The sequence below is a fragment of the Enoplosus armatus genome, chromosome 14 (genome assembly GCF_043641665.1).
Source record: "Enoplosus armatus isolate fEnoArm2 chromosome 14, fEnoArm2.hap1, whole genome shotgun sequence".
Lineage (NCBI taxonomy): Eukaryota > Metazoa > Chordata > Actinopteri > Centrarchiformes > Enoplosidae > Enoplosus > Enoplosus armatus.
This window is the reverse complement of record NC_092193.1, coordinates 788287-858913: the sequence shown is the minus strand read 5'-3', so window position 1 is coordinate 858913 and position 70627 is coordinate 788287. Positions and strand designations below refer to the sequence as shown.

General features: G+C 44.0%; 5 protein-coding genes across 6 annotated transcripts in view; 3 read left to right on the top strand and 2 right to left on the bottom strand.

Moving 5' to 3' along the window:
• The window catches only part of dhx9 (DEAH (Asp-Glu-Ala-His) box helicase 9), a 17858-nt gene extending 13688 nt beyond the window's left edge, over positions 1–4170 (bottom strand). The window contains exons 1-7 of one of the 2 annotated variants that reach the window (XM_070918780.1): positions 4059–4170; positions 3715–3880; positions 3322–3441; positions 2634–2698; positions 2519–2587; positions 2251–2399; positions 1026–1072 (exon numbers count right to left, since the gene is read on the bottom strand). In XM_070918780.1, coding sequence (XP_070774881.1) covers positions 1026–1072; positions 2251–2399; positions 2519–2587; positions 2634–2698; positions 3322–3441; positions 3715–3880; positions 4059–4169 — 727 coding nt within the window. In that variant the 5' untranslated portion in view covers position 4170. Of the gene's footprint in view, positions 1–1025; positions 1073–2250; positions 2400–2518; positions 2588–2633; positions 2699–3291; positions 3455–3714; positions 3881–4058 lie in introns of both variants that reach the window. The other variant, XM_070918779.1, reaches the window with a different exon arrangement.
• Positions 4171–8248: 4078 nt separating this feature from the next.
• lamc2 (laminin, gamma 2) lies at positions 8249–20498 on the top strand. The gene is made up of 21 exons (XM_070919281.1): positions 8249–8330; positions 11655–11831; positions 11921–12038; positions 12309–12430; positions 12581–12712; positions 13082–13271; positions 13776–13888; positions 14124–14516; positions 14863–15096; positions 15246–15382; positions 15676–15832; positions 16204–16409; positions 16779–16858; positions 16968–17105; positions 17476–17620; positions 17744–17893; positions 18079–18193; positions 18647–18843; positions 19641–19799; positions 19889–19988; positions 20245–20498. The coding sequence occupies exons 1-21, from the start codon at positions 8249–8251 to the stop codon at positions 20496–20498; spliced, it is 3399 nt and encodes a 1132-aa protein (XP_070775382.1).
• A 4477-nt stretch (positions 20499–24975) lies between these two features.
• On the bottom strand, positions 24976–38131 carry nmnat2 (nicotinamide nucleotide adenylyltransferase 2). Its single transcript, XM_070919555.1, has 11 exons — positions 38047–38131; positions 32742–32830; positions 30707–30774; positions 30507–30585; positions 29869–29995; positions 27723–27803; positions 27161–27205; positions 26923–26999; positions 25771–25872; positions 25577–25644; positions 24976–25078 (listed from the first exon to the last, which is right to left on the bottom strand). Exons 1-11 carry the CDS (start codon positions 38129–38131, stop codon positions 24976–24978), a joined length of 924 nt encoding a protein of 307 aa, XP_070775656.1.
• A 2348-nt stretch (positions 38132–40479) lies between these two features.
• smg7 (SMG7 nonsense mediated mRNA decay factor) lies at positions 40480–61052 on the top strand. Its single transcript, XM_070918604.1, has 22 exons — positions 40480–40551; positions 41499–41530; positions 44287–44404; positions 44494–44626; positions 45302–45473; positions 45640–45711; positions 46268–46418; positions 46591–46726; positions 46826–46988; positions 48599–48758; positions 48973–49043; positions 49191–49251; positions 49948–50067; positions 51193–51616; positions 51680–51857; positions 52554–52969; positions 53523–53888; positions 56212–56298; positions 56801–56951; positions 57043–57213; positions 57472–57629; positions 57922–61052. Exons 1-22 carry the CDS (start codon positions 40526–40528, stop codon positions 58033–58035), a joined length of 3480 nt encoding a protein of 1159 aa, XP_070774705.1. The 5' UTR covers positions 40480–40525; the 3' UTR covers positions 58036–61052.
• A 7744-nt stretch (positions 61053–68796) lies between these two features.
• trdc (T-cell receptor delta constant) overlaps positions 68797–70627 on the top strand; it is a gene marked incomplete at its 5' end in the record, with an annotated part of 2583 nt that continues 752 nt past the window's right edge. The window contains 2 exons of the mRNA XM_070918671.1: positions 68797–68836; positions 70273–70545. Of these exons, the coding sequence (XP_070774772.1) occupies positions 68797–68836; positions 70273–70545 (313 nt within the window). The remainder of the gene's footprint in view (positions 68837–70272; positions 70546–70627) is intronic.

The window sequence follows — 70627 nt, the reverse complement described above, 5'->3', positions numbered from 1 at the left end:
TGCTGCAGACAGTTGCACTACTCTATTCTAGTGCCGATGACAAGCTGCTACCTGGATGTTTCAGACACGGCTCTTTGCTAATGACAAAGAGAGAGAAAGGTCACAGGCAGAACTGGTGAATCCATGTAATATTTTAAGTAAGTGTAGATCCCTGACAACAGTGTCTGTTCATGATAAAAGTCCCCAGGGGACATTTAAGGTACTTTTTTAACTATTAGCCATTCTCTAATTGCTATTTAAAGCATCAATATTAAAAAGGAATTCTCATCTCGCTCTTTTTAAATACATTTCATTACGGAGGTCTACATTTCTGGATCTTGATCTTTAAGTAGCATGAATATAAAAGTTGCTGTACTTTCAGAAAACAGGAAGGCAGTTTGAGAACACCTTTACCATTATCTTCCATTAATCCTTCTATTAATACTGCACTGATTTATCACCACACTCATGTAACAAGGTCAACTCACTACAGACGAGGGTTAAAAAAATAATAGGATCAGAATCGATGCAGCAGAACCAGATTAATCAACTTATTATTCCATACCTTCTTCTTCCTCGTCAAAACCTGGCGCCTACATTACCCATAATGCAACTCTTCCTCTAACAGTTACGTGTTAGATTGGTTGAGGTGGAGCTGATTTGAAGGATTTTATATTGTGTTGGGTAGTTTAATATATTTTAAACTTATAAAACATGATCCACTGTTTGTGTTTACTACCTAAAATCTTAGTCTGCAAAGTAACTAGTAACTAAAGCTGTCAGATAAAGGTCGTGGAGGAGAAGTATAAAGTGAGATCAAAGTACTATGTAAAGTACAAGTACCTCAGATTTGTTAGTTCAGTTACATTCCATCACTGGTTCACAGCTGAGTTGTAAAACATCAACATTGAGCTGTTTTGGCTGAGATCAACACTTTTCATGGTCCATGATTTTTACATCAACTATGCAAGAAAAAGACAACCATGAAACTCAGGACCTTTGAGATGTAGGCAGCGCTTAAAAGAAAATATCTGAGAGTTTCTTACGTCTGCCGAGCTGTTTCACAAACAGCTGCATCTCCGCTATGAAGCTCCTGCAGACACAAACACAAACATCACAGATTCACTTCCTCTGTGTTTTCAAAATAAAACACAGAAACAAGGTAGGAACAAAGCTTGAAGTGAAGTGATGAGCTCACCTGCTGTGTTCTCAGGGGGGAGCCTGTATGTTTTTCTGCCAGACTTGGGATTCAAAAAACACCAATCAGCAGCTTTGACTCAGGTATCTCCGGCTGCTCTCTGCCCTGTGGTGAACAGCGACACCAGAAATCACAACCAGACTCCACTGAGCCCCGAGCTGCACCCATGGGACAGCTTTAGTGCACCTAAACGTTGTCCCATGTCTTCCTTCAGTGTGGTTGTGAGTTCTGGCGTCACCTCCGTGTTCCCCGATGGAGCAGGAAACTCACTTCAGTCCCCAAAATTCAACTCCTGCCACTTCACCAGCTAAATGTTGGTTGTTGTTTAACGGTCGGGACGACAAACAGCCAAAACCTCATCAGTCATTCTTTCTCTTAAATTTGCACCATCATCTTACTCCACTGCAATATATAGTCAGCGGTTTGTTTGCTGTGTCATGTCATTAAAATGAATGTGATCTGAATGTTGAGCATTGATAAAGGTTTACGTTCTTAGTGCCTTCTAGTTAGTGACACCGTTTTAACTAAAAAAAGGATTTAGCTGGTGTCTGGCACCATCTCTCAGCCTGCTCTCCGCTCTGGTTTCAGTGGTGTTTAAACAGTGTAAAGAGCACTGGGTGTGACATCAGGTTAGTTAGATGTGGAATAGTCAAACAGTGAGATCTCTCTGGTGTTGTCGACACACTCTGGAGGTCTCTGGGTTTACAGCAGTCCAGCAGAAAAACATACAGGAACGTCCTGTATCAAAACCTCAGGGCACTTTTCATATAGAGCATACTCTTATAATAATATACATACATAATGGTATTTCAACTACCAAAAAAAGTTTAAAAGTCACTTCAGGTTCTGGGAACTTTGAAGGGTGTTTCTTATCATTTTTGACATTGTATATATTAAATCATTACTAGTTTCATGGGAAACACAATTAATAAAAGAACAAACCACCTGACGCTGCTGACCAAATGCAGGTCTGTTGGGGTGACATGAGTAAGTCTGTGTGTCAACATATCAGACCGGATTTGGTTTGAAAATTTGCTGCCGGTCTAAAAGCCTTTGAGTTTCCTGATCCAGACCTGTTGTGGTCCGGTCCCACTTGGCTGTATTTATACTCAGCGCTGGTTTTCTCCTTCTGGAAGAACTGGTTCAGACGGGCCTTGGCGTTCTCCAGCGTCCAGTTACCATGGAGATTAGCGTTCAGGTCGACCTCCTCCGACTCCAGAGTCTACAGGGATGAAATATGATTTATTTTCTATCTATCTATAGTATATAAATATAAATGAGTTAGGTGGCACACCTTTTTCCAGAGAATATTATACATTTTGTCAGATGGAAGTATCCTACCGCCTGTGCTTCCTGTTCATCTCTCCTGGCGTAGTACTCCTTCAGGTTGGCTCCTCTGTCCCACTGAGCTGCTCCTCCTCCTCCTCCTCCTCCCCCCCCCCCCTCCCCACCCAGAGTTCCCTCCTCCTGAGTAACCGAGTCCAGTCACTCCTGGTACTGGCCCCGAGATGCTGCCCTCTCCTACAACAGACAAACACATAATTAATATTTTTTACTTTCTACTTCTGTGTCCTGCCCAACCAGGGAAAACAAGATCCTGGACCAGAGTCGCACCAAGACCACAGGAGAGTAGAGTGTAGTTTAGATCCCACTGCACTGATTTATACTTGACGCAAAGGATTAACGGGAGTCCCACCAGGGGATAGATATCTTAGGTAGATACCTGAGGCGTAGGTTCTGAGTTTTAGTTCAGCGTCCGACTTCTCCACCACAACACTACACAGATGTATCGTACATGATCAGTTTTCTTTAAGCGGTTTCATGTTGTCTTGACTCTCAACAATCTCTGCCATCATCAGAAATCATAGTTCTTGCTGTCTCCATGTGTTTTCTCTGTAGAAATCATAATGTGTAGTTACATCTTTGAGGTGGCAGCTACGCTGAAGGTACGTGTCACCCTTTAACGCAGACGTATAAATGAAGATTTAAAGAATACAACACAGGATAAACTGGACAGTGATGTTCGACACATGTGGAAGGGGCTGAAAACAATCACAGACAACAAAATGAAATCAAGTTTCCTCAGAAAACCCCCCTCACTGCCAATGAAGGACCTGTAGTCTCTGTTAGAGAGGCAATAATACCTTGCTCAATTTTGACAACAAGGTGAGGTGGCAGAGGCCCGCTGGAAGGGAGGTTTCCATAGCCAGCATCTCCTCCTCCTCCTCCTCCTCCTCCTCCTCCTCCATCAGGTTGGTCGCCGCCTGGAGCGTTCGCCTGGTGACACAAGACTCGGATTCAGCCTTGAAGCAACGCTTCAATCAATGACCTAATTTACAAACAGAGCTTTTAAACGCAGCATCGGGCCTGTAACCGAAATGTCTGGCCCTGGTCTTTTTGGTCATTTTGAAAAATAACGTCCTGTTTTAAGAATAATGCAGGTACAAAGCTGTAAACTCTCACCAATGTCCTAGTTTCCGTAGGGTTGTGAGAGCCAATATAAAAAGCATTAAATCAGTGTTTATCTCATAATTTACAGATCAACAGTAGTAGTGTGCTGACCCCCAAAGCTGGGACCTCTGCTGCGCTCATTTCCCCAATTCGGACCAGGTAGTTGACAAAGTCCCTGGCAGCGTTGGTCTGAGCGTCCTTCTTGTTGGTGGAGTTGCCCATCCCAATGTAGTTGAAGCCATCAACACGGACCTGCACAGGGGAGAGGACAGGGCTATAAAATAGGCTGGAGATAGGCAGCCAAGTACACCGAGTACACTTTTAACTTGGTGTTAAGTGTGTTAGTGTTTAAATGCGTTAAAGTACCTGTACAAAACATGTGACAGAACACAACAGTCAGTCAGATGATCAGTGCACACAGAAAACTCACCTCACACATGAACTTCTGCCTGTTTTTGTTCCCTGCAGCTCGGATGTCGTAACTGGGAGTCAGCTTCTTTTTTCCACACCAGGCATACAGGAAGTTCTTGATGTCTGCCATGGTGGACTGACAGGCGGGGGAGTTTCCTCCTCTGTAGGCCCTTTAATCTGAGAGAAACCCCTGTCAGTTAACTGGCAAACTTCTTCAAAGCCACTACTCTTTTTTGTGATCCAAACCGATGCGATTGGTGTCATTACATTAACTGATGGCAGCTTAGCTAATGTTAGCCAACACCAAATCTAAGCATTTACTGTCAATAGTACTTGGTCTTAAGTTCCCTGAATATGGCTACCAAGGGACAAAAATCATTGTTTATTGCCAGACTACGGAGAATGTCATAACCAAACTCCAAGCAGAAATCTGTACATTTTTTGCTTTGCTAACCAAGGGCACATACTAAACCGTAATGTCGTGACTAACTGTTTTTTAAATGAAAAAATTAAATCTTCCATCGGATTCGGGATATAAACGATGACTGAAAGAGCGCACAACACGAGATTATTTCAGCAGCAGACCCTACAGATCTGTAAAAGGTTGTATGTCGTGGTAGATAAGACACTCGCTTTAACTTGAGATGTTCTCTAATGAAGCTTGGCTTGTAGTTTTAGACTAAAAATTTGAAACTGCGGAGCCGGACAAACGTTATTATACAAAGCGTAATATGAAGCTTAAAGTTTAATTCAGGACAATGCTGGCTTTCTTGTTTTCGCCACTCACCGCAGAACTAACGGGACGTTTGCAGCTAGTGTTAGCATACACACCGGTTTAGCTTCGTTAGCAGACTGAACTCGGACAACCCAACACCTCACGCTAGCTTCAGACTGTAACATGAAATCAATTATAGGCGTTATGTCGCGTCTTTAACACACTCGGGAGTTTCTTAGTCAGTTGTTTTCAAGAACTTGCCGTACTGACTCTTACTTTATTCATGTGTGAATTTAAGCTTAGTTAGGTAAAGTTAACAATAGCTGAATCAATGAGTGAACCTGACTCTTTGCAATAACAAGCTTATGAAGCTAAGGTTAGCTTTTAGCTAGCTCGCATTAAATTATTTGCTCTGCCGCTCGGCAATGCGTTAGTAATAGCTAAAACCATTAATACAGTTAAGTAAACAAATGAATGTATAAACATCTGCTTTATTACCCACAGTCGGGCCAGGTAAAGTGACGGTTCCTCCAGACACCTGTAGTTTGTTGTCGTTGACTAAAACCTCCGTTATCTTCCCGGTACCGCCACCTGCTGGACCGGAGTGTGACTCAGCAGCCCGCTAACATGGAGCTCTTTTCACTGCTCTGCTTCAGTTTGTAGAGATTTGATCACATGATGATGTATTTTCCTGACTAACATTCATAGAAACATGATTATATTTGTACTGAAGCTTGATTGAAGTCTTAGTTGCCATAGAGGCATCGGGTTGATATGTTAGCATTGTGGAGGTAGTTTGACTACTTTATATACAGTTAGCTAGTTTAGGTTCTCAACCTAGGGGTCGGGCCCCTCCAGAGGGTCACCAGATAAATGTGAGGAGTCAAAGTCCTAATACATAAATCTGAATTCAAATTTTGTATTATTGTTTTTATTAGTGTGATTGCTTTCCCAGGATTACTTATCAGTAGAAAACCTTTAAGAAATATTCACCTTGTTGTCATAAAAACATTCACAACATAACACTGACAATAATACATGAAAAACTCACCACATCTCAATGATACTTCATGCTACAGGAATACAGTCATATTTGGCACATATGTTCCCACTGGACATCTGCTTCTTATTTTCAAAAGTGAAATAGCCCAAATAGGCTTATTGATAACCTCTACCTAAACAATAAAATCTAATAAAAAGGTATACTGTATGATATGATAAAATTAGAAATAGTCATTAAAGTCTTTTTACATTTATTCTGTAGGACTTGAAGGAAGAGGGAATTGTTACCTAATGATAATAAGTAAATATGAGATGTTTGTGAAGATGAAGATCAGTGACTGTGTGGTCGAGTGAATCTGTAAATTACTTTTAAAATACAACCTGAAATGATCTGGAATATTTCCCTCCTTGATTTGTACCTTATATAAAAAAGTACATATTTGGAGAATGTTAATGTCATGAATTGTTATTGTTATTGAGCTGATGGGATGAAGAGATGTGAGTGAGAAGAAAGATGATGTTTTGATATGAGAAATAAGGACAATTTAAGTAATAAAAAGGGTGTGAACACGTTTGTCTATAAAATAACTTTTGTCCTCATTTACTGACATAATCGTTGTGTTCTCTCCAACTGAAGCTCTCCTCGATTATTATTCTGAGGAATTTAGTGGCTTCAATATTCTCAGTATTTTGATGAATTCTTTTTCCATTGAACATCTTTTTAATATTTAGAGACATTTTGTTTGTGTAGCAGATAAACCAGAGTTAGCTTCTCTAATCATTTACATGATCATATGTTTTCTGAAGCACAAGTCGTAGAGAAAGATTCCAACTACGGGTTTAATCTTTAACAATCAATTGTAGCCTGTTTTCTTATCATAAGAGGATCCAAGATGGCGCCGTGGATCTTAAAGTTGTACCTGAGTAAATGTACTCAGTTACATTCCACAGACGCACAGCTAGTGTAGCTCTCAGATCCAGATCCAGCCAGATGTTGATAATGTGTGTGTGTTTAGGGTGTGGTGTTGACAAGGTAACAGGTACAAGTCGGGCGTGGCCGTGTGTGTGTGTGTGTGTGTGTGTTTTAAAGCCTGCAGCGGTGTATTTGTGCAGATTAGCGGTGGGGAAAGTGTTTGTGTAACCAGGTATAGGCAGGGTGTGTGTGATGGATCATAATGTGTGTGTGTGTGTGAGTAAGTGTGAGTGTGTGTGTGTGTGTCTGAGGTTCAGGGTGTGTCTGGCTGCTCTGTCATAACCTCAGCCTCAGGATACAGTTTACAAATGGAAACAATCCACAGCAGGAAGAAGAAAAACAAATCAGACGCGCAGGAGGTGATTTAGAGTTCCAGCACCGACGAGACAAACGGCCGTCAGCCGGTCGGACGTACGTGTCCGACCCTGATCACACCACGTCCAAAGAAAAGCTACTGAACAGTCAGGAGTCTGGTTCCAGTCCATATTCTCCTTCTGGTCAACCAGTCCCGTGCTTGTCTTACTTTATAGAGCTTAATAACAAAGACCGTATCAACATCGACTCAGCATCAACTGACACTTTCATGTTTCATGTGTTCTTATTGTCTGTGTTAATTGTTGTGGGACTGCAGTGCAGCGCCCAACACACTCTTTCCATCATAGTAATAATAATAAACTTTATTTATACTGAGTATTATTATAAATGTCTGGTGTCTGATGAACCTTCAAACCTTCAAACTCAAGAATCTGTTTCTCAAACTGGACCTCCTGTTTGGTCTGAACGCTTCAACTCCTTTCAGAGCTTACACTTCCTTTCTTGTTCCTTATTTCAGAGCATTATCCATTTGAATATTTAATGTCTTTATTTGATAAATTCTTTATTTTTCTGCTTTTACACAGATGCAATATGTTTGTTAAAAATCACTTTCAAAACGTTGAACTTCTTCTCTTCCTCACAACTTTAGTAACACTTCAGTTTGACTTCAGTTTGACTTCCAGCTATTCAAGCAAAGTTTAAAGCTTCTTAACACCGAAAAGATGAATAATGCTCTGCAGTGCTTCATAATATTTCATGATGCTTCATTAAATCTGAACTATATCCAGCAGTCAGACATCTAAATCAGCCCGAATGTTTTCCATCTGTAGAACAGAGCGTTTGTTCTCTTCACGTCCACAACGATTCCATTTTTTAATTTCTGTCTTGTGAAACGTCTTTGTGTCATAAAAATGTAAATATGGTGGAAGAGTCCCAGTAAACGTCCAGAACAACGCCCCGGACTGTCCCAGCACACACACACACACACACACTCTGACTGACACACTGCAGCCGTCATATCCTCTGACTGTGTGTGTGTGTGTGTGCTCTGTGAATCACATGTGAGTAAGTGTGTCTCAGTATGTGCAGCGTGTCCAGACCTGCAGCAGGAGAGGAGTTAAAAGCCGCCTGTTCGAGGAGCTGGATGAGTTTCTTTTTGCAGCTCTGAGATTTGACACTGATCTGATTTTAGGATCCACACGACATGAAGAACAGCAGCAGCTGGATTTCACTCTGCGGGGTTTTGGCTGCAGTTTGTGCCGTTCAGGCGACCTACACACACTACTGTAAGTACCTGACCCTCCACTGGTTCTCTGCTTTCACTCTGCTGTTTTTAATGCGAAGCATCTTTCAACACTCTTCTGCTGTCACCTTCACAGCTAACAGAATATGAGCTCAGTTGAACTTTGACCAATCACACAGCTGCTTCTTCTGTGTTTGTTTCAAATTTAAAGCAACATTTCAGATAAACACATTATATTGTCCACACTGCACGCTGCGCAGAGAGGGAAACTAAAGTTAACCTCTAATATTGTTCATTTACCTTCAGTGTGATGATTAAGAGGTTTGACTGAGCTTATAAGTAACTTATTTTACATTATATATATATATGTGTGTGTGTGTTTGTGCATGTTTTACTACAAACTGTGTATGATTCATTACTGCTGAGAATTTACCATCATCTAGATTAGATTAGATATAACTTTAGTGTTATTGCACACAGTGAGTACTAGATGCAGTTTTCCATTTAACCAGAAAGTGAAAACATAAAGAGAAACTATACAGAATGATCAGCATGTGCACTATCAGTCAGGTAACTATAACTATGAACAGTGTAAGAAGAAGAAGCCTTCATGTACACATGAATATAAGACTTCATACAATCAGTTGAGTATTTTTATTCACAGACTTACAGAGAGGACTGTAACGCTACTCAGCGCTGCAGATGAAAAGGCTGCAGTGTGATTAGATGAGAGAGGATAAGATCAGTCTTTATATCCCACAGGGAGGGAAATCAGAACAGAGAGGTTCAACAAGAAGTAACACGAAGAAGAAAAGTTCAAATCAAAGTCTCAGTTTGGAAACTGAGAAAAAAAAAAGACATTAAACACAACATGAAATTAAATTCAAATGACACGAAGGAAAGTTTCTACGTGTTGTTTCTTATTAGCTGAAGTATGCTTTCATACATGAAAGAAGGGAGAAAAGGGAGGCACCCACGGGTGAGGCTGCCCTCCCCTCACCTGTGGGTGAGGCCTGAACCTGAGCTGTCAGATGGGAGCTGCCTCCCCCTCAGGGAGGGAAGTTATAACCAGTTGTAATTATAATGATATGTTGAATTCATCCCAACACACTGACAGATGACTGAAGACCATGAAATATCTGTTTGAGTGTAGTCGTTAGTTTACCTGTGCACAGGTAAGAACAAATCTGTTATAATGTGTTACACATGTTTACCTGACTGATACGCTGCAATCTTTAACAAAGAAATGATGATGATCTTAACTCGAGGATCAATTAATGGCCTCCATTAATAACTTTTAATGACATCATGCATCATCACGTGTGGTAGAAAGTTCAAGAATTAACTTCAACACTGAACGTTTTTAGTGTTTACAAGATCAAAAACTTAGATCTCATATATGACAAAAATATCCATCAAACATTGTCTTATTATTATTATTATTATTATTATTATTTTACAACACTCACTAAAACTTAACACAATGGTACCTATAGGTCAATTTAAAACCATTACATGCTACTGTGCTCTTGAATGTAACTGTTTTCAGTGTTCTGCTGTCTGTTTGTTTTCTCATTAATGATTATTATTTTTTAAATGTTTTTTATTATTTTCTTTTGTGTGTATTTATTCTGTTGTACTCTCGACATAATCATCCATAATCATTTTCCCTCGAAGACAAACAGTGGGTGTGACTTTGTTCCCTCGGGGGTAACAGAAACCCTGAGTTGTGAATCCGAGTGCTCCTCACAGTGGTTTTATTGTCACGTTCTTTAAAGAGGAATCCTCTCAGATAAAAGCCGTAATAGACGAACTCGTGGCTGCCGGCGGCGTTCAGATGAACATGAACTTCTATCACAGAGTGAGTCACGGTGTGTCATTGATCAGAGTCTGCTGTCGCCACACGAACCTCTGAATCAGAGATCTGAGGTGAACCTCGTCCCGACAGTCAGACAACAGAACAGACAGACGCACCTTGAACTGGGAGGTAATTACCACCCATTACGTACTTGATTAGATAAACACTTTCTGAATGGAATAACAAAATAAAATGAAGAAACTTTTATGAAGAAAAGCTGACATTAGCTCCCTCGCTAACAAATGTTAGCTAACTACCAGCCAAAGTCTGTCCCACCAGGGTTTTTTGGGATTCTTGTGACTGAAAACAACTTAATCACTTTTTCTTTTTTGATGGAATAAGGCTAACAGTTTCCCCCTGCTTCCAGTCTTTGTGCTAAGCTAGGCTAAACACATCTTGGATCTGTCTCCGTACTGGACACACAGAGATGAAACTGCTTTGCAATCAGTGATTTGCTTGCAGAGGAAAAGTAAATCTGTGAGTTCAACTTTGGTGAACTGAAACAGGAATTTGTGTCACTGACCAGTTGATAACCATCTTAATTTTGGGCAGTCAAAAATGGCAGAAGCTATCATATTAGCTGTGTGGCAAGTTTTTATATGACTGCTCAGATGAGACATGGTCTGAAGACAGGTATTGACTGATATTGTAGAAATATATCTTTTGAATAAACATATTGTCCAGTTAGCAACCAAGCTGGTTAGTTTGCTACTGGAACTGGTTGTTAGTTAGCTGATAGCAAGTCTTCTTTCCTCAAACTCCCAGTTTTCACTGTCATTCCACAACTTTACCAGTAAATGCTGTTTAAGGGTATGACGGTTCCCCTCTTTGCTGACAGCAGTAACAAGCAGCAGCCTGTTGAAACTGAATCAGAATTTAAAATGAAGCTTTAATGCAGCAGCTGCTGGAAAAGTCTAATCAGATCTGTGAGCTCGCTGCAGACAGACAGCTGTGTTGTTTCCTCATGCGAGGCGTCGGCTGGTTTGGGTGGGACTCTGGAATATGATGATTTGTGTGGAGGGCTTCAGGCTGGGAGGTGCAGCTCTGTCTGGGATTTAAGAACAAACCACAGAACACATGAGGCGCTTCACACATTTCAAACGCTCTGGCCGGTCAGACGAACAACATAAGACAGATACGTCACAAAATCTGAATTAAACACTAATTGATCTCCGGGGGGGAAGTACTTTTTTTTTTCCAGAACTCTCTCCACCAGCATGTTTGGAGAGGGCACAACTTCAAATGTCAGTATTTTTTTTAAAAAAAGTACGGAGTTATTAAAGGAATAAAGGAGAAAAGTAAGAAAAAATAAGAAAACAAACAGGAGCGACTGTGACAGGCTGCATGCACTACTCTTATGACAATGAACAACTTTTCTAATTAACAAAGATTTCATCCTGAAAACCACAAACCACTCTTTGTTTCTGCGACAATCAACGATTAATTCAATAAATACAATTCTATATAAACAAAATCGAATGGACTTTTACCCCCTGTCTCCTCCTGCAGCTGCGTTGCATTGCAACTGCAATGGGAGATCTCGGTACTGCCTCCGGGATCACTGGGGCCTGCACTGCGTCCACTGTCAGGGAAACACTGCGGGCCGCCACTGTGAGCGCTGCAAGGACGGCTTCTACCTGCAGGGGGCGGGACTGAGCTGCACACCCTGCCGCTGCAACCCCACAGGTGAGAAACCACAACATGCACCTTTCCTCAAAGAGAAACGGATCAGTTTCATTACTAACGCTGGACATCTCCACTTTGCTCTCCTCCAGGTTCCGTCAGTGCCACATGTGACAGCAGGGGGCGCTGCAGCTGCAAAGAAGGCGTCACAGGAGAACAATGCGACCGCTGCGCGGACGGACCGATCGGACCTGAAGGCTGTTTGCAAAGGTGACAAACACTTCGCTTCAGACCCACAGAGTCCTTAGAATAATCTCACATTTACAACCACCACTTCACCTCCATTCTGTGTTTACACTTCAGCTGCTTGAATGTCTCTCAGTGCTTCGGTTTAACACTTTAACTCCTATCAACGCTTCTCCCACAAATGTACATTTCAAAAGCACTTTTCAGCAGAAGCGAGCACACATATCATCCTTCTCCCTCTGGGCCTTTTGTGAGTTTCAGCTCGAACTTCCTGTCTCTCGTTGTGTTTTTCAGACGTCAGCCCAGAGAGGACTCTGGGAGTTTGACCCTGCCGTGTTTCTGTTACGGACACAGCAGCCGGTGCTCTGCACAATCCGGTTACTCCGTCCACAACATCACCTCCGCCTTCGCCAAAGGTAACCTCTCACCTCTCCACTTCACAATAAAAGGCCCTTCACAGTTTCAGCAGTTAACAGTGGAATCTGGGTTCAATTTCAAAGTAAAAGCTCCAGAGAGCACCAGCTGTGATGTTGTGTGAGGTGACTGACTCTGTGTTGTGTTTTCAGGTCCAGAAGGTTGGAAGACGGCGACCGCGCAGGGCGTCACCCCCGACGACGTTCACTTTCGCTGGTCCCCAAAACACCAGGACCTGGAGGTGATCTCCAAAAACAGCCTGCCGGTTTACCTGTACGCCCCAGGTGAGAACAAACCTGCCTCCTTTATAATCCCTACGTCTACTTGTCCTCTCTTCTTCCCACATCTCCTTCTTTCCTTTCCTTACCATAATTTATTTTTTCCCTTTCCTCCTTATCTCTTCAGCCCCTCTCCATGTCTCCTTGTCCTCACATCTCCTTCTTTTCTTACCTTTCCTCCTTCCTTCTCTCCTTCTTCTCTCCTTCCTCCATGTCTCCTCCTCCTCCTGTCCTTTCCTTTTCTGTCTTTTGTTGTCTTCTCTTCACCACATCCTCTCCTGTTTTCTTGTCTTCTTCTTGCCCAGCTCCCACTTTCCTTTCCTTCCTCCTCTCCTCTCCTCCTTCCTGACCAGGTGTTTCTCTCCCCTCCTACAGCTCCTTACCTGGGGAACCAGTTGTTGAGTTATGGTCAGAACTTTTCCTTCTCGTTGCGTCTGGACCGCGGCGTCCGACACCCGTCCACCAATGATGTGATTCTGGAAGGTGCCGGTCTACGAGTCGCCGCCTCGCTGGGTGACCTGCGGTCCATCGTCCCCTGTGGACAGAAGATCCACTACAGTTTCAGGTCAGAAAATCCTCCTGCAGAGACTTGAAACGTGCTGCAGAGAGATAATCCCTCAAAGTCAAAGTCAATACATGTTTCTGTCAAAGTCTGTCTCACGTCACCTCTGGCCTGATAAACCCCGCCCACACCCAAGGGTTTGTGGGTACATACAGGGTTTGACCTCAAGTGTAAACATTCCTGTTTGTCAGAGTGGAAGAATCCTGCTGCTGTAATCTGAGCAAGTAGAAACAAACTTCTCCCACAGAGAGAATCTGCACACGTGCACCTTCAACAGTTTGTGGTGTAGAACAACGTTTGGCTGAAATGTGACGGGAAGACAACCACAATAACAATATAAAGAACTGAGCAGAGACATTAGGGGCTTTACTTGTGGTAGATAAAGATTCCAGTCTGATGGAGGTTTCAGATGGACTCAGGTATGATGAAGGTCCCACCTGAGGGACTGAAACAATAACAGCAGCTAAATGTCTGGGTGTGAAATCACATCTTCTGTGTGATGAACAGACTGGATGAGCAGCCCGGCAGCAGGTGGAGGCCTCAGCTCTCCTCTCTCCAGCTCCAGACGCTCCTCCAGAACCTCACCGCCATCAAGATCCGGGCAACATTTGGCGAAAACGGTGAGCTTCCTTTTACACCTCCATCCTTTCTTCTTCAGTGGTTTCTTTGCCTCTCTGATTTGCTGTCTTGGTTCCATCCAGTCTTGCTTCCTGCCTTTCTTTCACAGAAGTCGTAGCACTTTTTACACATTATCAAGCACTAACTTTCAGCTCTCACACAGTTTCTTTATAAAACCAGTTTTTGTTAACATTCCTGTCTTGATCTTGATTTACTGAAATGTTGTGTCTTTTTCAGGACGTGGTTACCTTGACAACGTGCAGCTGGTGTCGGCGCGGCGTGGACACGGTGTCCCGGCCCGCTGGGTTCAGACCTGCAGCTGCCCCCCGGGATACGAGGGCGAGTTCTGCGAGCGATGCTCAGCCGGTTTCACACGCAGGATCCCCGCAGATGGAGCCTTCAGCCCCTGCGAGCCCTGCAGCTGCAGAGGAGGCAGCTGCGACCCGCAGACCGGAGACTGTTACTCTGCTGATGAGACGCCCGGAGAGCAGAGCTGCTCTGAGGGGTTTTACCGTGACCCCTGGCAGCCTAGTTCCTGTGTGAAGTGTCCCTGCGCGGACGGAGTGTCCTGCTCCCTGGCAGCCGGTTCACTGGAGCCCCGATGTGACCGCTGTCCAACCGGAACCACAGGTAGGCCTCCGGATGATTAGGCCACATCACACACAGTACAGGCAGAAATCATTCAAATCAGTTCATGATAATATTCTGATGTAACTGTCTGATGTTATTATAACTGATGAATGTCACTGCTCTTCTGAAGGGATTCAAAGAATCCTCTAAACCATCTGGATTATAAAATATTCATTCCACAATGAAAAGGCAGGCTCTCAGAAACAGCTGGAGCACAGCTACTGTGCACATGGCTCTTCTATTTTAAACATTACACACTGATAAAAAACATTATTGATATCAAAGCCTCAACAATATGATCAATAATATTATTATTATATTAATATTGGTCTGTGTGTCCCCTCAGGTCCTCGCTGTGACGTCTGTCAGGAGGGTTTTCACGGTGACCCTGCAGGGGGCGCCGGTGTGCAGCGACCCTGCAGGCCCTGCCAATGTAACGGCCACATTGACGTCAGCGTGGCGGGAAGCTGCGACCGCAGCAGCGGAGAATGTCTGAAGTGTGTGAACAACACGAGGGGCCTCAGCTGTGAGGCCTGTGAGGAAGGTTTCCACCACAGCAGAGCCAGAGACGCCTGCAAACGTAAGAAGGGATTCAGCCAGGACCTCCTCCTGATGTTTTCTAATGTGATGATAATCAGTTCATCTGTGTTGTAACTTTAACCTATGAACCTGAACTCTCCGCCTGATGCTGAGGCATATGAAGGGTATTAACAGCTGATTCCTCTCCAGCGTGTGACTGTGACGTTCAGGGCTCAGAGTCCAGACAGTGTGATGATTTGGGTCGCTGTCGGTGCAGACCGGGCTTCGAGGGTCTGAGGTGTCAACGCTCCAACTGTCCCGCCTGTTTCAGCCCCATCAAGTCAAAGGTACAGCTGAGAAAACGCTGCTTTGTAACTATGAACTCTGGTTTAGATGAAACTGAGTTTGTGGTGAACTAAAGATTGAGCACTAACACCATGAAATGTAGATATGTACAGCAAATGTAATGTGCTTACTTCTATTTAAAGACTCAGTTTAGCTTCAGTTCAGATGAAACATCTCAACAGCTGTTGATGGACTGTGATGAGATGTGGTTCACAACTTGGGTCTCATTCACACACACACACACACACACACACTTGGATACAAGACAACAGTTGTAAATGAGTTTGTGTTTCAGATGGAGGCTTACGCTGGCAAACTGAAGGAGCTGGAGACTCTGTTCTCAGACATGGATGGAGGTTTGAAACCAGCCAACAGTGCTGAGATGGAGGCTGCTCTGAGAGCCGCAGAGGAGCTGGTGAACGACCTGCAGGACAACGCCGAGCTGCTCGCAGGTAAGACTTCATTTACATCATCGATGATTCTTCAACTACTGGAGCCAGAAAATGTGATGTAACGAGGCTGAGGCGTGTCTTTCCTTATGATCTCTGAGCCTGACATCAGATGAGGTCGAGGATCTCTTGTTGAGTAAAAACTATGGACTGTGTTTGTGGTGTTTTCCCACTCACTTCCCAACAGTCAGAGTTTTGTAGCATCATCTAGTGGACATTAGAGGAACTGCAGTTGGACACACTTGTTCAGAGGCGGTTACTGATAAACTGCAGTCAAAGTAGTGTTCAGTCCTTTGGAGGAGTTGTGGAGAATGTTTCACATCAGATGAGAGGAAGTTATATGCTGGTGACGTCACACCACCTGTGTCCAATAGGAGTGGAGAAGAGCCTGCAGGGCCGCCTGTCGTCCATCAGCAGGAGTCAGCTGGACGACGGACAGGACATCCAAAACATCGCCGACTCAGCGGACGACATCAAACAACAGCAGCAGACGTACAAGACGAAGGTGGAGGAGGTTCAGACTCTGATGGAGGAGATGAAACGCAAACTGGACAAAACCAAGACTGACCTCGGATCAGCTGTAAGACCTGAGACAACCTGAGAAGAATGATGTTTAATTCATTCTAACTCAATAACTAATGTTCATCACTTTAGTTACTGTATATACTGCTGGACAGCTTGTGAATCAATAAAGTAATCGTTAATATTTCATCATAATTGTGTTGTTAATTATACTTTGGATAATGAGTCTGTATCAATGAACTGAAATCAGACTGAAGGAAATCTGTGAAACAGGTTCGATTCCTTTAAAACTGTGAAAAGAAAGGTGCAGTCTGCTGGTGAGAACTGTGACCTCGAAGATGATCCAGAGGATGATGATGATGATGATGATGATGATGATCAGGGTCACTTTTATCTAAAACCTGCTTTGTCTCTTCCGTCCCGGCAGGAGTTTCCTCTTGGAGATGCTCCGCTGGGTTTAAACTGGCTCTCTTCTCTGGTGCAGACAGCCACCAGTCTGGCTGATGAGTAAGTCCGTCATGTTCATGTCGTGGTGTTACTGATGAATAATATTTACACCATGTTAGATGTCTGCGTCTTCACCAGCGTCACTATTTCCTCTCCGTCCGTCCTGCAGACATCAGGCGAAGGCAGACGCCGTGGAGCGAACCGCCACCGACGCCCTGAGTGACTCGGAGAAGAGTCTGGCTCTGGTCCGAACTCTCATGAACAAAGAGAACAAAGTCAAAGAGCTGATCGGAGGTCTGAAAACCACGTGAGTCTCTCTGTCAGCTGAGCTCCTCTGCTAAACACTGAGACCATTAACGGTGGTGGAAGAAGTACTAATACCACAGAGTAGAAATACCCTATTACAAGTCCTGCATTAAAAAGTATTAGCATCAGAATATACTTAAAGTACCCATTTCAGAATCACATATTTTACTGGATTATAATTATTGATGCATTAATGTGCTCATCACTTTGATGTTGCAGCTGGTGAAGCTAACAAGTTAGCTTAGCCGCTAACAGGACGCAAAGTGTCCACAGTGTATTTACTGTGTGTAGACCAGGTCTCTGTTGTGGACCAGTTTATACTCAGAGACTCCCATTCTTAGTGGCCCAATGTGATGTCCGTGTGCGTTCAGGTACGATCAGACCTCAGCCCAGGTGAAGGGTTTGGAGAACCAGGCGACCCGGCTGAGCAGTGAGGCCAGAGACGAGAGCAAAATGGCGGACGGCATGCTGAAAGACATCACCGACATGGAGCGCGGCATCCCATCATCCCTGAAGGTAAGTGCTACTGTTCGAGGTCAGAACATGTAGTGTACCTTTAGGAAACAAGGAGTCCCGACCAGGAAACAATATCGGGTTCTTATTAAGTCTCTAACCCCCCCTGTCCCCCATCATGCTCAGGAGGAGGTGGACGCCATGGTTTCCAGGTTGGGTGGACTGAAGGACGCGGCGAACGAGGACATCTCAGGCTACGAGGCGCTGCAGGGTGGCGTGCAACAAGATATGGCCGCCGCCGGGGACCTGCTGGCCAAGGGCAAGGCCGCCCAGCAGGTACTGAAGGACTATGAGAATCCAGATGTCACACAGCGCTACTAAGACAAAACATGGGGGGGGGGCAGTACTTTATACACGTAGGACGCAGTAGCAGTACCTTAAAGCAAAAGGTACAAAGATGCAAAAGAGTGCGCGAATGAAAGTCTGAGCTCTGTTGACCTCCACCTGGTTCCTCTCTGCAGGACGTCAGCACGCTGCTGGACAGAGTCAACGTCGCCAAGGACGCCACCGAGGACGCTCTGCAGCGCATCAACAGCAACACCGACGAGCTGGACAACGCCCTGAATACCCTGAAAGGTAGACAGACAGGCAGGCAGACAGGCAGGCAGGCAGACAGGCAGGAAGGCAGACAGACAGGCAGACAGACAGGCAGGCAGACAGGCAGACAGACAGACAGACAGACAGACAAGCAGGCAGACAGGCAGACAGGCAGGCAGACAAGCAGACAGGCAGACAGACAGGCAGGCAGACAGGCAGGCAGACAGACAGGCAGACAGACAGACAGACAGGCAGGCAGGCAGGCAGACAGACAGACAGACAGACAGGCAGGCAGACAGGCAGACAAGCAGACAGACAGGCAGACAGACAGACAGACAGTCAGGCAGGCAGGCAGACAGATAGGCAGACAGACAAGCAGGCAGACAAGCAGGCAGACAGACAGACAGGCAGGCAGACAGACAGACAGACAGGCAGGCTGTCTCTATCGACAGACTGATTGTGACTCCTCGTCTTCCTCGTCTTCCTCCGCAGGCTTTGACCAGCGGATCGACGGCAGCAAATCTCCGGCTGACGACGCCATCAAGCGTCTTCCCGCCATCAACGGCATCATCCAGCAGGCTATTGCCGACAACACAGAGACGCTGTCCGTCCTGGGAGACGTGTCCGATGATTACACCAACGCACTGGGAACCATCAGCCAGCTGGACAGCCTGGTCAACAGTCTGGAGGTAACAACCAATCAGCAGCAGTCTCACGGTCAGACGGACATCAGTCCGTTTTTCTTCAGCTGCTCTTTTCTTTGTGTTTAATATTTAAAACTCGTAGGAAGTAATAAAGTGTCACAGTAACGGACATTTCATACTCAAGCAGAAGTTGTCATGGGAAGGTTTTTTTGATGAAACAATCTCATCTCAAGATCCACTTACTAGCTTTTTCTGGAGCTTTCAGCTGCGTCACACGTCCTCATAACAGGAAGCAGTTTACACAGTTGTCAATGGAGACAGATGTGAGGACATGAGCTCAGCAGCTGATTTCACACCATGCTGGCTTTAAAAGTTAAGCATGAAAAACTAATGACAAAACAATCCCAACTCAAGGTCCACTTACTAGCTTTTTCTAGAGCTTTTAACCAACTTATTATTTCCAAGATGAACAATGAACTTCTAACTCATTCTCAACTTTTTAAGATTTTGTCAAATTTATTTCCTGTTCTAAATACTTACTGGGATCTGGCCTTAAATCTGGTCAGAGCCTCCGACTTCCTGTCTAGTGACCAGGAGGACGGTCCAGGAGGACACAGGACACATGATGGATCTCAAAGCTGAAGTATTCGGTTTAGCATGTAAAACACGAATGAAATGCAGCTGTGTCGCTGACTGTCTGCAGTCGTTACTCTTCATGCCTGTAGGCGGCAGTGTTCAGCTCTGATACTGCCTGTACCTGTACCTGTACCTGGTTGGCTGCTTTGATTCCAGCCTCTGACCTCCGCTCTGTGCTGACTCTGGGGTTTGTCTTTACTCTTCAGGGAACATTTAAATCTTTGCCGTCTCATGCTGGTCTGATGAATGAAGCCACCAAACTGAACAAAGACGCGAAGGATCTGAGGATGAAGGCGGACGGTACGACTGCAGACCTGGTCTTCGAGCTGGACGCTGCCAGGAGGCTGGAGGCTGACGCTGAGCAGGTAGACTGTCCACACAGAGATAAACTGTCAGGGATGAGAGTCACACAGTGTTGGACAAAAAGTCAGTGATGTAAATGTTTCCTCTGCAGGCTGCTGATGGAGCGGCTGCAGCTTTCAACAACGCCAGACGGACCAGAGACGCTGTGGGAGAAACCCTACGAGACATCAACGGCCTGCTGGCGAACATGAGTAAGTAGAGCTTCATATCTTCGAGCAGAAGACAGTTTTCTCTGGTTTGACGTCAGCTAAGGTGCTCTGCCTCGTGATTATTCTGACGTGACCACAAACAGCCTTGTAGTTACAGTAAAGGCCTCTTATTCTCCGTGAACTGGGACATAAAATCAGCCAATTCAAAGATTTGGACAGGACACGTTACACACCTGTAGACTGCAGAGACACATGCTGGACAGGTCTTTAGCTGCGTCTTTCTTCCTCTCCTCCTCAGACCAGTCCGGTGTTGTGGATGAAAAGCATCTGAAGCAGCTGGAGGACTCTCTGGCGGACGCTCAGAGAGACGTGGAGGGGCGCCTGAGGCCTCGGCTCAGGGACATGGAGGAGCAGGAGGCCGCCCAGCGACGCCGGCTGACCGGCATCAACCTGGACATCGACACCATCCTGGGAGACATCGCTAACCTGGAGGACATCCTGAAGGCCGTCCCCAAAGGCTGCTTCAACAGCCCGCCCATCGAGGAGGCTTGAGGACCGCCAGGAGACTGCTGCCAAGTTCTGGTCTCGCCGAGTCCTGATCCACAATAAGATACCTGCCATTTAAACAATAATCTACCTGCTCTTATAAAACAACGGGTGGAGCAACAAAAAAGCCAGTGAGTTTTTGAGTGATTGGCCGGTTAGAAAACGTTCCAACTAATAATAATTATTATGAAAAAACATGTTTTTATAGCATCTTTCTAGAACATGAAATGAAAGTAACAATAAAACAGGTGATTTAAAGGACGGTGAGCTTCAGTCACAGACACTGCTGTCAGACTCCACTCCTGATGTTTAAAACTAAGACACATTAAGACCCGATTTCAGTCACTTCAGGAATTTGAAGTTGAACCAGATGTCCCCCGACAACATCATGTGTATGATGTGTGTAGACGTCCCGACCTCGAAGGGGTCAGAAGATAAATCTGAGAGGTCGCGACGTGATTGACAGTTTATACTAAAGTGGTACCAGGTTGGTGTCGTTTGATGATCTCAATGGGTCATTGCACCAAAAACTCACTGTGATCCTCGTGCTGCGTTCATGTCATGTGGGAGTTACTGTAAATATCAGTTCAATACTGTTCATGGCAAACTTTGATTTTTCTGAAAACTTGAAAAACCAAATAAATATGGATGTCTCATTTCAGCCAAAGACAGCGGTGGTTCGAACGCTGGTTCAGGGTTTATTTACCTTGAACGCAACATTACGGCTCATCGTATTTTACAGTAACTACCTGAATGATTTGGAAAGACCAGAAACGTCATATTTAACATATTAAAATAACACAGAAAACTACAGAATGTTTGACCTGCAGATGTATTATTGCACATAACAACAACTACTGATAATAAACAAATAGGAAAAGAGCGACCCCTACAGGCTGTTACATATAAAGATAAACTGCCTTGTTTAGAAGCCATAAGTCTAACTTACCTGATGAGTGGATGAACACTGTGTGTATGAAACTATATTTTTTGTGTTTATATTTCTGATAATGATGTGATGTATGTGAGTGTGTCAATGTAAATGTATTTTATTTATAACTGTACATACAGTACATCAGTTTTTTTATCTTTTTAAATTCAGTGTTTTTATTTTCAGAGTCAGAGAAAAGCAGGAATATTTATGTATGTATTACAACTGCTTTTAAATAAACCCTGCTGCACCTTCTGTCTGATTTACATCATGTTTTAGTCTCATTATTCATCACCTTGATAACATGTATGTATTTGACATTTCTACATGAAGCACTCGCTAAGATTATGGAAGACAAATACTGTAAAAAAAAAAAAACACAACAAAACAAATACATGAAAAGATATAAGAGCTTCTCCATTTTGTCTCATGATCTCAAGAAAGCAAGCTGATCGTTGGAGATAGAAGGTTGCAAATAACCATTATTTTCAGTATTGATTAACACACACACACAAAAAGCATGTGGTCATATTACTACAGAATAAACTTTATTGTGTTATTGGAATGACAAGAGTTAACTGTAGAGTCCCGGGACATGCAGGAAGGATGAAGTCAGCTTCTGAAAAGTCAGAAGTCAGTAAAGTGGAGCTGCCTGCCTGTCAATCATCACAGCGACACTCTGTTGTGTTCAAAGTCTCTGGAAACATAAGACACTTGTCACTTTGATCTCCTGTCAGACACAAAGTACACCATGTTGAGACGTAACGTAAATATCTGTTTTATGAAAGTGGCATATTTCAACTAACACACAGAACAGAATCAGTCGTTACCTGCAGTTATTATACTGAGAGTTATTATAAACCTCCTCTTAGGTTCACCTACAGTCGAATGTATGACTGAGCTCCATCCACCGATGAGTTCATATCATTTTATCTTTTTATTTATTCATGTAGCCAGACTTTCAATCATTTAAAAATTCAAATTGTGGGCAACACATGTACCAAAGATCCCTCGTTGAGCATGAAAATTCTTAAAGAAATCAATGTCTTGTCAAATTCAGTGTCAGCTTACTTTCATATCCGTCTTTCTTTCTCTCTTTCTTTTGAAATGAGTTAAATCGGTCAGTTATATTAATGTAGTTACACTATCGATAACATTAAATTAATATTTCCATCCTGCTCTGTAAACACACAGTTGTGCTTAGAAACCCCAAAGCAGACACACACACACACACACACATTAAAAATGACACATCATTTTTAAGAGTGCATCACAGTTTACAATCAAAGGAAGTCAGAGCAACAGAAGGCGGATTCAACAAAAAAGTGGAACACACAGCGAACATGAACAAATGTACAAATCACTGCCAACAAATGTACATTTCACATTGATGAGGCCTTCAGTTGGTCTTCAGTACAGATCTGTACATTTACAGAGGGAGTAGAAAATGGACAGACGTGGGTGATGATGATCCCCACTCTATTTCATATATATATATATATATATATATATATATATATATATATATATATATATATATATATATATATTTACTTTTTGTGTTGTCTCTTTTTTTGCAAACACATTCACAACAGATCATATTCTACCAAGTGATAAACATTCATGCCAGAACCAAACTGTCTAAGCATGCAGTCTAAGAAGAGCTAACAGGAGCACATGAAGAAGAAAAAAACTGCCTTATACAGTCCACAACAACAACAACAACACTGCTGCTGAGGACCATCAATACGTCAAATGATTTGCTGGATCCTCAGTGCCTTAAAATCTCATTCAGTTATTAGCATGACAGGATATCCTGATATGAGACAACAGTGGACACCTGGGAGTCCATTCTGTCTCTCCGACCCTCCTCCAGGTGTGAAAGTGTGTTTGTGGTCAGTTAGCCACAGTTAGGTTAGCATCAGAAGCATCAGTACTGTTGCTATGGCTACCTGCAGGTTAATATAGCTCTGATTTAGCACGGAGGTTAAACTGTCGACCTGAACTATGACGGATGTGGCACTATGTACAGTTTCAGCTGCCGCAGGACACTTTGGCTGAGACGGCAGCTGAGCGCAGCTGAGATGATCTACCGGTTAGATTTCCCTCAAAGGTCACAGAAGACAGTGGACCTCATGCAAGAACATGTTTGCATTCTTAATCCAAACGTCGCTTGTGTGTTCAGACAGAAAGCAAAGTGAACTTTAGAGGCAGCGCGATTGCATACAAAGTCAGTGGGAAGACGAATGACGCGAAGATGCATAAACTGTTTGGAGTTCAGGGAAAGATGAGCTCGTACGGCGGGACTTAACGCCTCGAGAGAGGAGGAGAGACCGGAGGGAATGAACTGAACTGCAGTTTGTGCTGAGTTCTGAGATCAGTCAGAGTGAAATGATGTGAAGCGAAAATTCACTTTGCTTTCTGTCTGAACGCAACTTTAAGGGCAACACACACCACGTGCCAGCTCATCAGGATACACCACTTTCCTATTTCCCAACGCTGACAACGTCAAGACGCCGCACGATGCTGCCGGTCTGTCTGCTCTGCATCTTACTTCTTCCTGTCAGGTTTGTTCTGTTCTCATGGCACACCTGTTACTGAGCAGGAGGACATTTGTGAAAGATTATCAAGCTTTATTCACAAAAATGTCACCAAAGAGTAAACATAACAACTTCACAGTGTGGAGCTTCAGCGGTTTGACACACAAGGTCCAACTTCACTAGTTGTTTTTAAATGTAGCCGTGTCAGTAGTGATATTAGGGGAACCCGAAGTTAAACAATACAAACCATGTCTGAAGCCAAAACAGGAAGAGGTCCAGTTGACGTGACAATAGTAGCTATGGTAACAAAGATGGCGGAGCTAGCGAACAAGAGACATCACATTGGACAGAATATTAGCAATTCTAAATTTAGTTTAACTTTTTTGTTTGTTTGATTATTTCATATTTTAGTTTTAGTTGATTTTGGTACAATTAAACCCCAAATTATTTTAGATTAAGGAAAATGTTTATGTTCATTTCATATATACTGAAGGGAAAATTAGAAAAAGAATGAAACTGGGGATTTTGGCGGGTTTTCTTAAATCACACGTGCCACTACTTAACGAATCTGTTCGTACGAGTGGTTCTTGTATGAGGCCCAAAAACCCTGTTGCCTTTTAGCTAAATGGCACCCTGATGCAGAAGAAGAGTTTGTTTCCCACTGAGCATGCCTGGTGTGTGTCATGCACCCCCAAACTTTAATAAAGACAGATAACACACAGGTGAGAAAACACTGCCGTCACCTCTGCAGTGCAAAAATGCATCAATGGCACCTCTGCAGCCCTTAGGGATTACCTCCATACCTCCTCTCCAACACCCCCATCTCATCCCAAAATGCCCCCCCATCCCGATGGTAAAGTCACATGACACAGACAGAAGGAGGGACACTAATGCTCCTGTTGGAAAGCGACAGCTCAAAGAAGAGTATGTTTGACACAAGACAGAGAAGGACGTTTTTTGTTTTGTTTTTCTTGGGGGGGGGGGGGGGGGGGGGGGGGGCAGGTTGTTGTCTCTATCCCGAGGCGTTGATGTACAGCTGACTCTGCAGGATGTAGTCGATGACGGGCTGACTCAGGTAGTCCACAACATGGCCGTCACCGTGCTGCAGGGCCAGTCTGATGGAGTGGGGGGGGGGGGGGGGGGGTTAATTCAGTTTTTATATTTCTCTTTTTTCTATTCTCTATTTCTTTTCATCACTGTCCTATAACAACCATGTATCTCCAAAACATCTTTGAGCTTGGGCCCATAAAGGAACACGTAATCCTTAAAAGTCTTCAGCGTTGGAGAAACATGGCTGTCACCTGGTGGCACACTAACACCAGCAAACTTCCTGCAGGAAATACATTCATTTCACTGACATGGGCACAATCAGTAGATCTGCTGGGGGGTCAAGTTTATCCGTACAAATGTTCAACTTTGGTGAACTTTGACAAACGAATAAGCAACAGCAAACCGTCTTGACTGAGCTGGCCTTTGACAGTAGGACTGAGGAAGTTCTTTCTGCTGATTAGCTGTGTGTCACCATCCATTTTTACATTTCAAACTTCTGTGCTCTCAAACAGACCAGAGGGAAAAACACAGTAACAACGTCAGATCTTAAGTTTAATGCCCACCTGCTCTTGGTTGAGCTGACGATGGACATTGGGTGGCTCGTGGCATCTTTCACCACGATGATGTTGTCCTGAAACCAGGAACAGCACACAGAGACCAGAAGAGACAATGAAGGAGGACATGTCTCTTTCATACAGTGTAAATATTGATGTCAGAAGTGAGGAACCAGGTGTGAACAGTGACATTGTGCTCTGACCTTGTACTTGCGGAGAATGGAGGAGTGATTCATGATCCTCTCTGTGTCGGCTCCATCACGAGGAACCACCACGATCCCAAAATCCCCCACGATCACCTCCATCTGAAACCACAGGAACACAACCTTCAGTCGCTCCTACACAATCACAGAAGGTGATAACTCAATAACAGCTTTAAGCTTCTCCAGTCACACAAACATTTACGACACATTCTGGACCCAATCTGGACCACCTCATGGACTCTCCATGATCAGTGGACTGTTGAGGAGAATTACATTTCTGTGGTGCTTTTGTGTACAGTTCAACAGTTCACTCGCTGTTGATGAATGAGAAACCTTCTGGACAGCGTTGACCTTTGAGGGAATGAACAGAACCAGAGAGTCCAGATGGAGGAGACTGTCGTACACTGGTACAAATACGTGACCTTGAATGAACCGTTTTAACTTATTGTCCGGTTAGCAAACAAGCCAGTTAGCCTCCTAAATTAGTTAGCTAACTGGTAGCAAACCAGCTAGCACATGAGCTATATTAGCTAGCATGTTAGTAATTAGCTCAACAGCTACCCTCACAGGTTTACAGCACCGACTATTTGTGAGGATTCACAAATGAACTTTTGCTGTGTCACTTTCTGATGTGACCGAGCAGTTATCTAAGTCACCCACCCACTCACGTGAGTGAAGTGGAATCATAAAACCTCGAGATTTGTGCCCCCCAGGGTGAGTTTGCATCTACAATATATATACAATCGCACAGCCTCTAAAAGTCACTTTGCAACTCACCTTAACAGCCAACATCCTGTGAGTCAGTATTGGTTGGCATTTCACATGTACAGCATACCTGTGATGCGTTCTCATCAGATAAAAACTGCATTTGAACTTAATTAATATGAACCCTTGAATTCCTTCATTGTCTCTTGCTAGCAGCTAACATTCATGTTAGCATGTTGGTTTGCTTTTTAGCAGTGTGAGAGCAGAACAACGCTGCATGCTACGTGTGATGCCGTTTTCTTTTTGCAGGTGTTTCCTTTGTCAACAACATCGAAATGACCTGTCGGTTATTACGATAGAGTTCAGAGGAAAGAGCTAAAGGGTGGGGCTACGTGGGGTATGGGGGCGGGGTCAAAGGGTGAAGGGGCGGGGCTACAGTGTGCTTACATCACTGTCCTTCCACAGGCCAGGGATGCAGAAGGACTCCAGGAGATCACTGCCACACAGGAGCAAGATGCGTAACTCTACAGACGACAAACAGGCAGGAGGAAAGAGACACGTCCTCAGTAAACAACATGTTTAAACAACGTGTTTACTGGATACAAACAAACCAGAAGGACACAGCAGGGAGGAAGACCACAACACAGGAGTCTGTTCAGGTTCACATACTGGAGAGACGACTCACCGATCTCCTCGTACCTCATCGCAGTCCCCAGGTTAGCATTTTCATCTGACACGATGAAACAAAATATACATGTAATTCAATATATGTTCAGCGTGTACAAGCAATGTAAAGGGTCTGGAGTGTGTCACTAGAATAACTACTCTAACAATGGCCATTATTATCAATTCATCATTTAGATATTGTAAATGAATTATGATTAATCACATTTAACATATAACTTTTAAAGCTGTCATGTGTTGGCAGGAGTCTGGCCAATCATAGCTCCTGTTGCTGCTCTGTGATTTAGACTTTATTGTATTTTTAGGTGGCGCGCTGCGGACACATCTTCACATTAAAGCAATCATGAAATACAGACTGCAAATGTTTAAGCAGGAAACAAATACTTCGCGAGAGGGAATATGATCGGCAGAATTAATCTCTAATCTTTTTCTGAGTCAAATGTGTCACAGGTCAACGCTGTAAAGCCCGGCACACTTTGAAGGCACAGCAACAAAACACACACGGTGATGTGCTGGTTCATTTCTCAGCCCTCTTCATTCCTACTTGCGTCACGTCTACTTACCGACGAAGGTGAAGCGTTCGATGTGAGGGCGGACGCAGCAGATCTTCCCCAAACTCTCACTGACCTTCCCCCACAGTTTGACTGAGCAGAGGAAGAAAGAAGAGCTCTCAACACAGAGCATCATCATCATCATCACCACCTTAATAATCTACTACAGTTTCCTTTGTGACTTCATACTAACACAGCTTTTAAATGGAAGCAACGAGAAGGTTCTCACCCTTTTGCACTAAACAAAAGGAAGCAGTTCAATAACCCATAGAGGCCACAAGCAGCAGCGAGTGGGTTTCTGGCAAAGTCACTTCAGTTTATTTCTGTTTGAAGAAGGAGCGAGCCCAATCGCACACTTTCATCATCATCATCATCATCACTACAATGTAAGCAGCATATCAAGAGTTCACTCAAAAGTCCACCTTTTGTCCCCCCATTTGTCCTGTGGACAAATTGTACTTTTTACTTCACTACATTTATCTGACAGCTTCAGTTACTTTACAAATTAGGACTTTTGCACACAGAACATATGAAAATGTACATTTTACACTGAATGCTGTTAATAACTGTAACGTCTTGTTAATAATGTGGAGCTTTGTGAAGGCGTCACTTTGGGCTCTGGGTCATTGTGACCAAACAATCCATCCATTAATGGAGGAAATAATCAGCTGATTCATCCACAGTGAGCTAATAATCATTAGCTGATAGTTCAGAATGAGCTCCACCTCAACTCCAACAGCAACATCCTGCTTCACATTAATGAGGAGGAATAATCCTCTAATGACAGAATCTATAACAGGAGGACAGACACAGGGGGACAGACACAGGGGGACAGACACAGGAGGACAGACACAGGAGGACAGACACAGGACAGACACAGGAGGACAGTCACAGGAGGACAGACACAGGAGGACAGACACAGGAGGACAGACACAGGACAGACACAGGAGGACAGACACAGGAGGACAGAGACAGGGGGACAGACACAGGAGGACAGACACAGGAGGACAGACACAGGAGGACAGAGACAGGGGGACAGACACAGGAGGACAGACACAGGAGGACAGAGACAGGGGGACAGACACAGGGGGACAGACACAGGAGGACAGACACAGGAGGACAGACACAGGACAGACACAGGAGGACAGACACAGGAGGACAGAGACAGGGGGACAGACACAGGAGGACAGACACAGGAGGACAGACACAGGGGGACAGACACAGGAGGACAGACAGGACAGACACAGGGGGACAGACACAGGAGGACAGACAGGACAGACACAGGGGGACAGACACAGGAGGACAGTCACAGGAGGACAGACAAAGGAGGACAGACACAGGAGGACAGTCACAGGAGGACAGACAAAGGAGGACAGACACAGGAGGACAGACAGGACAGACACAGGAGGACAGTCACAGGAGGACAGACACAGGAGGACAGACACGTGGACAGACACAGGAGGACAGTCACAGGAGGACAGACACAGGAGGACAGACAGGACAGACACAGGGGGACAGACACAGGAGGACAGACAGGACAGACACAGGGGGACAGACACAGGAGGACAGTCACAGGAGGACAGACAAAGGAGGACAGACACAGGAGGACAGACAGGACAGACACAGGAGGACAGTCACAGGAGGACAGACACAGGAGGACAGACAGGACAGACACAGGAGGACAGACACAGGAGGACAGACACAGGAGGACAGACACAGGAGGACAGTCACAGGAGGACAGACACAGGAGGACAGACAGGACAGACACAGGGGGACAGACACAGGAGGACAGTCACAGGAGGACAGACACAGGAGGACAGACAGGACAGACACAGGGGGACAGACACAGGAGGACAGTCACAGGAGGACAGACACAGGAGGACAGACACAGGAGGACAGTCACAGGAGGACATCTGACTGCTGGAAGACTTTAAGGACATTTGACTGATTATACTCACAGATTTTTACTGCAGGAACATTTTCCATGCAGGACTTTTACTGTGACAGAGTATTTGTACAGAGTGGTAGTAGTTCTTTTACTGTAGTACAGGATCTGGATACTTCCTCCACTGCCTTTGTGAGTATTGATGTGTTTTGAGTTTACTCCCTCACTTCCTGATGGACGGATAAGTGATGAACATGGAGGGACATGACTCACTGGCTGTTGGCTTGTGATTCATGCTGTTGTGGTTCTGGAAGATGGGCGGAGTCTGGTTCTGTGGCTGACCAACCACAGGAGTCGTTGATGGCGTGTTGACGTTGGACAGAATACAGCCGGTGACTCTCTGAAGAACAAAAACATCTTCATCAACACTGGTTCTCCCAAAACTGCAACATTTTACTGGAGACAAACAAACTATGAACACGCAGAGATGGGAATGTAGGGAATATGATTAAGGTTTCCATGGTAACCGCTGCACATAGGCTTTGCTGATGCTATCAGGTTCAAATGTTGTGAGGCTGAGGCCTCTAGTTGATATGATAAATTAAAAACTTTTAGTGACATTAAAAATTACGTGAAAGTATATCAAGTAAAAGTCACTCTAAACCTCACCAGATATGTTCCAAGCCTCTACAGGGATATAAAATATATCCTACAAACTTCATGTTCAATTGTAAGTGCTGAACAACTTTTACAACATTTTCATATGAATAAAAACATCCAAATAAAAAATAATTAATTTCTCTTGTGATTTGAAGTTTCCCTCTTCTCCAGTCTCCCATTAACTTCTGCAGTGAAAAGGTTCCTAAAATAATTAATATGAATAATAATAATAATGACAAATGTCTCCTCACCTTCATCAGGTCACGATGATGCTCCAGCACGCTGCAGGTCGTCTGCCAGGTGTCCTGGTAACACTCCCAGGGGTCCACCCTGCACCAGAGACGTGTCAAAGGACCTCCTTAAAATCTCTTAATATAACGTGGGATTGTAATTTCTTTCCCACTTTCAGTTTTCTTCAACATCGCATAAAGAGATATAACAGCTGTCTCACCTGATCCAATCAGAGGACTGGACAGCCATCTGACACATGGTGAGACGATGTCTGCTGGGCACTAAACCCTGCAGACACACAGTTACACAGATAGTGTTAGACGGTGCGACTCATGCTCCTACACCGTAAAACAACTCTGTTGTTCCATCGTTCACTGAAGTCCCTTATCAGACCGGATCACCTCTGATCTGACACTTCATCACAACATCACTGCAGTTTTATACCAAAGAGGAGATTTTAGTTAAAAATAGTGGATCTGTGTTAACTGTTGACTGACAAAAGAAACAGAAATAACTTTCTTCATTCATTAGAAATATCAGAATATAATATATATAATAATATAAGATATTCTAATGCAAATAATTCTTACATTTAAAGAAAACATTAGAAATGGTTCATGAGTATTTAGTGTCCATTTACACACTGTGGTTCGACTGATCTGAGCACAGTATGAATACAGGATGCAGGTTTTTAATAAATGTGCAGATGTTTGTCAGTTTAAACATATTCAAACAGAAAAACACTGCAGTGAAACGGTGGGATCTGTGCACCCTTATTATTATTTGGACAGTGTGAATATTTGCAAACTCCAAACCATCAAGAGACGCTACAGATCTGTTCGAGCCGAGTCACAGCTGATCCTTCAGGCCACGGTTCAGGAGTCTCATTCCTCTGAGAACATGTTTCCTGGTTTCCTCTGTCCTCACGTCTTCAGGGGGACGTGAAGACTTAATGTGTTCATACACTAACACACAAACTGCACTTCACACCTTATAACTACAGTACTAAGCCATGTGATGTAAATACAGGTGTGCAGTGGGAGGAGTTATTTTGGGAAAAATATGTTCATTTTCATCAGAACAGAAGATGAACAACTACAACTCCCAGGGTGCATTTCACGAACAAACATCCAATCACAGAGCTTCATACTCTGTTATGTGCGCTGCTAACAGTGCTAACAGTAAAGATTACACTGCAGAGAAAACTGTTTTTTCAATCTGCAGTTTCTCAGATTCTGGGTCAGTTTTGTTCACAGCTGCAACAATGAAGCATTTTGAATTCACCACCACTTTTTCACCATAACAGTGGCAGCCGAGGCTCATGGGTACTGTAGTATTTAGAGCCGTTCATCAACCTGACAGAAAGAACCTGATTTGTCAGAAACAAAGTGTAAATATTTCACACTGCTGGTCGGAACATGAGCCTGTAGCCTGGGGATGACTGAGGAGATCGTTTCAATGGGAATTTATGGAAAAAATACTGAGGTAGCTTCTGTTGGTCAGCAAGGAGGTAAACTGGTAGCATGCTGTGTTTTCAGTGGACTGGGTCCTCTTTTTCATGGATATCTTGGTTGGCTGTGTAGCAATGACGTGTTGCAGTCACATCAGAAGCCATACAAGTATATCGATCAAACTGTCATGACAGAATGATGCATTTACAGTTCAAGCACTTTTTTAAGAGTGGTTTTTCCACTGCGTTTCACTCCGGCCAGCATCTATGGTTGGCACATATATAAGAGCTGTTAAAAGCTGCTGTTGACCCATCACATCTGTCTGTGATGACTGTCAGGTCGGTGACTCAGCTGTTAGTATCAGGTCTGATAATACTTGACATATTAACAAGGTAATAATTAATGTGAATAATCTCCACCATTAATAAACCATCGACTGGATTGTTTAGCTGCAGGTAAAGTACTGAAGCTGAAAATCACCATTTATTATTCATGATGTGTGTTTCTATAGAGGCACAGCAAAAGTAGGACAAGACTTTCATTAATTCCTGCAGGAAGTCGGGTGGAAAACAACAGCAGAGATCTGCAGCCGCACACAGCTGGCTGTTATCTGCTGCTCGATGCGATGTTATCTGTGGTTTGTGATGTGTTCAACATATGAAACCCACACAGGCTGCTGTTTGAACACAGGTTTACTCTGATTACATACTGCTTCAATTAACAGTCTGACATTGTGGAAAATGCTCAATAAATGAGACATCTCTGTCGTGTTTGAAAGGGGATTTTTTCTCCATCATGACTTACAGGTTTTCCGTAGGAGTCGTGCACCGGTGAGATGATCCCTCCGATCACGATGAAACGACCTGTTTTGTGCAGATATTCTCTGGCTTTTTCTGCAAACACACAAACAGAGAGAACGTTTGGGGATGAAAATGTGAGGCACAACATGAAGGTAACACAGGGTCGTCACTGACTGAACCCAGAGCTGAAAGTAACTAAGTACATTTACTCAAGTACTGTACTTAAGTGCAGTTTTGATATACTTGTACTTTACTTAGTATTTACATTTTATGATACTTTATACTTACACTCCACCACATTTCAGAGGGAAACATTGTACTTTTTACTCAACTACATTTATCTGACAGCTTTACTTTGCAAATTAAGATTTCACATAAAAAACATATGACAAGACAACACATTGTTAAATATTAAACAACTTGTTCCCAACCTTCCTACTTGACGTGTGACCTCTTACAAAAAACAAGGGTCTGGTTTGGACCTTCAGATGTCTCTGAGTTGTTGTCAGTTCCACCAAAGAGACATTTCTCCTCTAAACGTCTTACATGGTTTCATTTCAGTAACTGTTTGAGGCCCAAATGATCCAATATTTCACAAGAAAACTAAAGATTAGAAAAGCTCAGAAACTGAAAACAGATTTGTGTATCAGAACTATGTTTCTTTTTCTTCCCTCTCCCATTAATCATCTCACGACCCCTCAAATTTATCTGGTGACCCTTTGGAGGGGCCCGACCCCTAGGTTGGGAACCATTGCACTAAACTACCTAACTGTATATAAGTATATATATGTGTATTGTATTTTGTTTCCTCTGTAGATTCTTTTTGCACTTCTTTAAGATGAATGTTCTGCTAGTTTCTCTATGAGGTTATTCGCAGCTGAAAGCAGCAGGTTCAGACTGTTACCGGTGCAGTAAACCCTCTGTTTTGTCTTCAGGCTGCCACACTGGATGCTATGGACACTTACTCTGTTTTAGAAGCTGCTCAGATTAGAACAAGGACTTGAAGTGAAAGATAGACAATTCAGCAACTTTTTGACTGCTGGCTTTTATTTTGAAAACTCTGCTCCAGGCTTCATCTGCATTCCCAATGAACTTTTCCTACACAAGGAAAACTATTGAACAGTTTGTTACTGTGGCGACAGTGACGCTAACAAGCTCTTTGAGCAGGACTGTGATTGATGGAGAGTTTTTGTTTGACTTGTTGGCAAAGATTCACTCTGTTACTGCGATCGTTAGGAATCTGAATGTTTCTGAGACTGAAAATAAGAAGAAGACACAAACAAAGTTGTTATTAAAGCTGTGATGGCAGATTCAACACAGAGCAGTTCAGCACTGATAGCAATCATCTGTTGATTTATCAGCCGCAGCTCTGCTGCAGGTCATCCAGAGTACAGAGGTGAGGACGACCTTTTACATTACTACACAAAATCAATTAAAATTAATCAATTTAATTCATCTCATTAAAGGTTGGTTTGTTTTATTGAATTTGACTCCATGCTTTGGATGAGAGAAAAAGACGTCATTATAACGTGAAAAAGACTCAAGACAAAATCGTCCACATCTTTGTGTTCTGTTTCATTTTATTTTCAAACACCAGCAACGATGATTCATGCTTCATATCAAAAGAAAAAGAACGTTTTGTGTTCAGCCGGCTGAAGCTGAGGAGGACTTTGAGTTTGAGGTCGGATCGTTATGATTTTAAGTCTTTGTTGTTGTTTGTTGAAGGCTGTTTCCTCAGGCTCTCAAAAGACGAAAGCAAGACAGGAAGTGATTCAAGGAAAACAGCTGGAACAACAGATGAGTGAACACAACCTGTTCGCCCGTTTTACAATACTTTGAGTCGACTGAACCTAGCTAGCGAGACAACTGTTAGCTTGCAAATAAATGAGTCAGTATTTCCACCTTCTCGTGTCTCTGAGGATGTGAGAGGAAGGTGAGCTCATGAAGCTCATAAAATGGTGATTAAACGATCTACCAAGTCGCCAACATCACGAGGGAACACGACTTATTATCTTTATTCTGAAATATAATAATCCTTAGTCAGTGTAGAGGCCATGAAGGAAAAAAAGCAAATCTTACAGTAAAAGTATCATCATGTTTTTTAGTAATATTTGCTTAAACGTGGTGTAAAAAAGTACATTACTGAAAGATGTATGTTATTCAGTTATTTGTACATGTGCAAGAATTGATGTACTGATTTTAGTATTTACTTTGTGCTTTAAGTCTGTCATGAATCAAGATTTCCATAAAAGACAAATGACATGAAATGTTTTTGTGGTTTTCTGATTAACTCTCCTTCACAGCGACACCTTCAGCTCCATCAAGAAGAAGCCCAGAGACGATAAAGAGACGGAGGAGCTGCTGGTGAAAATAGGTCACGATGGGAACATGGCTGCTGCGCTGCTGCATCATCATCAAAGAAGAAAGTTTGATCTGAACGCAGCACACGTTCATGTGTTCAGCTCAGAACAGGTTGGCAAATTAAAAACACTTGATAGTAGAATTCCTTCCAATATACCATGTAGCTGCCCTAAGAGTCAGTTAAAGTTCATTTCATGATTTGAGTTAAATATAACAATAATTTACATTCTAATAAAAGCATATTTTTGTTCATTAACATAAATACAATAAGAGCATACACAGAAGAACACACGTCTTAAAGGACCAGCCTGATGTTTACTCTGCAGAACCGATGTTGGTGTGTTGCACTGAGGCCCGGTTAGTGATTGAGGAAGATGTTTACATCGTCGCTGCAGTAATTCTCTCGGATATTTCATTAAGTGAAGACTCAGCGTGAAGTTTCCTTTACTCCCCTTGAGTTAATGCGGCCAACGAGTTCTCACGGCACGCTTGAGACGGCACGGATGTGCAAAATAAATGCCTGTGTCCAAAAGAACGCCTTGTGAGAGGCGAGCTACAGAACATGGCAGGCTCTGACATGCTGTTGCTGCACAACTCCTGTTTGAATGTGAAGTATTTCGTTTTGAAGAGTCTGGAGGAGCTCGTGTACTTCACACATCAGATCCAGGTCTGAAGGGGTCAGTTTGTTTCTCTCTCTGCTCTGAAAGGTCACCATGAGTCAGCTGATTGGACGACTCACCGCTGGCTGGCCTGTCATTGGTCTGTTCAAAAAACATGGCGGCTGTTCCAGATGAAATGTCAAATTATTTAACTGTCCACTAAATTAAATAAACAAGAGAAACGTGATCTGTGAATCAAATACTGTGTACTGTGTACTGGGTACTGTGTACTGTGAACTGTGAACTGTACTGTGTATTGTGTACTGTGAACTGTACTTTGTATTGTGTACTGTGTACTGTACTGTGTATTGTGTACTGTACTGTGTATTGTGCACTGTGAACTGTACTGTGTATTGTGTACTGTGTACTGTGTACTGTGAACTGTACTGTGTACTGTGTACGGTACTGTGTATTGTGTACTGTGTACTGTACTGTGTATTGTGTACTGTGTACTGTACTGTGTATTGTGTACTGTGAACTGTACTGTGTATTGTGTACTGTGTACTGTGTATTGTGTACTGTGAACTGTACTGTGTATTGTGTACTGTGAACTGTACTGTGTATTGTGTACTAGGTACTGTGTATTGTGTACTGTGAACTGTACTGTGTATTGTGTACTGTGTACTGTGTATTGTGTACTGTGAACTGTACTGTGTATTGTGTACTGTGAACTGTGTATTGTGTACTGTGAACTGTACTGTGTACTGTGTATTGTGTACTGTGAACTGTACTGTGTATTGTGTACTGTGTACTGTGTATTGTGTACTGTGTACTGCACTGTGTATTGTGTACTGTGTACTGTGTATTGTGTACTGTGTACTGTGTATTGTGTACTGTGTACTGTACTGTGTATTGTGTACTGTGTATGGGATGAAAGGACCTAGCCAGCTGCTGTCACCACTAGGGGGCGCTGTGGTGACCACTGACACGACACGAGTTGACGCCAGCGAGTATTAAATGAATTATAATTTATTCAGTATGTTGCACTTTAAAAAAGGCTTATTTATACATTATATCAGTGATAAATATTTAGTATGAAGGTGTTTATTGATATCTAGAGGACTTTCATTTTAAATTCAATTTACCTTACATTATTGTATTATTTAAGTTTTATTATTATGTTCTACTATCTATTATAGTTCTTTTTCTTTTTTCCTGCCTCATTTCTCAATAAAGGTATTTTTTGTTTCTCAGGAGAGACATCTCGTCAGCTGGAGAAAAGACTGAAATCAGGACCAGTTTTGTTAAAACTAGGATAAATAAAAGATTTAGTGGTGGTTTTAGATGTTAGAGAGGTGCTTGTCCTCTCTCCTGTACCCTGTATCTGTATATAACTCCTGAATTTAAACACCTTATCTCCTTTCCAGTGGGGATTCACCTCAGAATTAGATTGTAAGTATTAGATAAATTAATAGATTATAATACATTAAAGGGTTTTTGGTTATCTCCACAATTCAAAAGGGATTTTAAAGGGTGAAAACCCCTTACAAATGACCAAAAAGCTTGAAAGCCATAATTGAAATGAAGGCCCTTTTAATGTATAACTTAATTTAAGTGTTACTACCATATATTACTGTCCATTCATTTATCCATTAATTAGCCCCTTAATACAACATAATTACATCACTATTAATGGATAAATCCGTATTAGTTTGAGATAGAAAATGAATGATGAAGTGAATTGCTCAGTACTGTACAGGCCCCAGAGCCCAGGTAAACCCCTGTGAGCTGCATGTGATGCTTGTTTAGTGACAGCAGCATGAATAATTCATCTGCTGCTGTTTTAACCGCAGCTCCTCTTTAATGACGCAGGAAGCCGCCGCTGAGCAAGGCACTGCCCGCTGCCCTCACACGGAGGCTGTCTGTTCGGGACTTTGCTTTGCATCGTGTTTCTGTCTCTACATGCTGAATCTCTGGAGGATCCGTCACGAGAGCCCTCGTTTCTGGGCTGCGCCACACGCCGCGCGAGGCCTGCGGAGGTTCAACACGGAACATTTCCGTCTTTTCCGTCTGAAAACGGGTTCAGACTGCGCTGAGCTGGGCTCGGTTGTATTCTTGAAAAGTGTGATTACTGGGTTTTTTCTTTGTGTTATCTGCATATTCCACTGGATGTGGAGCCGTCGCCCATTTCAGCACCACCCTGCTGGACAGCGACCAGACACAACACACCAAACCTCAGTCATAGTTTTCTGATTTTTAGCTCAGATGCAGATATGTAATGTTATTATTTGGGAGGTTTTTAGGTGATCTTCATCCTCTAATGACACACAGCCCTGCCCCCCCCCTTACCGAACATATGGATGTGTCCCTTGGTGACGGGGTTGAAGCTGCCGCAGGACAGCAGGATGACGTGGGTTTTAGCGGTTTCTGTCATGGTTCCTGTCGGTCTCTGTGTTCCTGTCGGTTCCTGTGTCCCGGTCCGGTCGGGTCCCGGTCCTGTGTGCTTCGTAGTCCCCGGTCGTCGGTTGTTTGTAGCAGGCAGCCGCCGCAGAGAGAGAGGCGAGGTTGGTGTGTCTGCGGCAGGAAGCAGCGTCAGTCTGTTAAAGAGACACTCACACAGCAGACTGAGGACCATCATTACTCTAGTGTCCCCATTATATCTAACTATGACTTCAGGTCTGTCTGCAGTACAAGAGTTTGTATATGTTAATAGAGAAAATACAATTAGTGTTAAAACCTTCAGTGTGGAGCTGGAATGATTCCACGGACTGTGTTGAGTTCAAAACAATGTACATCAAACCGACTGATACACAACATTACAGTTTTTGACTTCTTAAATTGTTTTGTGAATTTGAATAAGCAGCTGAAAGTCACGTGACTAATGAAGTGATCGTGTTCACAGGAATCAGAACCAATTCGTGTCCGGATGAAACCGTCTGGAGATGAAACACACGGAGATCTGTTGGGCAGTGCAGGAAGAGTATTCAGTACTACAGTGTAAAAATACTCCATTACAAGAAGTTTACTTTACAGCAGAATCCTCAGCAAATGTACTTTAAGTATCAAATGTGAAGGTAGTCATTATAGCGAATGGCACCGTTCAGTGTTGTTTAACAGGGGCCCCTGGGCCCTGATGTGAAGGTACTGAAGCTCCATTCTCTGATATGGGTGAGAATCGAGTCCCATTAATCTGCTGCTCAAACTGAAAATGATAATGATAAATATTGTCCTAAATTTAGCCGAGCAGTCGCCTCTGACTGGTGCCCCCTCCCGAACATTGTCCCTGCAGAATGACACGCACTGTTTAAGTGGTGGTGGCACAAGAACATGAATGAATGTATACATCAAGCACATATCTGCAAAACAAAGAAACCAGGAGCTGTTTTCTTTTACTTCTGATGCTCAACAGTGTCCTCTGGCAGCAGGAAACATCATCATCCCTGTTTCAAACAGAAATCAGACACATAAATACGTTACAAGGCACCATATGAGACAAAGAGGTCGTCACTGATGTGTTCAACACAGCCACGAGGGGGCGCCACAGAGAGCAGAAACGGCCAGATACTGTTCATCCACTCAGTGTTTCCTCATGACTCTTCTCTTGCTACTATACATTGTTTTTCAGGTGTTTCTTATATTGTAGTGTATTCTGATTTAATAAAAATGAATACCACACTTAGCCCATAACATAATATAATATCAACATTGACCTGAGCAACACGTTTAGCTCAGCTGCTCGTCAAGCTCATGATGAGGCCTGAAGTTGGAGAGCTGTTACTGACCCCCCGCCTGTGTGAAATAGACTGGACTTCAGACAAACAATACAAGTTGTAATCAATACAAAACCACTTCAGTCCATCTTCATGAGAAGATATTATATGAGCACCCTGGAGCCAAACTCACCAAAGAAACAAGTTAAAGACAGAGATTGTGTAGAAATAAATAAATAAATATTGAAAACACAATAAATATAAAACTCTTTGTGAAGCACATGCACATAACGTATTATTCTAGTTATTACACATATATATATATACATATTTAAGAAAACAGACACATTGGAGATTTCGAGATAAAGCTGAGACACTTTCATTGCTGTTACAAGTAAAAGTCCTGCTTTCAAAACTTTACTTAAGGAAAAGTACAAATATATTCTCATTGAAATATACTTAAAGTACTCATTATGCAGAATGGGCCATTTCTGAATAATATCTATTATTGGATTATAATTATTGATGTATTCATGTATTCATCACTTTAATATTGCAGCTGGTAAGAGTGGAGCTCATTATAATTACTTAATTATCATTACTTATCATCAATAAATTGTTATTTATGTAATTGTAATTGTGTTTTCTATTGTCCATCCAAATCTGCACAACAACTAGTAATTAAAATGATCAAATAAATGTAGCGGAGTAAAAAGTGCAGTATTTGCCTCTGAGATGTAATGGCGTAGAAGTATAAAGTAGCTTCAAATGGAAATACTCAAGTAATAGTAGTACTTAAGTACACTTGCTGCTAACCACTGGAGATAGAGTCATTATCATGAGACCAGTCAAATTATAAACTAAAAAGTCATTTTTGTCATTGTCACTCCTATTATTATTATTATTATTATTATTATTGTTATTATTGTTGTTGTTGTTGTTGTTGTTGTTGCTACTGTTTTGTTATCATGATTCTTTCATGAGTCTTGAAACCGAAACCTGCCCCCCCCCCCTCCTTTCAGTCAGGCCCTGTGTGGGTCAGACAGGAACAATATGGCGCCGGGAGGAGCGTTAGCTTCTGGACCAGTCGTTGTCTGAAAGACTGGCGATCCGGCAGGATGAACCTCTGCGCCCAATATTTACGGTAAGCTCGGTGCGGTGTCCTCTGTCGGTCCCGCCAGTGGTACAGGTGTTGTCAGAAGCGGACATTTCAATCCAACAGGTGAATTGTTTTGTTCGGTTGCTAACGCTAAAGCTAGCTGGTTTTGGGACCACCCCCTTAGCTAAATGTTGGCGCTAGCTAGCTTCACATATCAACAAACAATCGATGCTACCGCCTGCCGTCACCTTACTCAAATTCAGTCAAATATCTGGAATGTTTGATACAAGCTGGTGTAGTTATACATATATTTAATGTTTGTTGTCCGGCGTTGGAGTGAATTCAAGGCTAAATTTGTGTTTACCCGCCACGGGCAGACGTGGTACTCAGTGTGTTATTGCTAGTTAGCTTTAGCTTGCTAGCGTCTTTCTGCGTATGTCAGGTTAGCATCAGCGAACTGATGCTGTTACGTATTAAATATGAATTTGGTTTATTAACACCAGCCGCTTTCATATGTAGTTACGGGTTCGAGTTGATTTGGCCACGTGTGTAACCGTTTCCGGGATTTAAATGTCGAGACGTGAATTAGCGGTGGGTGGTTAGTGTCTGATGTTAGCTAGCTGACGGGTTTTTAACGAAGGATTGTTGTTTGTATATATGTCGTCGCATTTGTGGATCCAGGGAATAGTCTGAGCCCGATATCACCACTGTGCCGTCTTGTCGACATTTGATATTAGCTGTTAAATGTTTTAATGAAGTCTCAGCGCATGGAGACGTAAGTGATAGAGGCATCATTGTCAGGTCTCTATCTCTGTCGTGAGCTGTTAGCTCGTTTGTTGTTTGTGGATTGTCTATAATAAGGAAGTGCTGTATGTTACTAATGTTATTAGCATGTATGAAGTCAAGTGCTGCCATGTTGTAGTGCTGTGTGTTTGTATGTGTGTCTCTGATGGACCCGGCTAACCTCCTCCTCTCTGTTTACATCCGAGCAGACAGGCAGAGGCCCTGAAGGCTGACATGACAGGTAGGTTTGCACCATCACCTCAAACATTTGCCTCAGTTATTGTACCTGACCAGTAACTTATTAGTTACCAATAGTTGTTGTACCTGACCAGTCCTACCTGCACATGCAGGGGAGGATACCTGCAAGCATACTAGGCTGCTTTGTTATTCACATACAGGCAAATGTGTGTTTTGACTTGAGATCTGTAACCCTCATCAGTGCTGAGTAGAGATCCCAATTGAGTTCAGACTGGTACCAAATGCTTGGTCAGACTCAGTCTGCACACGAAGCTGTGTTTGCTGTGAGAGAAGCATGATGACATCTGGGGTAAACCAAAAGTAGGTGCGTTCAGGTTGACACAATTTGAATACAATACAAAGAATTATGTTTATCGTTTATTTGCCCAGTTGAGATCAGTGTTGGACAGCTTCTCAGTCTGGAAGAAGAAAAGCACATTTAAGGGAAAATTAGTTCCATTTGTCTTCTGTTGTCGTTTTTACTGGGAACGGTGCATTATATTGTTTAGTAAGATAAAAATAGAAACGGATATATTTTATACATGATGGACAAAGAGTTGGCTGTTCGCAAACGAAAGATTTTAGGCAACTGATTCATAAAAGAAAGACTGGAACATGAGGAAAATGAGAGGTTGTCCTCACCCTTAACATTTCGACCAACAAAATCTTTGTCAGGCAAAACTCCACGAGAACAAAAAACAGGCTGTATAAACAGACAAAAATGAAGAGATCACACTATCCAAAACAACACCCACTATCCCCAAAACTGTTTACTATGCACAGAAAAGACACATACCTGGTTTTATTGGCAACATTAGAGAATTAGAAAATGTCCCGCTTTAATTGTAAATTAAATATTTGTGCCTTTTTGTCTGCTGGTTGGACAAAACAAGATGTTTGAAAAACATCTTGTTGGACTCTGGAACTGGGACGCACCTTTTCATTATTTTCTGACATTTTATTGACTAAACAATTAATAAAGAAAATAAACAGCTGATTAATTGATGATTTAAATAAAAAGGATTAATTGATAAGTCAGGCATTGTTTGTGCACCAGTAAATGAGTGTTTCAGATGATGAGCAGCCTTTCTCCTACTCTGGAGGTTTCATTGAGTGTCAACAGAATAATTGGTTAAACTGTTTTGCATTGTGATTAATATGAGCTGTTGATAAAATGTGACTTCCATCAGGTTTGGTGGCTGTAATTTATGATTTTTAGCTCAGTGGCTCTTGACAACAGCCCCAGCTTTTCCATCAGACCAGTGGATTGATTTGTTTTCCCACAGACCACACTGTTTGGCACTTGCTTTACCTATTTTTACCACCCACTTTGATTTTTAGAGCAGAGCAGCAGCTTCTCATGGTGGCTGGATACCTGCCAGAGTGTCTGGTGGAGGAAACTACAGCCTGCAGGCCTCAGCGCTCTGTGATGGTTTGTGCTTTGATGTCAAGTTTTTCCGGGAGGACTGTCTGTCACACCTGATCCTGATTAAATGGATCTCCAGTCTAAACAGGGAGATAAAGATGTTTCACACAATCACGGCAGCTGCTTCTTTGATGTCAGTCTCAGTCCTCAAACTTCCCAAATGCTCATTAAGTTTGTGGCTCGCATCTCCAGTCGCAGGTGGATGTCTTCTGGTCTGATTAATGCGGAATGATCAGCCTCAAAAACATGGACTCTCATTATAGTCACATGACTACAGACCAGGTTCAGCTCAATGAAAACGCCATAAGTTCCATTAGAGGAGAATAATCATGGTTGCTATTGTGCAACCAGGACAGATAAACCAGGAGCCGAGAGTGAACCAGAACAGGTAAACCAGGAGCCGAGAGTGAACCAGAACAGATAAACCAGGAGCCGAGTCAACCAGAACAGATAAACCAGGAGCTGAGAGTGAACCAGGACAGATAAATCAGGAGCAGAGGGTGAACCAGAACACATAAACCAGGAGCAGAGGGTGAACCGGGACAGATAAACCAGGAGCCGAGTCAACCAGGACAGATAAATCAGGAGCAGAGAGTGAACCAGGACAGATAAACCAGGAGCCGAGAGTGAACCGGAACAGATAAACCAGGAGCCGAGAGTGAACCGGAACAGATAAACCAGGAGCAGAGAGTGAACCGGGACAGATAAACCAGGAGACGAGAGTGAACCGGGACAGATAAACCAGGAGACGAGAGTGAACCAGGACAGATAAACCAGGAGCTGAGAGAGAACCAGGACAGATAAACCAGGAGACGAGAGTGAACCAGGACGAGTGAACCAGGACAGATAAACCAGGAGCCGAGAGTCAACCGGGACAGATAAACCAGGAGCCGAGAGTGAACCGGGACAGATAGACCAGGAGACGAGAGAGAACCGGGACAGATAAACCAGGAGCCGAGAGAGAACCAGGACAGATAAACCAGGAGCTGAGAGTCACTATGAAACCCTTTAAAGAGAGAGGAGCATTGGTATTATAAAGAAACCCATTTTAAAGACACAAATATCAGTTGAAATCAATAGTTTGCCATTTTTAGAAACCAGTGCTGATGTGGTACTTTCAGTGTTGACAGAAAAAGTACTTTTTAGATACCTTAAGAAATACTTTGAACTATGTGATCAAACAACACGTCAACAAGATTATTTTGACAGACGGTTGTTGCCAACTTTCAGTACCCAGGTTCAGCACTCAGCCCTGAGGCCATGGTTTCCCCATCCTGCTCTCCACCACCCACATCCTCCAGCTGATTTACACCTGTTTCCTCTCTGTGTGTTAGATTCGAAGCTGGGGGCGGCAGAGGTGTGGACGTCTCGGCAGGCCCTGCAGGACCTGTACCAGAAGATGCTGGTGACTGACCTGGAGTACGCTCTGGACAAGAAGGTGGAGCAAGACCTGTAAGCTGCTTCGCCTACATCATAGGGAGAAGAAAACTGTGTGGAATTGATGTGTCGGTCTTGATGGTGTTTCTTCTGTCTACCTGCAGGTGGAATCATGCTTTTAAGAACCAGATCACCACACTGCAGAGCCAGGCCAAGAACCGAGCCAACCCCAACCGCAGTGAGGTCCAGGCCAACCTGTCGCTGTTTCTGGAAGCAGCTAGTGGCTTCTACACACAGGTAAGATTCAGGTGGTGCTCAGTGGGAACCAGCAGGATCAGGTTCAACAAGGGTTTGGTTTTGTTTACATTTGATCAATTCTGGTCCTGTTTGAATCCTTATTGTGATTTCTTTTAGTATGAAACGAAATCAAAAATTTGTAATCGTTTTAGGATTCAATAAGCAGTAAACCTTCAACAGTGTTGGAGTCGAAGTCCTTCACAATAAACCCTGTGGCCTGTTGGTGACATTCGTTGAAAGAATAGAGCTTAGATTAGTTGACTTTGTCCTTACACCTGCTGCAGAGAATACTTTAGATTTTCGAAATGAGAAAAGGTGAAAACTGGTTTTCGAGGTCTTGCACCAGGAAAAGTGTTTACTGTTATAGATGAGCTATGATGCAATTTACCTGAATGATTATAAATGATGTATTTGTTCTAATGGTCGAAGGAAGCACGTCTCTCGTTGGAACACGTGGGCGCTGTTGACCAAACTGAGCTGCAAAGTCAACATGATGTGTTGCAAAATATTGATTTTTACATGTCAATGAAATCCCAGGTTTTCTCTCTGGTGTCTGGCTTTAGGAGAGAGCAGTGCAGTGTCAGATCCTCTGTTAGCATATCTGTTTATATCACAATTCACAACATTGAGCTTGCTCTGGATAAATGGTCCCACCTCCTGCTGTGTTGACTCCAGTTGCTGCAGGAGCTGTGCACTGTGTTCAACGTTGACCTGCCGTGTCGCGTCAAGTCGTCTCAGCTCGGCATCATCAGCAATAAACAGAGCACCAGCAGCGCCATCGTCACCCCGCAGCCCAGCTCCTGCTCCTACATCTGCCAGCACTGCCTCGTCCACCTCGGAGACATAGGTGAGAAAATCCACCATCTCAATGTTATGAGCCAACAATGGAGTGAAATCACTTAGTCATTAATGATTAATGGTTCATTCCCCATAAAATGCCAATACAAATCTGTTAAAGCTATCGGTCATCTGAGATCAGGTGTCTTTATTTTATCCATGTTTCTGTGTTTCAGCACGTTACCGTAACCAGACCAGCCAGGCGGAGTCTTACTACCGACATGCGGCTCAGCTGGTCCCATCAAACGGTGAGTCTGAATCTGAACTGCAGACTGGGGACGTAGCTCTTCAACTCTGTGTTTGAACGGCTGCATTAGAAGTAGGCTAGCAGTTTCCACCTACTTCTAGTCTACTTTGTGCTAAGCTAGGGTAAAGGCTATCTTAGTATCTTATTGGATAGGCTTGGTTGGAGGTATCTTTTTATCTCATCTGTACTGCACTTTGAATGTCCTTGTTGTTGGAAGTTGTTATACAGATAAACCTGCCTGTTAAATCTGATCGACCTCCTGATGTTTTGTCATCAATCCTGTTAATATCTCCAAGTTTTCTACAACTTAACTGTGAAGAAACTGAAATGATTTTTCTTTTATTGTTATACACATTGACTCAAATTTAATTAGCTTGCTTCCTAAAAATCCGCTGGATATTTGATCCCTTCCTTCAGCTTAAAGATTTGGAAATATAAAAATGCAAACTATTCCAGCAGGTAAGACAACCCTCAGATTAGAGCGGGCTTTCACCAGCAGCCATGTTTGTAGTTTCTCCTTGTGTATGTGATGTGATTCTCCTCTCTGTCTCCCGCAGGTCAACCATACAACCAGCTGGCCATCCTGGCCTCCTCTAAAGGAGACCACCTCACCACCATCTTCTACTACTGCCGCAGTATCGCAGTCAAGTTCCCCTTCCCAGCGGCCTCCACCAACCTGCAGAAGGCCCTGTCCAAGGCCCTGGAGAGGTAACACCGCGGAGAACACACTTCACTAACTGGAGTTTTCTTTTAATGCTCAGTTTAAATCAAAGAAATTGATTTGATTTGAAAATCTGCTCCTTCTGGGGAGAAATAAAGTCCACAAACAGGTCTTTGACTCTGATGTTTTTCTTCTGTATAAAATCCTCTGTTCCTGCAGCCGCGATGAAGTGAAAACCAAGTGGAGCGTGTCAGATTTCATCAGGGCCTTTATCAAGTTTCATGGCCATGTGTACCTGAGCAAGAGTCTGGACAAACTGGACGGTCTGAGGGAGAAACTGGAGGAGCAGTTTCAGGTAAAACAAAGACTATCTCCAGAGTTCAGCATTTAGTCAATTCTGGCTGTTTTCAAAGTATTTGAAAGTCATTATTTGATAACCTGTTTGTGTGTGCAGAGGCTGATCTTGCAGAAAGCCTTCAGCTCTCAGCAGCTGGTCCACATCACTGTCATCAACCTGTTTGAGCTCCACCACCTCAGAGACCTGACGGCTGACGGCAGCGAGCAGAGCTACAGCAGCGAGCAGCAGATCAGCTGGTTCCAGCTGCTCGGACTCTTCAGTAAGAACCACAAACACACTGATAGTACTGCTAATACTCATACTGGTACCTTTCAATGATCTGCTTTCAAACTATCATTATAGGTGCTTTATACTGCTTCTCAAGACCATTTTAGGCAGAGTGTGTCATAAATAAACTGTTGATTCCAAAGCATTTACATATAAAAACCAACAGTTTGAATATATGCTGGAGGCGTGAGCCCCACATGTGAGAACAGCCACTGTAATATCAGCCGAGTCCATTATGACATGTCTTTTAACTGCGTGTCAGTTGACGAGGGAGGCTCTGCATGCTGACATGAATCTAGTCCAGGGGTTCTCAACCTTTTTGACCTCTGGGCCCAATTTTCACAGTACATAGTGGCCCGGGGCCCATTTAAATATTAACACTTTCATTTCAATTGGTCCGAGTCTTGGTTTGATTTGTATTCAATAACTAAATCAAGTCCACTTACAGTTTAACAAGCTAAAACCTTGTAAAATAAATGATATGACACACTGTGATCATCTCAAAGACATTTCTTTATATCATGTAGGGTTAGGGTTCATGTAAACCTGCACATACAGCAACACTGAACAGGCGAGCAATTATAACAAATCAAGTTGCTACAAGAACAAATATAAAGGCTCAAGTCAATATTATTAACAAAATCTGAAATCCAAAAATATTTTGGTTTAGATACTCAAAAAACTGGTAATAAAATAAATACATTTAAAATAATAAGTTTCAAATTAAATAAACTGTAAATAAAATTTAAATAAAGTGCAATCGAAAATATTGCCTTATAACCTGCTGATGAATTTGACAATTTAGCAGTCTTCATTTTTCAAAACCTTCGCCTTTGAGGAGGGGGTGGCATCACTTTCATCTTCATTTTTTCGTTTTAAAAACTTTTCCATACCGTCAGCCAAAAGTTTGCAGCTGGCTTCTTCTGCTGCTGCTTATTGGAGCGTGTTCAACAACTGAATTACACCTCACTGTCACCAAGTGGTGGGAAGCTGCATTGCGGTCCCGCGGCCCTCGCAGCCCACAGGCGCAGAACTGAAAGTTTTTCGCGGCCCAGTAGATGGCGCTCGCGGCCCACCCTTGGGCCCCGGCCCCATGGCTGAGAATGACTGATCTAGTCTACAGTCATAAAATCATGTCAACGGGCTTTAAGTACAGGTACTGTACACCTGTCTTCACCACCTTAACCCTGTTCACCTTCGTCATCTGTCAGCATGTCTTCATAAAAGCATGTGTTCGATTTAATTGCTCACTGGGTCTGAAGAGACAGTATCTGACTGCAGTTTTTATGGGCTCAAAGAGGCGGATAATAGCAATAAGGTGATCCGCCCTAACCCTGACTTTTTGCAGGTGGAAACACAAACAAATCCTCATTCAGTCACAGTGGGCCTCCAACTCAGCTCACTGTGACTCAGATCTCCACCACCACTGGCAGAGCCATTACTAACCTAAAGTAACGTTGCTAGTCCTCCTGCTGCTTCAGTTAATGATTTATCATGTTTACGTCTTTGTGTGCTGTTTACGTAGGATCAACAGCCTCAGATGTAGTTCCTGACTGATGGTCGGGTGTTTGTGGTGTTTGACGTGACTTCCTGTCCCCTCAGTGTCCTTCCTGGGTGTCATGTGTAGCCGTGCTCTGCTCAACAAGAACCGAGGGGAGGAGATCATGGGGGAGTGTCCTCTGCCGGCCATTAAAGTGTCTCTGGACTGGTTCAAACTGAGACCCAGTGTCTTCCATGAGGCTGCTGTGGACAAGAGGCAGTAGTAAGTCTTTGTGTTTATTTTAGTTTTTTATTTTGTCTGTCTGTGTTGATCTTGCTCTGTGAAGCACATTGGGCTGCATGTGTGTATGAAAGGTGCTTTATAAATGAAGTTTTTTTTAATCTGAGTAATTTTACGGTTTAGCTGTTCAGTAAACATCAGGCTGTTTGATTGTGAACAAGCAGGACGTTTAACTCCTCTTCCTCCTGTCTCTCAGTATCTGGCCCTGGCTGGTCTCCATCCTCAACAGTTTCCAGCCGAAAGAGGACGACGTGTCCTGTTCGTCAGGTAGGAAACCCGCTGGTATTGATGAATGTACAGCTGCACTGAAACCAATCAGGTTCTTTATTTGGTTCAGTGATCGATACGATGGACAACAATTACAGGAACAAATGATTCTAGCTGAAGGTTTTGTTTTGTTTGTTTTGTCTGCAGTGACGCCCCTGCCAGAGGAGTTTGAGTTGCAGGGTTTCTTGGCGCTCCGGCCCGCTCTGAGGTAATGCACGCTACACTTCTACAGCAGGATGGTGGGATGGAGAACGTTCAGCTGTGGGATGGTGGGATGGAGAACGTTCAGCTGTGGGATGGTGGGATGGAGAATGTTCAGCAGTGGGATGGTGGGATGGAGAACGTTCAGCTGTGGGATGGAGAACGTTCAGCAGTGGGATGGAGAACGTTCAGCTGTGGGATGGTGGGATGGAGAATGTTCAGCTGTGGGATGGAGAACGTTCAGCAGTGGGATGGTGGGATGGAGAATGTTCAGCTGTGGGATGGAGAACGTTCAGCAGTGGGATGGTGGGATGGAGAATGTTCAGCAGTGGGATGGAGAACGTTCAGCTGTGGGATGGTGGGATGGAGAACGTTCAGCTGTGGGATGGTGTGATGGAGAACGTTCAGCTGTGGGATGGTGGGATGGAGAACGTTCAGCTGTGGAATGGAGAACGTTCAGCAGTGGGATGGAGAATGTTCAGCTGTGGGATGGTGGGATGGAGAATGTTCAGCTGTGGGATGGTGGGATGGTGGGATGGAGAATGTTCAGCTGTGGGATGGTGGGATGGTGGGATGGAGAACGTTCAGCTGTGGGATGGTGGGATGGAGAACGTTCAGCTGTGGGATGGTGGGATGGAGAACGTTCAGATCTGAGTCATTCAGTCAGAATGTTTCCGTGTTGTGATGTCTGTTGGTGTTTCAGGTCCCTGGACTTCACTAAAGGTCATCAGGGCATCCTGGTGGACAGGGACGGCCTGCCGGTTCACACTCGACATCAGAGACTCATCAGTTTGGGCAAATGGATGGCCGACAACCAGCCGGGGTGAGTGTTCATCTCCTCTGTGACTGCCTCAGTCGGTTTCTATACCAGTAAACAACAAGACAAACGTACTCTAAACACTGTGGGCCAGATTTACACACAACATGGTGTTTCAAGGTTTTCATGGAACTTGCAGCTGCAGTCTGCGTGTAGTTGGCTTGTAATTTACAAGGACAGCAGCTCATTGAGTATTCAGCTCCTGGACAGATCATATGACAGGGAGTGGAATCGATGATCAATGAATCAATAAGTTCACTGACTGAAAATTAACTATTGAGATCATTGATTAAATGTTTCAGTCATTTTAAGCAAAAAAAAACAAAAAAAAATTTCCAACATGAGGATTTTCTGCGTTCTCTGTTCCTGTCACAGTAAACTGAATATCTTTGGGTTTTAGACTGTTGGTCGGACGGAACAAGACGTTTGAAGACGTCAGAAGGAATTTGGGGAAATTATAATGGACATTATTCATTAATTTTGGACATTTTAGGAACAAAACAATGAATCTATTAGTGGAGAAAATAGCATCGATGGTAAAAATGGTAGTTGCAGACCCACAGGAGACCTCCGGAGGCGCAGTTCATTTAGTTTCAGTTTAGAGAAGTAGCAATAATATATTGATTCCACAACATTTACTTTGGCCACAGTTCAGTTTGTCTGAGAAAAAACACTACTCATAAAATGATGCACAAAAGGCACAAAATATTTACTGCAAATGGTGGAGAGCGAGGCTGGAGTACTGAGCTCTGTTAATGCAGCTGAGTGCTCACTGTCACTTCTCCCTAGTAGAAAGAAGGAGCCCCCCCGCCACCTACCTCGTGGCTTGTGAAAATCCCATCTGCGTAAATTTTATTCACCTCATTATTTGAGCAACGACTTGTTGTATCAATGACTTTTAGACCTGGTTGTTAGAAGACAGCTGGAGGCTAGCGAGACCTTTCCACTGGGTCGTTGCTAGGTGACCAGAATGTGGGAAACCAAGGAGATGATGATGATGATGTTTGGGGTAATTTATTTGCCTTTTTGAAACCATTAAAAGACTTGCACTAACCAAATAATAGGATGAGCTTCAGCTGAGTGTCAGAGGTCAGATATCATCAATATGTTGTCTTTGCATTCTCTCTGCAGGCTGATCCAGTGCAGAGTGAGTGAGGACGGCCTCCTCGTCTTCCTCACTGACATTCCGGAGCAGGCCATCGAGGAACCGCAGGAGAAAGAGGCGCCGGTGTTGCAGGAGTCGTCCAACGGCGAGCAGACACCCAACGACGGCGGAAACTCGGGCCTGAAGTCGGTGCTGTCGGCCGGAAAGACGCAGAGCTCGTGGCCCGACGGAAGCGACCGACCCGTCGTCACCTTCAAGGAGAACATCAAACCCCGAGAGCAGAGCCGCGAGCAGACACGAAACCATCATCTGAAAGACAGCGGCAAGGAACGCAGAGACTTCACCAAAGGCAACGGGGCTGCTGGGAAAGGAGAGCTGAAGAGGGACGGGAAGAGGAAGAGTGAGCTGAAAAAAGCTGGTCATGAGAAAACTACTGATGCTGGAAAACAGGTGCATTTAGCCGTAATGTTTAGCAGCTGACAGAGCTTCTAACGCGGAGTCGTGCTGAAGCAGCCGGTCACAATGTTGGACTTGTTTTCTCTCGTTCAGGTGAAGGCGCAGCCGGAGCTGAGGAAGACCCCGGTGTCTGAGGCGAAGAAGACACCTGTCACTCAAACCCAAACCACCTGCTCCTCCCAGTTCATCCCCATCCATCATCCTGGAGCCTTCCCACCACTGCCCAGCAGACCTGGTACACACACACACACACACACACACACACACACACACACACACACACAGTTCTCACTTTGTCAAAATTGTTTGTATTTTCCAAAGTTGTCTTCAAATAAAAGCTGCAAAATGTCAAATATTTGCTGGTTTCAGCTCTGGAAGATTATATCGGCGTTTTTTCACTATTTTTCTGACATTTTTAGACGATTAATAGATGAAATAATCTGAAGATGAATAGGTAATGAAAACAATCGTTAGTTGCAGCACTGCTTCCGATTCTTGTCTCCAGAAGAGGCGTTTCAACCCGGGTTTCAGTTGTCTGTCTCACGTGTGTCTGACGCTTCTCCTTCAATCAATACAGGCGTCAAACACAAGCTGTGTTTTGTGTAAATCAAGTTTCTAGAGTTGTTTTCATTTTGTATAATAACATTTTTACAGCGAATACAGACGAACCTTTTGGGACTCAGTCGCCCCAGTTCATTGGCTCAGTGGTTTGTACTTGCTCATATGACAGTCATTCATAAGGAGATTGTAGATCCAAACCACTCAGCCACCCAATAAATAAATGCCTAATTTTTAACTGAATTGGATCCCTATATGAAATGGATCCCTGTATGAATGGGATCCCTCTCCAGTGGTACAAGTTGCCTCGTGTTGTGTCTGATTGCAGTTTTACAGTCAGTTGAAATGCTGCTCCTAATTGGTTCCTCTGCAGGTTTCCCTCCTTCAGCCTATGTGATCCCTCCCCCCGTGGCGTTCCCGGGGCTTCAGGTTAATCCGGGCTTCACCTTCTCCACTGGAGTGTCCGTCCCACCTTTCCTCCAACCGGGCGTTCACGCCCAGGCCGGCACCCAGGGCGGGAAGCAGTCCCACATTCCCTACAGTCAGCAGAGGCCCTCTGGTCCTGGTCCAGGTCAGGGGCCGGGGTCCTCGGGCCAGGGCCCGGGGCCCATGAACCAGGGCCCCTCCCAGGGTCAACAGCCCCAGACCCAGTCGCCCTCCCAGCAGGCCATGCAGCAGTCGGTCCAGCTGCAGGTGCAGGCGATGACCCAGCAGCAGCAGTCGCCCACCAAACCGGTCCAGCAGGTCGGGATGGGGAAGAGTCCACCTCACCACCCGGGGCTGCAGCAGGTCAGTAGTGTCTGTGGATCTTCCTCTCTCACTGCAGCCTCCACCAATTAGAGGGATGGGGCAGCCTGCTGAAGCCTGATGGGCGAAACCCAGGGCATTAAAAAAGCAATGCTAATGCTCCCAGTTTGAAGTCTTAGTGTGTTGGACTTGTGAAGGGTGTAAAGCACAGACCAGCCTGCTGTCTAGACCAGTGGTTCCCAACTGGGGGGTTCTGACCCCCACAAAGTGTTGCAAGATGAATCTGAGCGACACCACGTTATATTTGGTATTTCAGACTTTCCTGTAATCTTTGCTTTGTGAATTACTGGACAATTTTACAATTTATAATTATTCAGTAAAACAAGGAAAAAAAGTCACTCTTTGGTTCAACTTGTGACAACAAGTACAGACCTGCAACCTGTGAGGACGGGTCTCAAGCAGACATGGCATCGTTTTAAGGGGTCACAAGCTCAAAAGGTTGGGAGCCGCTGCTCTAGACAGCCTCAGATACAGACAGATGACAAACGTCTGGTACAGTGAGTGATATTTACTCTAGTTATGTGTCTGGGCTCAGCAGTATATGCAGGTCCAGGATCAGCCAGCTCAGATGTGGAACCAGGCTCAGGCTGCTCTGCAGAAGATTTCTCCCATGCAGATGTCCATGAAGCAGCCTCAGCAGCAGCAGGCCTTTTACATGGCGGCTCAGGATCCTCTCAAACTGTACGAGCACCAGCTGCAGCCGCCCACCCAGCCACAGCTCTCCAACATGGACAAGAAGATCAAGTACCCCAACGTCAAGATGCAGGACTTCTACTGGGAGCCGTCGTACAGGATAGGGGACGGTCTGGCTGTGATGGCAGATAGGATGAAGAGGCCTCCGCCGGGTGGTATCTGTTCTGAGCAGGACCCCTCAGCTGGGCCCCGGGGACCCCCCTTTGAGGTGAGCAGCTCTCAGGTGACAGTGAAAGAGGAGGAGGTGGTCCTGTCCTGCTGCTTTGCTGTCTCTATGCTTCTGTTTCTTGCACTTTTCCTACTTCCTTCTGTTCCTCTTCGTTGCCTGGTTGGAAGCTTCTTGCAGCAGTTACAGATGAGTCAGTCAGGTTGGATTTGAGATGAGAGGTTCTTGAAAACTTTGCTGTACATGTTGGATACTTGATTCAAAACAATGATTTTATATATATGAATACTCCTGCTGGTGTTCTGGAGGGAAATGGACCTAAATTGAACATTTGATTAAACACTTTCTTAACTTTTGTTGAATTGATTGAATTGAGTGACAATGCTGAATCCATAAAAAGGAAATATCAACTAGAGCTGTCACTTTGTAGTCGAAGTACCGTTTGAACATGAGGAAAAGATAAATATTTGATCTGTAGTCAGTTTGAAGTTTACTTCAGTGTACTTCAGGGGAGGTGCGATCGTAAAAAGCGATTAGGTTTTGACACCATACATGTAAAACTCCTACCTGAGGTCTGTAGAGACTGACGTGCACTGATGTAAACTGCAGCGGTAGTGTTACCTTGACAACACATCTGTTTTAGTCACTCGGCATGAGGAATGAATGAAACAACACGTTAACATTCATTTGAACTACAACTCTTAAACCAGCTGGTCTTTCCCTCAGGTTATTGGTTAGCAGAGGTGCTAAGATCCAGTGTTGAGACAGCGTTCCTAAAGAAGAAGAACAATAGGATCTCTCAGATGTTCCTTACACACCAACATGGTGGAACAGGTCAAAGGCCTTTCCAAGGAGAGAGCTGAAATTGAAACGATTCGTCACAATTCAATTCAAACTACGCTGTCTCTGCTAACAGTAGCAACCAGAGTGACGGCCTTCTCAACACGGTTCACTGATGCACACTGTTTTCTCTGTTAGACTCGACAGACTCGATGACTTGTTGAGATTTGTTTCACTGTCAGGATCTCTGTCTCCTCCGTGGTGTTCAACTCTGATCTGTGTTCAGCTTGCAGGCTTCTGTAGCGTTTAGCATGACTTTCCTTCTTTCCACCTCTGTCTTACCGGCTTGCCTTTCTTTTTCTCTTCTCTTTACTCCTCCTCCCTCTTCTTCCTCTTCTTCCTCTTCTTGCTTCATCTCTCTAGGACAACAAGAGCTCGCCTCTTCTACCTCCTGACCTGTTAAAAACTCTAGCAGATTTTGAGGAGGAGGAGGAGCTGGTCTTTACTAAGCCTCCTGATTTCTTCCAGGCCTTGGCTGGTCCTCTTAGCACTGCTCCTGGACCAAACATATTTGTATGTAGCCCTGTCTTCAGCCTCAAACACCCCCATCCTGAACACCCCCACCACATCTAGCCCCATCCAGACCTAAAGCCACATTCTGCTCATCATTTGCCATCTCTTCACTGAACTGACGTGCTGTCTTCCACATCTTGTGCTGTTAGTTGTCGTGTAGAGTGAATCACGTGGCGTGGTTATTATGTTGCCCAGCCACAGTCAGCAGACTGATTTACAAAATAAAAGTCTCACATTCAGGCATATATTTAAAAATCTGAAAGTCAAACATGTAGCTTCCCTGGTGTTTTAACTGACAGGAGGGCGAGTAGATAATGAGTGAATGGGATTGTCTTCACCTGTAAATTCAGATTTTTACTTGAAAGATTTGGCAGGAAGATATCTTTCTTCTTCTGCCTCTCTGCTCGGAGTGAAATATGAAAAATGCTGACAGCTGAAAGACACACAATCCATAACCATGTCAGAGAAGAGGCCATTTCCTGATTTATTTCTGCAAAGTGTGAGATGAAATGGCCGTTAACAGCCACTAATCCTTCAGATTGTGGCTTTAGTGTTAAGCAACGATGTGATGCCTCCTGGAGATTCAAAGGAAATTTAAACACAACAGACAAAAGGGTCAAATCAAAGAAGAGGAATATGAAACGGATCCCTGAAAGGTTTTCATAGAGATGTAAAAGATGATGATGGTTAGCATCCACGACAGTTAGTCCAGGATTTTCTAAACTTATGATATCCTGTCTGTGTGAGACTTCTGTTGGCAGACAGCTAGACTGCTGATGCTTTCAATTCTCATTAAATGAGTCATCCTCAGACACCCTCCTCTTATGAAAGGGACCCTCCTGCGAGGACCTCAGAGCCTTTAGTTTAATGGCCACTTCAGAAATACAGATTTACATGACAGGCCTTTATTCATAGGAATAGATGGATCATCAGCATGTTTGTGAAAGACGTGTGAGATGTCACACAGCAGCTGTCTGTTGGTCCTCATCCCGTCTGTCCTTCGTCTCTGCAGCTACCAAACCAGACCAGGATGGAGAGTGGCCCCGAGGTCCTCAGCCAATCATCTTCTCTCCTGCCCATATCTGGCTTCCCCATGCAGGTCAGACCCGTCATCTGAAAAGTTCCTCTTCCTAATTCACCAAACACTGAAAGTGAACATCTGGGTTTCTCAAAAAGGGATGAAAACATGTCTCAGAATATTCACCTCTAAACACTTTCTTGTTTCCATTTGATAGAATAAATGAAACCAGTTTGCAGAGAAATGTTAAGTTTGTTGTGACTGTTGTAATATGGTTCAACCACCAGATGGCAAAGTAGAAGTTAACCAAAGACTTGGACAGTCTGGATTCAGTAAACACATGTGTTTAAACACGTTTGCATCTGCATGTCTGAGACTGCTCGAGGTTTAAAAAGGGACAAAAGGGACAGTTATGATGGTAGAAACTGACAGGAACAGATTTCCGTTGTGGCAGTGTGTATGTTGTGTGTAATTTCATCTGTAGACTGATGGACTTTATAGTCATTCTCTTTAATCCATGATCAAAGATCAATCAGTACCTGATCGATCAGAGCTGTAATGTCTGCACGTGTTCTGTGTTCAGGAGTACAACCAGAACAGCATCTTCAGTCAGGCCTACGGCAAGAACCTGCCGCCCAGCTCCAAGCCCGACGCTCCCATGATGCACCAGGAGCCGTCCCTCTACTCCCTGTTTGAAGGGACTCCCTGGTCCCCCTCCCTCCCTGCCAGCTCAGGTACGCCACACCTGTAAAGACATACATGAAATCTATATTCAGGTGAATCTGTGAAAAATGGCTCTGATGTAAGCTGTATTCTGATTGGCAGATCACTCCACCCCGGCCAGCCAATCCCCTCACTCCTCCAACCCCAGCAGCCTGCCGTCCTCCCCACCGACACACAATCACGGAGCCATGCCCTTCTCTAACTTCGGGCCCATAGGCACCCCCGACAGCCGGGACCGCAGGGTGGTGGACCGCTGGAAGGCTGACAAGACTGGTGAGGGAGGGACGTGGTTCAGGGGGTTCAGAGGGTTCAGGGGGTTGGGAGGGACAGCGTTCAGAGGGTTCAGGGGGTTGGGAGGGACTGAAATGTGACGATGCAAAACATAACATAGATCAGCTGATCAGAGTCACTGTCGAATAATAGGCGGTTTAGTGACGGTGATCTGTTTTTACCCAAAGCTGTGAGTTGAGGGTTAAATGTACTGTGTTGTTCCAGATGTTGACATGTGGCCGGTGTGTTGTCTCTTAGGAGCGGTCAGCGGGTTCGGTCTGGACTACCTGCCGGCCGCGGCCTCCTCTGCAGCGTCAGACACCAGCTGGCACCAAGCCGGACCGACCGGCAGCTCCTGGACCAATCAGGAGTCTCCTATGGAGGAGTCGTCCTCCACCGTGCTGCTCGACAGCCTCAAGGTCCACTAACGTCCCCTCAGACCCCTCAGACCCCTCAGACAGTCTCACTGCTTAGTTTATGTGTTATTATGTTTTGTGGGTTTGATCTCACTTTCTCACTGCCTGTTGTTTAGCTTTAGCTTCAGTCGGTTTCAGTTTCAGACCCCTTTTGTAGATATGAAAATATAAAAGCAATGTGTTAATCTGCTTTACAGATTAAAACAGACAATAAGACATAAAATACCAAAGAATCCCACTGATGTTTGTGATGAACAGGATTAGCATCATGCTAACACTTAGCTCTCCCCTGCAGTCGATCTGGTCGAGCTCCATGATGCAGCCCGGCCCGTCGGCCCTGGAGCAGCTCCTCCTGCAGCAGAAACAGAAGCAGCAGCGAGGTCACGGCGCCATGAACCCGCCTCACTGAACGGCAGGCCGAGGCGGCGCTTTGTGTCCGGACGTCAACAAAACCACCACCAGGAGAAACGGGAGGGAAAAAAAACACAAGTTTGACGAAGACGAGCTCCAACTAAAACGGAAAATTAAACCGGTGAGAAACGGTGGAGGCTGGGGAGGCGACGTGACCCCCCGACGAGGCTGAAACACCACCCCACACCCCCCTCGGCTGTCGAGGAGCGGTGACGCCCCTCCTGGACCGGAGGGTGCGCGATCTCTTCAACCGCGGCGCCACGCGCCACCGCCGGGTTTCCTTCAACCCGCGGAAATCTGAACATTGAGGAACATAACCCCCCCCCCCCCCCCACCCCCCATCACCACCACTGCCCCCCACCCCCCCGGTTTTTGGACAGACACCACATCTTCACAACTCCTCTCTCATCTGGAAGAACTTCTTCTTTCTTTGGAACAAAAAAAAAAAAAAACGAGCTCCTGGACGTCTGCTCGGTCTCGTCGGAGCGCCTGTTTTTAGCGTCTCTGCCGCCGCAGACTGAAGGGGGGGTGTTGTGAGAGAGTGAGGACGGTGTGGTGGTCAGGTTCAGGGGGGAAGTCAGGTGAAGAACCGGGGGTCAAAATAGACTGGACTATCTGATCTCTCATTCATTTTCATTACTGAGGAGGAGGAGGGCTCTCTGTAGCTTAGTGGTTGAATGGTTGAATGAAGGAAGGAAAGGAGGACGGTTTGGGTTGGTACAGCTATATAAATATATAAATAAATATATATTGCCATAGTTGGACTTTAAACGGGCCTTGTTTCTTAGCCGTGTTGTGAGAACGAGGACTGGACGTTGCTGTGTGAAGCCAGGTGTGTAACGTCACCTGCACCGAGCGCTCGCTCGCTGTCCGACCTTTTTGAAGGAAGAGCCTGGAGCCCGACGGGACGGCTTCGTGGTGCCAGTAAACGTCGCAGGAAAGACAGAAGTACAAGGGAGGGGGGCTAAGAACATAAAAACCCCGTCACACTTAGGGATAGTATTACCGTTAGCTTCAAGAGATTGCAGATATTAACAAAAAAAAACTGTATTTTGTGATTTGTTCGTAGCAGTTTTAGCTTCACGCCCTCTGAGGTGAATACAGGTATGTCTATTAGCTTCCTGCTTGAATAATTTCGGGGTTCTCTTCCTCTCTGGCCTCTTCCTGTTATTTCTTTACTTAATGAAGAAAAAAAACAAGATGTAACCCTGCTCGCTTACTTAACCTGCATTTACTGTTTCTTCATGTCCATGTTCTGCCTTTTTACTAGTTTTAAGCAGCTCTGCCTGCTCACTGTCCCATTACTACTGACGGCTGTGAAGACAGACAGACAGACAGACCGTCAGTCGGCTCAGCCTGAATGTTTTCCGCCATCTTTTCTTCAATAACCACGACTGCAGCTCGACCCTGTACAGCAGATTGTTTATGAATCGTAGCGTCTGGAAGCCCTGCAGCTCTGCTTTTATTTACCTGTAACTGAAGCCCCCTTTTCAACCGAAAAGTCTAAAAGGAACTACGGAGCCACGAGAACCAAACTCAGGAACTGGAAGCACCTTTTTGTGCATCTTCCTCGCGTCCGATGAACCATGAAAACTAAGGAATTAATCCTGTAACAGATTAGAAAAAGCGGAGTCCTTGTGTTGTTCAGGGCTGCAACTGATTCTTTTCTTGAGTAATTGATTAATACTTTGGTTTATAGAATGTCTTCATAATGTTGTTTTGTCTGATCAGGAGTCCCAAAGAGAGTCCGTTTACTCTCGCAGGATAATATTTATGTTTGAGAAGCTGGAACCTGTGAGTTTTGGCCATTTTTGCTTGAAAAATAACTTAAGCGATAAATCAATTATCAAAATTGTTTCCAATAATTTTCTGTTGATCGACTGATCTATGAACCGACTTGCAGCTCTTGTCATTTTGTCTAAAACATCATTTTTAAGAAGTTTAAAAATGTGAAGATGTTCAGTTAATTGTCATTAATGACAAAGAAAAGCCACATTTGTTGACATTTGAGCAGCAGGAACCAGCAGACGTTCAGTGCTTTTGTTTGAAAAATGACTGAATCAATTATCAATCATCAGAGTGCAGCCCTGAGTTTAGTTTGAAAGGCAACAGACAGAGGTGGAAGGTGCTTCTCTAGTTTTACAGTTATTTCTTTCTGCTTTAGTACTAACAATCTGCAAACTGCACCCTGATAGTTCCTGGGCCACCTGACAAGGACTCTCTTTAGGTCCAGGAACTAAATGTAAATTTTCTGAGTCCCCTAAAATGGTTCCTGAGTTCCTGGAGAGTTGCTGTGGTGGAGATGGGCTGGAAGAGTTTCACCCTTGTTGAACATTTACATGCCGTCAGTCCTGGTTGTTTTGAAGCCAATCAGTGACAGCTGACCAATCAGGACGCTCAGAGGCTCCACCATCCCCTATAGGCTTCAGGCTTAGCAGGAGGTGACGGTTTAGACTGCAGCACTGTAAGTAACTTCCTGTCCAGTTTAAACCAGCAGAGAGCAGTTTTTCTACCTTAAACAAACACTCGTGTAGTTTCAAGGGAAAAAAATAAAAGCCTGTTTTTATTTTCCCGTCGAGGGCGTTTTATTAAAGCAGACTTCAGAGACGTGTCTATTTTCTGTGTGATTGTGCTTTTCATGTTGCATTTAAAAAATGTATTTGAAAAATAATAAAGATAAAATATTAATGAATGTGAGGACGAATTTGGCCAGAAGCGTCAAGGAGAGAGTTTGTTTTCCTGTTTGAGGCTCCCCACGTGGATCCGAGCTACTGGTTCTGGTTGCCTTTAGTTTTTTTGGAGTAAGAACTAAATGGACTGGGATCTGTCGATGACATTCCACTCTGTAAGATGTTTGGGAGGTTTCAGGGCGGCGGGTCCTCGTTGGTTGGAGCTCTGATGAGACGGGAATCATCGGTTCAGATCTGAGCTTTGACTTTTGTGTTTCTGTCTCTGTAGACTTTGAGAACTGGTGGAATCAGCCTTTAAATAAACTTAAACTATGTTCTCCCTTGACACCGTGTCCAGGTTCATTTATCGTCTTTTTTCAGTGCAGCTTGCAGTCAGATCCTTCGCTTCAACAAAGACTTCCTCCCAGGCAGTAGACTGTGCCCAACCAACTACACCAAATACTTCACTTCAACAGAAACGGAGCCTTTACTCTGATCAGAATCAGAAACTGTTTATTGCCAAGTAACATACATTACAGGGAATTTGCCGTAGTCTGAAGGTGCTATTGTTTTGACAACAAATAAGTAGAATATAAAAGGTAAAATGAGAATAAAAATAAAAAGATAAAATAAATAGCAAACAGTGCAGTGACCAGAATAAGGTAAAGTGTCTAGTAGGGGGTGGGTGCGTTAATGTAACGCAGGGGGGACGGGTGATGTACGTTAATATAACGTATAACTAGTGTTTGTGTTCGGGGGGGGGGGTCAATGTAAGTTTGTCAGGTTCACTGCAGAGGGGAAGAAACTGTTTTTGTGGCGGGAGGTTTTGGTCCTGATGGACCGCAGCCTCCTGCCAGAGGGGAGGGGGTCAAACAGATGGTGTCCGGGGTGGGAGGGGTCGGCAGCGATCTTCCCTGCTCTCCTCAGGGTCCTGGAGGAGTACAGGTCCTGAAGAGATGGAAGGTTGCGGCCGATCACCCTCTCTGCAGAGCGGATGATACGCTGCAGTCTGCGTCTGTCCTTGGTGGAGGCAGCAGCGTACCAGACGGTGATGGAGGAGGTGAGGATGGACTCTATGATGGTGTAGAAGTGAACCAGCATTTTTTGTGGCAGGTTAAACTTCCTCAGCTGCCTCAGGAAGTACATCCTCTGTTGGGCTTTCTTGATGAGGGAGCTGATGTTCAGCTCCCACCGGAGGTCCTGGCTGATGATGGAGCCCAGGAAACGGAAAGACTCCACAGTGTCCACTGGAGAGTCACACAGGGTGATGGGGGCGGGTGGGGCTGCGCTCTTCCTGAAGTCAACAACCATCTCCACTGTCTTTGAAGCGTTAAGCTCCAGGTTGTTGCTGTTGCACCAGGTCACCAGGTGGTCAATCTCCCACCTGTAGGCAGACTCATCCTCTCCAGAGATGAGTCCGATGAGGGTGGTGTCGTCCGCGAACTTCAGGAGCTTGACAGACTGGTGACTGGAGGTGCAGCTGTTGGTGTAGAGGGAGAAGAGTAGAGGAGAAAGAACGCAGCCTTGAGGGGAGCCGGTGCTGATCGTCCGCGAGTCTGAGATGTGTTTCCCCAGCTTCACGTGCTGCTTCCTGTCAGACAGGAAATCTCTGATCCACCTGCAGGTGGGGTCAGGCACGTTCAGCTGGGAGAGCTTGTCCTGAAGAAGAGCCAGGACGATCGTGTTGAAGGCAGAGCTGAAGTCCACAAACAGGATCCTGGCGTAGGATCCTGCGGAGTCCAGGTGCTGGAGGATGAAGTGTAGAGCCAGGTTGACGGCGTCGTCTACAGACCTGTTGGCTCTGTAGGCGAACTGCAGGGGGTCCAGCAGAGAGTCTGTGATGGATTTGAGGTGGGACAGGACCAGGCGTTCAAATGATTTCATGACCACAGAGGTCAGGGCGACGGTCTTGTAGTCTCTCTGAGTACAGTCGTTTAGCTTCCCTCACCACCTTGCTAAACTTGTACTTGGCTTCCTTAAACTCCGCTCTGTTGCTCTGATGATCCACACAACACTTTCTACTGAAAACTGTACAAAACAGAAGCTGCAGTGTCTGCATGACTCGATGGCAGCGGCCCTGATGCTCGACTGTCATCGGAGGAGGAAGACATGTCAGATACGCCAGCAACGCAAGCAAAACCTGTACTCGAAGCAGACTAACTGGTCCCTGTTTCATATATTAGACCGTTAATGCTAATATGTAAAATACTTGACATCATGTTTTGCATGTAACATTAAAGGCTCAGTGTGGCACGCTGTGCAGACTGTGTGAGGGCGACGCTGCAGGTAGTCTGGAGTGTGATAATGGACTCGTGGAGCAGGAGACACTACTGCATACTACCGACAAACGCAGTATGCAGTACATGCAGCGTGAACTGTCAAATCCATGTATTTTGCAGTATGCTGGCCAGGCTCAGCCCCCCCCTTAAACCTTTAAATGAGGCCTTGTAGATCTGATCAGAGTGAAGATTCAGGTTGGGTTGTGTATTTGTTCAGAAACAGGTTTTGGTGACTGCTGAGGTGAAATAAGTGAAAGTTTCCGTAACGTTAACGTCAAACCACCGCCAGCGCTTTGCGTTATGGTAGGCGAGGTAGACTGCAGAGTTTTTCTGACTCACTACGACATCCGGGTGTTTTCGACATACTTCATGTGTAGCATGTAGTATTTCTGACCAAATTAGTACGTACTGTGGTGCAGTAGGCGGTTTGAAGCGACTGTGTGAGTGTGCACAGACTGGGCTTTGCTCTCAGTACATCCCAGCATAACTCCATCCAGCTTCAACCTGAGCAGACGTCTAGTCGGCCACAACAGCACCTGAGGAGGTGTTCAGGACCTTTAATCTGGAAGCTAACTAGTAACTACAGCTGTCAGAAAAATGTCAATATTCTATTTATTATTTTATATAAATAATTATTTTATTGGTTGGTTTGTTTTGATTTCAGATCACAAACGAACCACCAGAGTCCACTTGTAGGCAGACCGACACCCTCCTTTTCAGGCGGTCTCGGTCCGGTCGTTTAGTTTTAATTGAATCAAACAGGTTGGAGGTGAAATCTTCTCTCGACTGGCTTCCTCCCTGATAACACCTTCAGCGTCTCCTTGTCCTTGACACCAGTCTTCACAATGTCCCATCAGACCTTCAGAGATTTAGAAGTGACCCGCTACAAAAATGTGATCGTGTTTAAATGTAGCTTTCATTCTGTAATCCAAATATAAACCAAAGGTCCCAACATTAAATCATTAAACCAGAATTCTGTCGTGAGAAACACAAATATTTTAAAATCTCTACTAACTTATTATTTATAATAGTATTATATATAATACTTATTATTTGTGAATGCAGCTGAAATAATTGAGTGAAAAACCTTTGAAGTTTGCTCAGGTCACGTGACCCTCGTCACAGACCGTCGCTGTTGTTGAAACCCATCAGATAAGACCCCTCATCTCTTCAAAGAGGCCACAGGGGGTTGATGGGAAAAAACCTCAAGCCACATTCAGCTGCTGCCGAGTGTCTTCCATAGAGAAACAGTTCAACAGTTTTTGTACGACACTTTTTCACTGTGCTTACAGGACCACAGTGACTGAAGTCAGTCTGACACCTCGACAAAAAGCTCAGAGGCATTTTCCAGGTCTGAATGCTCCTTGTGGAGAGTAGCTGGGTCCAGTTTCAGGGCTCCTACCTCACAGACGGGCCCCAAATCCCGACGGGTCATGTATTTGCTCATCTTGATGAGAACCCTTTCCCTCAGAATAGAACCAAAGACTTGGAAACGTCAACTGAAAAGATACGACATGCAGATACACAAGGCCAAGTCTAAACAAATGCTGCTTTTAAAGGTGTCCACAGGGTCCACAGGGTCCACAGGTCCTAAATCCAATGGCAGAAAGTCCCAAAGTTTAGGAGCTACATCCTCAAAGTCCCCTTTTGACTTGAGGCTGGAGCGAGGAACAAACCCTGATCAGAGGGCATGAATATACCAGAGACCAAATATACAGATCATAGGAAAACATGATATTCTGTACGCCTTCATACTCCACATGCATCATTTAAATTGATCTTGTATTGTATTTGTGTATTATTCAGTCGAGTTTGCCAAATTTTCCAAGCTTTAGAAATGCCTAGCCTAAATACTTTGCCACTCAGTCCAGCGTCTCATTGTCATCAGACCAAAATAATTCAGGATGTTTGAACTCACGAAGGTGCACTGCTACATCCTGCAAAACCACGTCCATCTGAGTGAAATACCAAGTTCCTGCGAGTCCCGCATCTGACACGAAAAAGGGTCACATGGATATGATGTCATATGAGTGGGCGTGGCATTGTGTGCAGTGACCCTTGATCCAGAATCACAGCAGAAAGTGAAAAATGGTTCAGCTTATAAAAATCTAAAAACAAATACTCACCGTTTCATTCCAGTATATTTTGTAATGGCATGTATTTGTGTGTCAAAATTACTATGAATCTATTCTATACTGTATACTATACTCCTTTCACCCTTTTGAAAAATGGAAATTTTGATAGTGTCCCATTTACATCTGAGGACTCCTATGCTAACCTTCATCCCTCCCAAATGGACGGTCTTGTTGACAGTGCTGCAGGCTCAATGCGACTGACACTCGACTCTATTGCCCCTCTTAAAAAGAAGATACTAAAACAAAGAAAGTCAGCTCCATGGTATAACAACCAAACCCGCAAATGAAAGCAAACTTGAAAGGAAATGACGCTCCACCAAACTGGAAGAATCACGTTTAATTTGTCAAGATAGTCTTAGAACTTATAGGAAGGCCCTCTGTAAAGCCAGAGCAGCCTATTACTCAACATTAATAGAAGAGAACAAGAACAACCCCAGGTTTCTCTTCAGCACTGTAGCCAGGCTGACAGAGAGTCACAGCTCTATGGAGCCATGTATTCCTATAAGCCTCAGCAGTAATGACTTCATGAGCTTCTTTAATGATAAAATTCTAACTATTAGAGACAGAATTGATCACCTCCTGTCTTCAGGTAGTACCTTACCTTCAAACACAGGAATCTCAGAAACAGCTGTAAAACCTGATGTAGCCTATATTTAGATTGCTTTTCTCCCATTGACCTTCACCAAATTACTAAAACCATCTCTTCATCTAAGCCATCAACTTGTCTCTTAGACCCCATCCCAACCTGGATGCTCAAAGAGGTTTTACCTTTAGTCAGCACTTCTTTACTAGACATGATCAATCTGTCCTTATTAACAGGCTACGTACCACAGTCCTTTAAAGTAGCTGTAATTAAACCTCTTCTTAAAAAGCCCACTCTTGATCCAGAGGTTTTAGCCAACTATAGACCTATATCTAACCTTCCCTTTCTCTCCAAGATTCTTGAGAAAGCAGTCGCCAACCAGCTGTGTGACTTTCTACATGACAATAGATTGCTTGAGGACTTTCAGTCAGGTTTCAGAGCTCATCATAGCACAGAGACAGCACTGGTGAAAGTTACAGATGACCTTCTAACTGCATCAGACAAGGGACTTGTCTCTGTACTTGTTTTGTTAGATCTTAGTGCTGCATTCGACACCATTGACCATCATATCCTATTACAGAGACTGGAACATTTAATTGGCATCAAAGGAACCGCATTAAACTGGTTTAAGTCGTATTTATCAGATCGATCTCAGTTTGTACATGTTAATGATGAATCCTCCATGTACGCCAAAGTCAGTCATGGAGTTCCACAAGGTTCTGTGCTTGGACCAATACTATTCACCTTATATATGCTTCCTTTAGGGGATATTATTAGAAAACACTCCATACATTTTCATTGCTATGCGGATGATACCCAGCTATATTTATCGATCAAGCCAGAAGAACCTCATCAGTTAGCCAAGCTTCAAGCATGCCTTAAGGACATAAAGACCTGGATGACCTGCAATCATCTGATGTTGAACTCGGACGAGACAGAAGTTATTGTTCTTGGCCCTGAACACCTCAGAAACACAGTATCTAAGGATATTATTACCCTAGATGGCATTGCCCTGGCCTCCAGCGCCACCGTGAGGAATCTCGGAGTTGTCTCTGATCAGGACATGTCCTTTAACTCCCACGTAAAACAAACTTCAAGGACTGCCTTCTTTCACCTCCTTAACATTGAAACATCAGGAAGATCCTGTCTCAAACAGATGCAGAAAAATGAGTCCATGCATTTGTCACGTCTAGGCTGGATTATTGCAGTTCCTTATTATCAGGCTGTGTACTGACTGGAACCAGGAAAAGAGATCATATTTCTCCTGTATTAGCTTCGCTGCACTGGCTCCCTGTAAAATCTAGAACAGAGTTTAAAGTCCTTCTCCTGACCTACAAAGCTCTTACTGATCAGGCACCATCATATCTTAAAGAGCTCATAGTACCCTATTACCCCACTAGAGCACTCCGCTCCCAGAATGCAGGGTTGCTTGTGGTTCCTAGAGTCTCCAAAAGCCGAACAGGAGCCAGAGCCTTCAGCTATCAAGCTCCTCTCCTGTGGAATCGGCTCCCAGTTTGGGTCCAGGAGGCAGACACACTCTCTACTTTTAAGAGTAGGCTTAAAACTTTGCTTTTTGATAAGGCTTATAGTTAAGGGCTGGCTCAGGCCTGCCTGGACCCTAGTTATGCTGCTATAGGCCTAGACTGCTGGGGGACTTACCATGATGCACTGAGCTTTCCTCCTCTCCCTCCTCATCTTTGCACATTCATCACAGTCCAATGCATGTTACTAACTTTATATCTTCCCGGAGTTTCTTTGTGCTTTGTCGTCTCGCAGGTTGCTGTGGATCGTGGTCCTGGTACGCCTGGGTGCTGCTGCCATGGGCCTGCCTGACTCTCATCACTACAGTTATTATGTTTAGTCGTAGTTCTGTTACTATTAAAGCTGTTATATAACTACTATTATCAGTCATATTTCCAGTATTATTATAATTATAGCTGCTATTTCTACTGCTAGTGCTGCCATACATCTCTGCCTGTCTGTCTGTCTGTCTGTCTATCTGTGTCTCTACGTCTATCTCTCTCTCTCTCTCAAACCCAACTGGTCAAAGCAGATGAACGCCCACCTACAGTCTGGTTCTGCTCGAGGTTTCTGCCTCTTAAAGTTTTTCCTCTCCTCTGTCTCCAAAGTGCTTGCTCATGGTGGGAACTGTTGGGTCTCTGTAATAACATTATAAAGAGTCGGTCTAGACCTGCTCTATTTTGTAAAGTGTCATGAGATGACTTTTGTTGTGATTTGGCGCTATATAAATAGAATTGAATCGAATCGAATTGAAATTGAATATTTGTTGACTTGCGTCTTCAGTGAGTCTGGTGACTGATGGGACTGTAGACTGGTCCGTAAAACTAAGACAAAGTCTCTGACTGTTCTGTTACTTCTACCCATCAACAGAATTTGCTAACATGCTAAACGGGTGGTGATGGTGAACATGGTGAACATTATACCTGCTAAACATTAGCATGTTAGCATTGTCATTGTGAGCATGCAGACGTTAGCATTTAGCTCTTGATATTGTGTAAGAATGATAATTTGCTAGAACAAGATGAAGATAGAAAAGTGTGTCATATAATGTGAAACAGACACGTTGTCTTCGTACTGAAACCCTGAGGACAGTTTGTGTCGTTGGCTGCTGCTTCCTCCTGCAGCTGGAGGGGTTTTTGTACGACGTTATTTCACTGTGTTGGGGTGGTTTCCACACTGACTGAACATCCACACAGAGCTGAACAAAAACCTGCAGTCTCCCTCCAAACTGTCTGTTTGCAGGCAGGAAACATCCAGAATCTACAGATAAAAACCAAACACTGTGTGTTTCAGGTGAGTCCTCAGCTGCTGCTTTTCTACCTGAAAACAGTCACATTTCTTCACTTTACTGAACGTCTCGTCTCGGCTGTGCTGCTGCATGTGCTGCTGAAATGTCCTTCATTCTTACACTTAGCAGATTAACACACAACTCAAACCCTTGGTGTTGTGTTCCTCTGTGTTCTGCAGCTCCGTGAGTCCATGTGAAGTGGATCTTTCACATTTTTCAGCTTCTCTGAGGATGATTGGCAGCTCTGAGGTTTTTGTATGAGGCTGTAACACTGTGATGCTTTACTATTTGGAAAAGCCATCTCTCTCACCGTCCATCCTAAAGGTAAGAAAACACACTTTCACACACACCTGTTGACATGATCAGGATTAAATACGTTTACAGGGTCTGTTTAGTTTTGGATTTGAGTTTTTATGTTTAAAGCTTAAACTTGATGGATCAGTGGAGCTGTGATGAGACAAGACGAGAGCTGCAGACGTCCTGTAAGACGTCTTTCACAATACAATATGTTGTTTTTAGAAAAAAAGATTCATATTCACAGAGGACGTCTGCAACAGGACGTCCTGGAAATGTCTCAAACTGTCTTCAGTCATGTTTTCTGTCAGTTCAAAGCCTGAAATGCTCGTGAATACAGTTAACTGCAATGTTAACTAGTTAGTGTCCTAGTTAGTTTCTTGGTGTGCTGTAATACTGCGAATAATGAGAAATAATAATGATAGTAATAAATACAGATGCACTTCATTTGTTGTACTAGAAATGCAGCTTTATATAAAGAAGAAAAGAACTTAAAACTGTTTCAGGTGAAGACTTAAAAAGCATTCAAAATATTTTAAATCCAGAACAGGAGCCAAACCTGTCTTCAAAATGTTCCCTGAAATACTGTTTTTTAAATGTACGGACTGAAGTGGTTTTAAATAGCTGCAGTCAAATCAAATCTACTCGGTCCTGAATTCTGCTTTAAAAGCCTTGTTATTGTTGTTTTTATGTCTGTGGAAAATTCAGCATATTTATGATAGTAATGAGAAATAATGCACATTTTGAATAATGAGAATGTTCATTTGTTGTACCAGAAATACAACTTTAAGTGCTTTTTATGAAAATGAAAAACAACTTAACACGATCACTGTTGGAGAGTTAAAAGGCATTAAAGTGAAAACCTAAAACAATAAATAGTATCTATTGCACAAGAAAAGGTGAAAAAGGTTCCTCTTGTCAAATGAAAGGATGAATGTTGAGGTGCGATGATGAAACTATAAATTCACTGATAAATTCAGTGTTAAAAGTCTTACAAATGCAATTTCTCGTTGTGCTGTTTGTCCGATGAGAAATTCATTCTAATAAATCTAAAAATAAATCTAATAATAATAAAGTGTATTGTTGTTATCAATAAAGTGTTTTACATAAAAACAACCAACAACTTAAGGAAACAATTCAAAACAGGTGAAGTGTTTTGAACATTTAAAAAAGCTGAAAACTAGTTAAAAAACAGAATGAATGTATTGAACCCTGAATCTAAAGTTGTTTTTATTCTCAATCCTAATCTAAATGGAAAGCTCTTAAATCTTAGTGAAAAAATATGAGAATTATAATGTATATTATAAATATGAGAAAGTGCACTGAACTTTGTATTCTTTATGTGTTATTTTGGTTTGATGTTCGTAAAGTTGAAGCCTGTTTCTGTGAAATGATGTTTTTATCAATTCTTCACTCCTCTAACGAGCTGTGTGGATCTGGTTTACCGCGTCTCTGTTCCTGTGCAGACCCGGCCCCCGTGGAGCCGACCCTGTTCGTCCTGAGTCCTCTGCAGCCCGAGGGGGTGTCGGTGAACAAGCTGGCTGACGAGGTTTGTCTGGCTACTAACTTCCGTCCGAAGGACGCTGAAATGGACCTGAACGTGAAGGAGGGTCAGGTCACTCTGAACACCAGCAAAGCCGTTCTGTCCCAGAAGGAGAAGACCTACGTCTACGCTGGATTCACCAACCAGACCATCTACTCCTGCGAGCTGCACAACACGTCCGCCAACAACGACAACGGTACAAGACTTCTGCCGTCATAATAATCAGAATAACAATTCGACTAATAACCTGAATTAAACTAAACTGTCAGCACCTCCAC

Excerpts from the sequence above, each read along its gene's own strand:
- smg7 (XM_070918604.1), top strand. The coding sequence starts at position 40,526 with ATGAACCTCTGCGCCCAATATTTACG. Across the intron at positions 41,531-44,286 it reads CCTGAAGGCTGACATGACAG|ATTCGAAGCTGGGGGCGGCA; the intron begins GTAGGTTTGCAC and ends TCTGTGTGTTAG. Across the intron at positions 57,214-57,471 it reads CTGGAAGGCTGACAAGACTG|CGGTCAGCGGGTTCGGTCTG; the intron begins GTGAGGGAGGGA and ends GTCTCTTAGGAG.
- nmnat2 (XM_070919555.1), bottom strand. The coding sequence starts at position 38,131 with ATGACAGAAACCGCTAAAACCCACGTCATCCTGCTGTCCTGCGGCAGC. Across the intron at positions 32,831-38,046 it reads GGGACACATCCATATGTTCG|AAAAAGCCAGAGAATATCTG; the intron begins GTAAGGGGGGGG and ends GTGTGTTTGCAG. Across the intron at positions 25,645-25,770 it reads CCATTCTCCGCAAGTACAAG|GACAACATCATCGTGGTGAA; the intron begins GTCAGAGCACAA and ends TCCTGGTTTCAG.
- lamc2 (XM_070919281.1), top strand. The coding sequence starts at position 8,249 with ATGAAGAACAGCAGCAGCTGGATTTCACTCTGCGGGGTTTTGGCTGCA. Across the intron at positions 12,713-13,081 it reads GGTTTACCTGTACGCCCCAG|CTCCTTACCTGGGGAACCAG; the intron begins GTGAGAACAAAC and ends CCCCTCCTACAG. Across the intron at positions 17,621-17,743 it reads GCATCCCATCATCCCTGAAG|GAGGAGGTGGACGCCATGGT; the intron begins GTAAGTGCTACT and ends CATCATGCTCAG.